The 62,630-nt window shown below is 55.9% G+C and overlaps 2 protein-coding genes across 3 annotated transcripts in view; one reads left to right on the top strand and one right to left on the bottom strand.

Annotated features, from left to right (window-relative positions):
• Positions 1 to 8,857: 8,857 nt before the first annotated feature.
• Positions 8,858 to 47,822, bottom strand: Acox3 (acyl-CoA oxidase 3, pristanoyl). The gene is made up of 18 exons (XM_027939827.3): positions 47,444 to 47,822; positions 40,621 to 40,778; positions 40,011 to 40,244; positions 39,362 to 39,436; positions 38,865 to 38,954; positions 37,288 to 37,431; positions 32,973 to 33,061; positions 29,809 to 29,905; positions 28,050 to 28,232; positions 26,686 to 26,808; positions 24,970 to 25,090; positions 22,533 to 22,655; positions 22,297 to 22,410; positions 20,669 to 20,784; positions 15,494 to 15,668; positions 13,904 to 13,971; positions 13,183 to 13,269; positions 8,858 to 10,546 (listed from the first exon to the last, which is right to left on the bottom strand). The coding sequence occupies exons 2-18, from the start codon at positions 40,762 to 40,764 to the stop codon at positions 10,427 to 10,429; spliced, it is 2,103 nt and encodes a 700-aa protein (XP_027795628.3). The 5' UTR covers positions 40,765 to 40,778; positions 47,444 to 47,822; the 3' UTR covers positions 8,858 to 10,426.
• Positions 47,823 to 56,395: 8,573 nt separating this feature from the next.
• The window catches only part of Trmt44 (tRNA methyltransferase 44 homolog), a 22,314-nt gene continuing 16,079 nt past the window's right edge, over positions 56,396 to 62,630 (top strand). The window contains exons 1-3 of one of the 2 annotated variants that reach the window (XM_027939838.2): positions 56,396 to 56,948; positions 59,232 to 59,346; positions 61,637 to 61,856. In XM_027939838.2, coding sequence (XP_027795639.2) covers positions 56,396 to 56,948; positions 59,232 to 59,346; positions 61,637 to 61,856 — 888 coding nt within the window. The remainder of the gene's footprint in view (positions 56,949 to 59,231; positions 59,347 to 61,636; positions 61,857 to 62,630) is intronic. The other variant, XM_027939887.2, reaches the window with a different exon arrangement.

Raw genomic sequence — 62,630 nt, 5'->3', positions numbered from 1 at the left:
CTTGGCAAAATATTCTGTGAATAGGAAATTAAAAACAACAATGAAAATCGGCAGAGGGAGGATTGACACTGAAGGAAGAGCTAATCCAAGGAGAAACCAAGGCAAGTTAAATATCAAAAATGGCTGGGACTACAAATCATGTATCAATACTAAGCCTGAATGTTAGTGGTCTAAAATCACCAATCAAAAGACATAGGCTAGCTGATTGGATAAAAAAAGACCCAAGAATATGCTGCCTCCAAGAGACGCATCTCATAGGAAAAGACACCCCACAGACTGAAGTGAAGGGTTGGAAAAAATCATAACACTCACATGGACTGTGGAAGCCAGCAGGGGCTTCCATCCTCATATCAAGAGTAGACTTTAAGCTAAAGTTAATCAAAAGGGATGAAGAAGGACATTTCATTCTGCTCATAAAAATTATAAATACATATGCCCCAAACAACGGAGCAGCTATGTTCATCAAATAAACTCATCTCAAGGTCGAGAGTCAAATTGACCACAGCACAATAATCTTGGGTGACTTTAACACACCTCTTTCACCACTGGATAGATCTTCCAAACAAAAGCTGGACAAAGAAACTATAAAACTCAACAATACAATCAATAACCTAGATTTAACTGACAGATATAGAATATTTCATCCTTCAACAAGCAAATAACACTTTCTTCTCAGCAGCACATGGATTCTTCTCTAAAATAGACCGTCTATTAGGCCACAAAGCAACTCTTAGCAAATACAAAAACGTAGAGCTACTACCCTGCATTCTACCAGATCACAATGGAATGGAATTAGAAATCAAGGATAAAATAAAAAGTAAAAACTACTCCAACACCTGGAGACTAAATAATATGCTACTGAATGAACAATGGGTTTCAAAAGATACCAAGGAGGAGATTAAAAAATTCCTAGAGGTCAATGAGGACACTGATACAACCTACTGAAATCTCTGGGACACTATGAGGCAGTTCTAAGAGGAAAGTTCATAGCATGGAGTTCATGTCTTAAAAGAAGAAAAAGTCAACAAATAAATGACCTACCATTACGTCTCAAAGCCCTAGAAAAAGAAGAACAGATCGACAACAAAAGCAGTAGAAGACAGGAAATGATTAAAATCAGAGCTGAAATCTATGAAATTGAAACCAAAGAAACAATTGAAAAAAAAATGACAAAACAAAAAGTTGGTTCCCTGAAAAAATAAGTAAAATTGACAGACCCTTAGCCATACTGACGAAGAGGAGGAGAGAGAACTCAGATCACTAACATACACGACAAAAAAGGAAATGTCACAACACACACCTCAGAAATACAGGGGATAATTAGAAATTATTTTGAAAACTTGTTCTTTGATAAAATAGAGAATATTGAAGGCATCGACAAATTTCCAGAGGCATATGAGTTGCCCAAATCGAATCAGGAGGATACACAGAATTTACACAGATCACTTTCAAGCAAGGAAATAGAAGACGCCATCAGAAGCCTACCAACCAAGAAAATCCCAGAACCCGATGGGTACACAGCTGAGTTCTACAAGACCTTTAAAGAAGAACCAATACCAGTACTCTATGAATTATTTCATAAACTAGAAAAAGAGGGAGCACTTCCAAACTCATTCTATGAGGCCAATATCACCCTGATTCCAAAACCAGGCAAAGACACATCAAAGAAAGAAAACTTCAGATCAACATCTCTAATGAACATAGATGCAAAAATTCTCAATAAAATTCTGGCAAATAAAATACACCATGATCAAGTGGGGTTCATCCCAGGGATGCGAGGTTGGTTCAACATATGGAAATCAATAAACGCAATTCGTCACATCAATAGATGCCAAAAAAGCATTCAAGAAATACAGCACCCATACATGTTCAAAACGCTAGAAAAACTAGGGATAACAGGAACATACCTCAACATTACAAAAGCTATCTACACTAAGCCTCAGACCAACATCATTCTAAATGGAGAAAAGTTGAAAGCATTCCCCCTAAAAACTGGAACAAGACAGGGAAACCCTCTGTCCCCACTTCTATCTAACACAGTTCTTGAAACACTGGCCAGAGCAATTAGACAGACAAAAGAAATTAAAGGGATACGGACAGGAAAAGAAGAACTCAAATTAGCACTATTTGCCAATGATATGATTCCATACCTAGAAGACCCCAAAAATTCCACCAGAAAACTTCTAGAACTAGTAAATGAATTCAGCAAAGTAGCATCATACAAAATCAACACCCATAAATGAAAGGCATTTCTGTATATCAGTGACAAATCCTCAGAAAAGGAAACGATGAAAACTACCCCATTTACAATAGCCTCAAAAAAAAAAATGGGAATCAACAAAAGAGGTGAAAGACCTCTACAATGAAAACTAAAAAACACTAAAGAAAGAAATTAAAGAAGACCTTAGAAGATGGAAAGATCTCCCTTGTTCTTGGATAGGCAGAATTAATATCATCAAAATGACCATACTACCAAAAAGCACTATACAGATTTAATGCAATTCCAATCAAAATCCCAATAACATCCCTCATAGAAATAGAAAAAGCAGTCATGAAATTCACCTGGAAAACTTAGAGACTCAGAATAGCTAAAGTAATCCTTAGCAGGAAGAGTGAAGCAGGTGGCATCACAATACCAGACCTTGAACTATACTACAGAACAATAGTAACGAAAACAGCATGGTATTGGCACCAAAACAGACGGGTAGACCAATGGTACAGAATAGAGGACACAGAGGCTAACCCACATAATTACAGGTATCTTATATTAGACAAAGGTGCCAAAAACATACACTGGAGAAAAGATAGCCTCTTCAATGAATGGTGCTGGGAGAACTGGAAATCCATATGCAGCAAAATGAAATTAAACCCCTATCTCTCACCATGCACAAAGCTCAACTCAAAGTGGATCAGGAACTAGGAATTAAACACTGCGCCTATTAGAAGAAAAAGTAGGTCTAAATCTCCATCATGTCGGATCAGGCCCTAACTTTCTTAACAAGAATCCTACAGCATAAGAATTGAAATCAAGAATCAATAAATGGGATGAAACTAAAAAGCTTCTTCTCAGCAAAAGAAACAATCTGTGAGGTGAACAGAGAGCCTACATCTTGGGAGAAAATGTTCACCATTCACACATCAGATAGAGCACTAATCTCTAGGGTATATAAAGAACTCAAAAAGCTAAACACCAAAAAAAAAAAAAAAACCAACAACAAATAACCCACCAATAAATGGGCCAAGGACGTGAACAGACACTTCTCAGAAGGTGATATACAATCAATCAACAAATATATAAAAAATGTTCAACATCTCTAGCAATTAGAGAAATGCAAATCAAAACTAAGATTTCATCTCGCTCCAGGCAGAATGGCAGCTATTAAGAATACAAACATCAGTAAGTGTTGGCGAGGATGTGAGGAAAAGGGTACACTCATACACTGCTGGTGGGACTGCAAAATGATGCAGCCAATATGGAAAGCAGTATGGAGATTCCCTGGAAAGCTCAGAATGGAACCACCATTTGACCCAGCTATCCAATCCTCGGTCTATACCCAAAGGACTTACAAACAGCATACTACAGGGACACAGCCACATCGATGTTTATAGCAGCACAAGTCACAATAGCTAAATCATGGAACCAACCTAGATGCCCTTCACTATATGAATGGATAAAGAAAGTGTGGCATATATACACAATGGAATATTAATCAGCAATAAAAGAGAATAAAATCATGGCATTTGCAGGTAAATGGATGGAGTTAGAGAAGATAATGCTAAGTGAAGTTAGCCAATCCCAAAAAAACAAATGCTGAATGTTTTCTCTAATATAAGGAGGCTGATTCATAGTGGGGTTGGGAGGGGGAGCATGGGAGGAATAGATGAACTCTAGATAAGGCAGAGGGGTGGGAGGGGAAGGGAGGGGGCAGGGGGGTAAAAATGATGGTGGAATGAGATGGACATCACTACCCTAAGTACATGTATGAAGACAGAAACGGTGTGGATATACTCTGTGTACAACCAGAGATATGAAAAATTGAGCTCTATACATGCAATATGAATCGTAATGCATTCTGCTGTCATGGATAACAAATTAGAATAAAAAATAAGTAAATTAATTATTTTTTTTTTAAAAAAGAGAGATGTCAAGAATTTCTGCAAACTGGATAGAACAGCCTCCTAGGGCGGAAGGGTGAACAGCCAGCCTTGGGATTCGTTTTCCCACCCAAGAGCCCTGCCCGTGTAAGACTATCAGTGCAAACAGTCAGACACGGCGGGTCCTTGGGAGCATCCCAATGGGCCTCCAGCACCAACCACGAGGCCCAGCAAACTTCACTGAGGACAGTGCCAAAGGCGGAAGATGGAGCCTGGGAATGAGCAAAGCTCTCAGTCTCACAACCAAGTGTGTGAATTGAACACCCTCAGGCACGAGGCCTCACTTCAAAGTGCTCCCCTGACCTCCTGCTGGCCACCGCACAGCTGGGAACAACCTTCTCTGACCACCGCATGCTGAGTCACTTTCCCAGCACCGCAGGGTAGACTGTGGGATGGAACCCGCTGAGGTCAGTCCTTCCACTGGCTGGGGGACAGGGCGGTGGAGCATTCCTGGAAGCCTTGGAACAGAATGGAACGCTGGGTTCTCACAGGGAGCCACATCAAACTCCTGGACTTAAGACCCAAGCCCAGAGCCCACGGATAATGCCCTGGATGTTTCCAGCAAGAGGCCACAGAGCAGAATCAGGAGCAAACCAGAGCCTGCCCTGGGGTCACTGGGCAGCACTGAGTGACTCAGGTGCCCCTAGAGGCTGTGACGTCCTGCCATCCCCATGGACAGTGGAGTCTCCATGTGATGACACAGGAGCTGCCCAGCCAGTGTTGCTGGGGGTGCCCATGGGGCTGAGCAGTCCCCCATGGTGGCCACCTCTGACCTTGGGGCTCTATGTGTGGAGTCAGCCAGGCTCAGCTCGTCCACCCGAGCAGCTGGGGCGCAGGTGGGGCTCACCTGCCTGGAAGGTGGCTTGCTGCAAAGCACCTGGTTTTCCTGCAGGAGACATGTGTCACACAACCTCCCCGGAACTTCCCCCCTCACAGAGGCAGCAAGGGCCTGCAGAAGCACAGGTCCCTGGGGCAGCCCCAGGCCGGAGAAGCACCACAGTGGGTGAGTCTCACTGCATGGCCCATGTGGACCAGAGGGACCCAGAGACTCCTGCTTTGACCTCATCCCCTGGTGGCTGGCTTGCTGCGCTCAAGCATTGCAAAATATCCTGCTGGGGGGGTGGGGGGGAGGATGGCGCCACCTGGTTCTTCTGGACAGCACAGCCGGGTTCTGGACAGCAGAGCAGGGTCCTGCGGGACACCTCCTCCTCGGCACAGGATGCAGAGAACTCCTCACCACGCCTCTGCTCATTCCTCCTGGGAACTGCAGGCAGCCGGAGGAACAGCTGGTCAGCTGAGGCTGTCTGGGCACCTGTCCTCCTTCACCTACTGCCTGCAGCTGTGCTGTGCCCCCTGCTCTGTGCCACCCAGGGCATCTCTGCCACCCCACAGACTGCTCCGTCTCAGCAGCAGCAAGGAGCTCCTCAGCAGCCACCACACAGAGCAGCAAAAGCAAGAGGCACTTGTGACCCAGCATCCCAAGTCAGTCCCTAGGACCCCAGCAGCATCCTTGGGGTTGGCCTGTCACTGAGCTCAAGGACTGGGCCAGGGGACTGGGCCAGGGGAATGAAATGAGCCGAGAAGCCCAAGCCAAGACAGGCCCACTCTGGAGCTGCCCAGGGCAGCTTCCCAGGCTCGTGGGCTGCGTCTGTCAGGAAGAACCTGGGACAGAACTGGGATCTGTTAGGACGAAGCAGGGGATGGGGGTGGACATGAGACTCACGAGTCCACAGCTGGACAGGAGGAACCAGGACCAACTGACCCACAGTGACCCAGGCTGCGATGTTTTTCTGGGGGGCCACCGCCTGGTGAGACACATCACACATGAAGTCTGGGCACTAGCCAAATGCCCCCAAAGAAGCAGGTCCAAGAGAAGGAAGCCCTCTCGTGACAAGGACAGAGCCATGGTTAGGTGCTCAGTAAATACTGATCAACGCTCACTCACTGCCAGAGGGCAGCCTGAGAGCCAGAGCCACCTTGATTGTTGCAGAGATAAAAAAACGAAAGTGGGGCTGGGTGCGGTGGCCACGCCTGTCATCCCAGGGGCTCGGGAGGCTGAGGCAGGAGGATTGTGAGTTCAAAGCCAGCCTCAGCAACAGTGAGGCCCTCAGCGTCTCAGTGAGACCCTGTCTCTAAATAAAACACATAATAGGGCCGGGGACAGGGTTCGGTGGCCGAGTGCCCTGAGTTCAATCCCCAGAACACCCCCCACCAAAATGGGAAGAAATCATCAGAGCTTGTGATGACCCCAACAGCTGCTCACTCAGACAACCCATGATGGAAAACAGGACCCCCAGCTCACTGCCACCAAGAACCACGGTGACAACGGCCGTGCAGACCTCAACCCAAGGTGCCCAGGGCTCTCGTACGGGTCTCCCCCTCTTCCCTGGTTTCCAGGTGTTTCCCACCGTGCTTCCCAGATGCCCACGCTCCGCAGGGTCTTGCCCCCTTACACCCAGTGGGAGCTCTCATCCTGAGGCATCGCCCTCAGCCGTCCCCACAGGCCTGTGCCCACCACAGGTGAGAGGGCACCTTGCCAGGTCCTCTGCCCTGGTCCACTTTCCATGTGGATAACACTAACGTGACCCACTGACTGACTAACACAACCCTCCTCCACTCTGGGAGCCAGGCAGTGGCTCCACGTGGCCAGGTGGGTATGGTCCCTGCAGGGCTGGGAGACACCATTTGGCAGGAAAGCTCAGTGGTGAGAGTTTTGGAAAGGTAAGGGCAACCCCGTCATTATTTGCCAACGAGGTCAAAGAAAAGCCAAAGTGAATCAATGAAAGACTGTAATAATTAAATAAGGTTTTAATAAGGTAACCAAAATGTACAAAAGCCAGATAGCTTTTTATTTAAACAACAAGAAAGAATCTTAGATGGAAAGACTACTTCTTATAGATTCTCCTGGTGTCATCTACAGGTTAACAAAAGCTTCAAATTCCAAATAACTGGGTTTTTTTTTTAAATTTGGGGCTGGGAGGAGGCCCAGGCTTGAAATAATACCAAAGCTTATATACCTAGAACATTTTTGACAAAAAAATTTTTATTCTTTTCCACAGGTATTAGAAGGATGAAAACTAGAATCATGAAAACTACAGAAGCTGACATGGGAAACAATAGCCCAAAACTACAGAAATAGAAACAGGAACATATGTGACTCTGCATTCAAACAGGTAGCATCAGGCCAGTATATGTTCAATGGGCTAACCACAACAGATCCCTACCTCACACCAACGGGCCGACCGTGTTGGATCCCTACCTCATACCAATGGGCCGACCGTGTTGCATCCCTACCTCACACCAATGGGCCGACCATGTTGGATCCCTACCTCATACCAATGGGCCGACCCTGTTGGATCCCTACCTCACACCAACGGGCCGACCCTGTTGGATCCCTACCTCACACCAACGGGCCGACCCTGTTGGATCCCTACCTCACACCAACGGGCCGACCGTGTTGCATCCCTACCTCACACCAACGGGCCGACCGTGTTGGATCCCTACCTCATACCAATGGGCCGACCGTGTTGCATCCCTACCTCACACCAATGGGCCGACCATGTTGGATCCCTACCTCATACCAATGGGCCAACCATGTTGGATCCATGCCTTGCACCATTGGGCTAATCACGTTGGACCCTTACTTCACAACACAACTGAAAATAAACTTCCAGTCAATGAATACTGAAATGTACTCAAAGGAAAACAGATAAAAATGGAAATACTCTTGGTGTGAGAGAATTTCCAAGGATGACCTCAATGGCACAAATGATTCTTGGCTTTTAAATTTGGATGTCTGTTTCTGATTTAAAATTTTAAGTTTTACAATGTTACATCAAAAGGGGAAAATGAATGCAATTAGAAGGCAAGTGACAAGTCAGGAAAAATCCTTGGTAATGGATACGTCAACGCTTTAGTCACTTATTATGTAAAACTCTTTACAAGTAAAAATACTGAAAACTAAGTGCTCCATTGGGCAAAGAATGAGAGCAGACATCATCCCAGCAGCACAGGCTGCCACCTCAGCAGGTGCAAAGGGAAGCAGAGTGGCATGGGAGCGCCACACGGGAGCACGGTACTGGACACAGGAACGGCAAGGCCACAGCTGGGACAACTCACCAAGTCCTACAGGACACGGGCTCCTGGCTCCTGGCCCCCAGGACACCTGTGCCAGGCTCCAGGCTGTGCCCCTGTGATGGCAAAATGACACCATGGGCATCCAGCAGCTGTGCAGTGGGCCCTGGCTCTCACTGCCCGGCCTCCCCCATGGGAGTGGGGAGCTGCCCACGTGCCGATGCAGGTGCACCCGTGGCCACCACCGCCTGCAGAGGGGAAGCGTCTAACCCGTGTCTCGGTCTCCTGGAGGTTTGCTGATCTCGCACATCGTCACTGATGGGGAAACGGCCCAGCCGCCCACCAAGGGTGTGCCCCTGTTCCCATGGAAAAGCCGCCTTCGTGTAGGGACGAAGGCGCTGGGGACAGGACCACTAACACTTCACCTGCCAGGGAGGCCCTCGGGCGGGGACGGCAACCCGGGCAGTCCAGGCCACTGTCAGCACTAAACACCTGAGACACCAGGAGCTGCTTCTGAGTGTGGGGCTGATATTCATTTTCTTTTTGGAAGGAGTCTACATTTTCAAAATAGTACCTGATGACCACATGACCAGTTCATCAGCAGAAAAAGAGTGTGAGAAGGCAGAGATTAAGATTAAACGTTTTATTCCAATTATTCAAATTTTTACTGTTGCTTTCAAAATGTTCTATCTTCTAAATGATCTCTACTTACAAGCTGACTCCATAACACCACCTCTGCCCTTAACCCTGCCCCCTTGCCCTCAGGTCCAGTGTGCCCACAGGACTGGGGTGGAGCCGGCAGGTGGCCCGAGCAGGCCTGTGGGTGGGCGTCATGTCCGTGGAAGGGCAGATGACACCTGCGTACTGATGGTCGGTCAAACCCCGTGGACAGTGAGCCACCCCTGCCCTGGGAGCTTCTCACAGCTGCACATGAGAACAGGGACACGCAGGGACCTGGCGGCACACGCAGAGAGCCTCCCTGAGTCAGTGCCAGATACAGCCTTTTCCTGATCTTGGACAACTGCCATGTCCTGTTGATGAAAGGACAGTGGCTTCCAACCCAAGGACAGGCGGCAAGCCAAGGTCCCGCCTGATTGAAGGTAGAAAAGAAAAGGCAAAGCACAAGGATCCCCCCAGGTGCCCAGGTAAGGCGGGCTCTCTTGCTGGACAGGGAGGGCTGGGCCTGGGTGTGCTAAGGCGGGAGGGCACCGGGACTCCCACTCAGGCAGGGGGACAGGAGGACTCAGGGCCTGCTCCTCACGGTGGGGAAAGGCCATGGATCTGGGCAGAGAAGCCCCATCAGTGAATGCACAGCTACGGTGTCCGACGAGGGGCACCAGGTAGAGATGCAGTGGCCTTGGCTGGGAGCCCAGGCAGGATGGCTGAGCGGGGGACCCGGCCTCTGAGCCTGGGCAGGCCACGTGAGGTGTGACTGGCGGGGCACTGGCAGCACCGTGGTTACCACGCAGGTCTGCGTTCAGAGCAGACCCTCCAGGCTGCTGAGGGTCTGGGATCTTCCCTCCCATTTTCTCTGAGAGGAGGAGGAGATGGACACAGTAGACCACACCCTGAGAAAGCATGAAGCGCTCATTTAACTGTGGCCAGGTGGGGACGCCTCTCGTGTATGGAAAGGTCCATGAGGAACGCTCAGCAGGAAGCCCTGGGCACTGCCCGTCCACAGTGGGCCACGATGCCGCCCGCGCTCACACCCCTGTGCTCTGCAGCTTTGGGAAATGTCCTCAATGGAAACTTCCAGATGCACCAAGAGCAGTGACCCAGGGTTCTCCCCTGAGGCCTCACGCCGAGTCGTGCAGAGGGCCTATGGTATGAGCTAAGGAGGTCAGGGCACAGTCACGTGGCCGCCCAGCTGGCGCCGAAGAGCCAGGGAGTCCCGGGAGAAGCTGAGGCTTGTGATGCCCACGGGGGTCAGAAGGCCTGGACAGTGATTGGCCACTGAGTCGGGGACCTGAGCCCAGGAAGGAGGTGTGGACTCCAGTGACCACGCGAGGTCCCTTTCCACACAGCAGCTGGGGACCCAGACACCCCCCCAGGGCAATGCTGCTCAACCTGGGTGCAGAGCCATCAGCGCTGGGCACGGTGTGGCACTGGAGCTTGGAGAAGGGGCCATCTGGGCGTCTACGGAGCCAGCTTGGTGGCCACGTCCGCTGGGCTACATGGGGCGCTGCAGCCAGCGCGGCTACAGCTTGGCCCGGAGGCTGCCCACCACGGGCTTGTTCCCAGAGAACTCTGGCCACCACGACGGGCGCTCCAGCACCCCGCGCTCCTGCAGGATGGCGTTCCAGAGGTTTTTATAGAGCTGCAGGAAACACAAGGTACGGGGGAAGAAAGGGCTCAGCGGGTCCCGGGAAGGCCATGTCGAGGACAGGGATCCTCTGCAGTCACTTCTCAGAAAGTGTCGGATGTTTTAAGCTTAATTTATAAAAACCCTTTTTCAAAAGTAGAAAACAATTGGGACAATTCAGTTGTGAACTATGACGGCAGGCCCCGAGCTGCTCCCCGGGCTCGCTGCAGAGGTGGGCACGACCTGTGCAGCCCACACCTTCAGTCCGCCCTGAGAATGTCCTCTGGCGCCCTCGCACCACCAGCCGAGCTGGCCAGAAGTGCTGGAGAGCAGGCCCGGCCGGGGGGGTGCCCGGGCCCATGTGGCCCACCGGCCCTGTGCAGCCAGAGCCCCCTCGGGATCCTGTGCTGGACTGCCTGCTGCTCGCATCGCCTTGTGGGAAACCCGGGCGGGCAGCGGTTGTCTGGGAGGACGGTCCTGGATCAGCCTGGCTGGGGCCTGGTCCTCCACCCGCTGGAGACAGAGGTTCAGCCACCAAGGGCAGAGGGGCCTGTGACTCCAAAGGACCTGGCCTAAGGAAAGGGGCCCTTCTGCCCTGACTGAGGGCGGCCACCCTCACCTGAGGATGGCCCCTTGCCTGTGCCTGCGGCACACCTGTCAGCTCCAGCACTGCGGGTGGCCACCCAGACAGGCCGCGGCTTCTCCCGGGCACACACCCCAGCAGCTCTCACGTGGGAAGCATGCGCTCTTTTGGGCCTTCAGACCCGCTCTCGGGGGTTTGCTCACTGAACTCCTACCTGGTCGCACCTGCTAAAACTTGGCTCCTAGTAGCTGGAAGAAAGGTGCAGTCCAGGCCACCCCACCAGGTGACACCTCTGGCAGGCTCTGGCTTGACTGAGCCTGAGGGCCCTCTCCACCCTGGGGACACGAGACTCCTTTCTCTCACACCTCCCGCCCACGAGCAAGGCAACTGCTCAGATGCAGGAGCCGGGGCGACCCTCCCTGCCGCGCAGGCTGCGGGCTGGGGTTCTCCGCCAGCCACAGGGCCTTCCACGGCAGGCCCCGCTGCCTGTCTGCCTGGTCAGCCCCCAGGGGAGGGAAAGCCCCTCTCCTCAGGCTCCCACTGGGACCCAAGGTCCCCTCCCCTCTTCCTCATAAGCACCAGGACCCACCTCTCCACCTGGACCCTGGCTGGGCCATGCTGACTGGGCAACCCTGGGCAACCCACAGGGCTTCTCTGGACTTGTGTCCCATCAGCAAAGTGGACAGGGGGACACAGTGTGGGCCAGGGAGGGTGAGAGGCAGAGCCTTGCTGGAGGACTGTGGGCCTCTGGATAGACTGCCCTGTCCCTCCTGGTCTGAGGCACTCGGGTCTTCCATGCTGCCCACCCGGGCCAGGTCTGCCTTGTGGTGTGCCCACCCCAACCCAGGAGTGGCCTGGACTGTGAGGCCGGCACCTGCCCTTCCCTGGACAAGTCCGTCACAGGCTAAGAAGTGTTGATTCCGGTGTTCCCTGCCCAGTCTCCATTTAGGCAGAGCCCAGGTTGGCAGGTCCCTCTGGGGGACCCCGGGGGCCTGGGCTGGGTGACACATGCCCCCACAGCCGCAGCAGCAGACCTCAGACACGAGAGGAAACACTGCAATGCCAGGTCCCCATGGTTCAAGGGGCCGAGAGGCCCTGGGTATCGAGTTCTGGGTGAGGACAGGTGGACCTGTGAGTGTCACCCTGTGTGACACTGCCACTCACTGAGCAAGAGTCACACAGGGAGATGCCTTAGGCTCAGTGATGAGCCCTGCGAGGGTCACAGGGCAGTGGAGTGGGTGGGGGACGCTCCTGGGGGAGCCAGAGAAGGCTTCTGCGAGCAGGCAGTGCCCGGCTCAGGCGAGTGAACAGGGCGCTACAGGCAGCGGGAGCAGGTGCCCAGCCCTGGGCCGGGAGGAGGAGCACATTAGGAGAGTGTGGGAGGGCGGCGGGCTGGGTCCGAGGGCAGGAGCAGCACCTGGGAGCAGTGCTGGAGGGCAGGCTCACAGCGCTGGGCGGTGGCGGGGGGTCTGGGGGTGGGGTGCTGGGGGCCTCCATCGCCGGCAGGCTGACCCACCTGCTTCTGAAGAAACCTCTGTGGAGCTCAGAGGCAGGAATGATGGGGCCTTGCAGAGGCCACGGGAGCCCAGGTGGGCAGGGAGAGGAGAGCAGCCCCAGGGCTGTGGACAGTCACCGAGAGCTGGGGGCCTGAGCTGGGGTGGAGACCTTAACGCAGCAGGTCAAGAAGTGACATGCTGACCAGGAGGGGACCGGGGCAGTGGCCAGGGATGGTCCTTCATGATGTCTGTAGTGCCACCCCTGCGACTGGAACTCAGAGGCGGTGGGAGCCAGCCCTGAGCGGGGCCGAGGTCTGGGGTAGGCAGCGGGGAGAGCAGGGAGGCCGGGCCGACTGCCACTCCTGGGCCTGGGTGACGGGGCAGCCGCTCTGTCCCTCGGAGGAAGAGCAGGCCAGGGACGGCAGGGCCAGCAGCCAGTGAGAGCAGCCAGTGACACCCACCCCGGAGGCTCCCTGAAGTGTGACGAGGTCCCAAGAGGCTCCGCAGTGCCACAGAGACTCCTGCCAGCCCCTGGGACAGCCCACGTCCCACCCAGATGAGGGGGTCCTTACCTCGCCGTCAGCCCTGGCGATCGGTGAGTCCAGAACAAAGTCAGGAGGAGCGATCACGTCCACCAGGGCAACCGCGTCGTCTTTCAGCTGTTGGAAAACACGGTCCCCACACTGACAACCACCCGCACTCTCAGGGCCACGCCGAGTCAGCAGCCAGGCCCTGGGACCCAGGCAGGCACAGGCCGCTCTGACTCAGGGCCCGGTCACCACTGTGTCTGGACACCCCACCGCGCTGCTGTTCACTCAGGATTCTGGGCTTGTCTTTCCCCACAAGGTGGGGATGTGGGCAGAGACCCCAGTGCAGCCTGCTAACCAGAGCTGTCCCCAGAGGCTCGTCTTGGTCTCGGAGGACCTGGTGACTGCTGCCTGCCTGACCCAGAACAATGGGGCAGGAGTCACAGGACTGCAGAGGCCATGGGCTCCGGTAAGGCCAGCAGGGCGCAGGGCCCCTGTCCTGTCTCAGATTGCTCTTCAAGGCCACAAAAGAATTCTATCTGCGGAGACCCCCAGAGTTTTCTTGGAAGCATGACATTTTTCCTTTGAGTAACTGGGATCAACTGTCCTAGCCTCCCTGCCAGGTGGGAAGCGACTTCAGGGTCCTGAACACGTAGCACAGTGCGTGACATGGGTGTGTGTTGATATGCAGGCCACCCCACAGCATGCAGACGGAGACGTCACGCATCCTGGCGACTACACACAGGGGTCACAGACGGCCACTCACCTGTGTGCACAGGTCCAGGATGGCGCTCTCCATCTGTGTCCCTGTGTGCTCATCAGAGAAGTATCCACCTGCAAGCACAGCCTTCGTCACAGCAGGGCTGGGCCGTGGCCCCCCGCCCACGCAGCAGTGCACCCAGGAGGCCCTGGACAGGCCCTCGGGGAACCTGTTTGGGTGGAGCTGCCCAGCAGCCGTGAGCCACTCAGACCTTGTCCCTGCCTGGATCCACTCCTCTGAGCATGTGATAGGCAAGTCAAGGGCCAGGCACTGGGGACAAGGAAACTGGCCTGGCCGGAGGAGAGGCAGTGAGACATGCAGCCCTGAGGGCCTGGGCTCTACCGGCCAGGGCAGGAGGCTGGGCTGGTGCTTCTGAAGAAGGAACCCAGGTGGGGGCTTCGAGGCCGAAGGAGGCCTGGGCAGAGGCTTGTAGCAGCCAGGTACCCAGGACCACAGAGGGACCAGGAGGGCCACGGAGCTGTGGCATGCAGGGTCCATGGGCCTCTGGAGCCACTGGGGTAGGAGAATCAACCCGAGGGAGGGTCACCTCCAGCCCCTTGGATCCTCTGGAGTCCTAACAGGTCCAGGCAGGGCCTGTGCGTTTGAGAAGGTGTTTGCTCAAGGATTCGCTTCCTGGAGGGTCTCCTCTAGAGAATGGAGTCCGGCCACGCAGCCTCCTCAGACAGCACTGGGCGCTGTCCTGCCCAGCTCCTCCTCTGCCGGCCACTCTGCTGACCTGGGCCTCCATGGGGCAACGCCACCACCCCAGGGGCCCAAAGCTGGTGTTGGTGGGGGGGGACCTCACTGCCCACAAGCCCAGACACAGCCCCAGCACAGGGAGGGCTCATGGGGTGACTAGGAGAGAGCATCAGAAAAGGCTCCCCGGGGAGAACCCTGGCTCCCCGGCCCTGCCAGGCTTCCAGATCAGCTTGGGCACCGCCTCCTCCAAGAAGCCACCCAAGATCTCTAGACTGGAAACTCCTGGCGGTGTTGTCCCAGCAGCCCAGTCCTGTCTCTGCCTGTGGCCCACAGGGCTGGCTCTGCTCTCTGGAACCCAGCCCACTTCCCGGTGACAGTGGCCTGAGCCAGGCACGATGGTGCACCTGCTACCCCAGGGACTCCAGAGGCTGAGCACTGCACATCTGAGGCCAGCCTGGGCCACCCAGCGAGACTCTGCTCAGAGTAACAGGTAAGAGGGGTGGGCGCAGCTCAGCAGTGGACAGCTTGCCCAGCACGCAGGGGGCCCTGGCTTCAGTACCAGACTGAACACGCACACGCACACACACATACACACGCACACACACACGCACACACACACACATGTACACACACACGCACACTTCTGGAAGCATCAATGAAGCACACAGGAGGCTGACTCTGCAGGGACTGTGGACAGGGGCAGCTGCGTCTGGCCAGCGGGTGCTGACATTTCTCTGCCCTTTCTGCTGGCCTCATGTTGCACTGGGGCACCTGGGCCCCTCCACTGAGCCCGCCTGGAGATGCTGCCACACGGGCAGGGCACAGCTGCCTGCGTTCACAGGGCACAGGTCCCGGGGGGCTCCTGTGCCGGGAGGCCGGCCAGGACAGTGGTCTCACCTCGATAGAGCAGAGCCGTGTGCCGGCTCAGCGACCACAGGGCGTAGAGAGCGCTGAGCCGCCCTAGCACAGCCCGCAGTGAGGACGGCACGCCGGGGCCGTGCGTGTAGGCGTGGAACCGCTGCACCACGGTGAGCTCCAGGAAGACCAGGGCCAGCGAGCGGCAGTGGTACACCTTGGAGACAGAACAGGGCCGCGTCCACCAGGCTGCGCCCCACGGGGCTGCCAGGAAACGCAGGCCAAGGCCTTGGTGAGGCCAGTCCCACAGGCCCCCTGGGTGGGGGACGGGGACACAGCACACCTCAAGAGCTGGTCCACACACCCAACAGAAGCGCCGTGCGGACACAGCCCAGCGCAGCCTGGCACTCGGGCCCCGGGACCCCTGTGCCCAGCTCAGGCCATCTGGAACTTGGCTCGGCAGTGACAGCACAGGGGCGGGGCAGGCTCAGGAGGCTGCTGCTGCCCAGGGGAGGTGACACCAGCATATGGCCCCAGGGTGCAGGGCCTGCAGTCTTCTGCAGCTGGGACACTCGAGGGACCCAGAGGGGCTCCATGGCCTGCCCTAGTGACACTGCTGGCAGCGTGTCACTCCTCCAAGGGTCACCTAAGTTCCTAAAGAGGCCATTCTGCCCTCTGCTCAGGCATTCGCCCTGAGACAGGAGGCCAGATGCAACGCAGCCCAGCCAAGCCTGCCTGAGCCTGTGGGTGGAGGCTGGCAGCAGGGGGTCACGGTCGGGTCCCGCTTTCTCTTCTAACCTGTACCCCAAATATCTGCAGACAACCCTTAGTGTTCCTTCCCTCATCTCCAATTTACAGTCTCACCAGGTCCTTTTAAGTCCCGGGAACGATTGTGCGCTGCTTGGTTTGTGAGTGAGCGTGAGCTGCTTCTGAGGTTGAAGCTAACACATCAAGAGACGGATGGGGACCGCGGCGCCCCTGCGTGTGACACTGCCACCACCTCAGCCGGAACACACAGGGCTCACCCCACCTGACTTCAGGGGCACGGAGCCTCCCCTCAGGCCTGCTCACCCTCGGGGCAGCACAGGGTCTCCAGTCCCAGACTGGCCTTCCCCAGGGCCCCGGGCACAGTCGCAGCCTCCGGAGAGCAGACATTCCTCCCTCTGCCTCCTGCCACCAGACTGTCCTGTCCCAAGAGCCCATAGGGTCATGCACACTGTAAGGCAGGCCCGCTGGGGGCCCACAGGGCCTCCGCCACAGCCTGGCCTGACCCACCCTCACATGCTAAGGTGCGCGTGTCCCTGCCTTGGCCAATAGAGGCTGGAGGCAGGGCAGGGAGGTGAGGACTGCTATGGACCCCAGCTGGACCTGCGCCCAGATTTCCCAGGGCTCTGCTGAGTTCAGGGCGGGTGGGCCCTCGGGCTGCTCATGTCCTCTGGCTGGTCATGTGGCCGGGCCAGGTGCTCTGGCTTCCTGGGCTCCCCCGTCCTCCCTGGTCTTCCCTCCACCCGCTGACAAAATGGGCAGGCTGAGCCTGGCAGGTCCAGAAAGTCCCACCCACACCCCAGCACACACCACGAGCCCTCCTCCACCAGGTGTCCTCTCTGGGGTCAGAGGTGAGGTCAATTCCACAGGCCTGGACGTCGGCTGGGGCCTGAGCCAGGCTTGCTCTTCTGTCCATGCCCTCCCTTCCGCCACATGGACTGTCTAGTGTTCAGGTGACACTCTTTTATCGTCTTCCTGTGACAGCAGCACATCTCCATTTCTGCTGTGCCACAGGCTGGACGGGTGGCTGGTGAGCGTGGAAAGACAGCTGCCCCTGTAGCTCGCCACCACGCAGCAGGGACACCTGGTTCCAGGAGGTGGCAGCTGTTTCTGTGAGCAGTGCGTGCGGCCAAGAGCTGACCATCTCTGCACAGGAGCGTCCACAGCTGTGGTCGGGAGCCCTGGGTGTTGTTCAGGGTCAGCTTGGAGCTCGCAGGTGACGCTCCTCACACCTTGGGAAGCACCTGCATTGTGGCTCTTGGTGGCCTGCGGGCTTCAGCATGAGGACACGCCCTTGCATATTGGGAAACGTCCAGATAAGACCACTGGTCACAGGCTCCAGGGATAGACTCCTCACCAGTGTCTGTTGCTGCAGTCAGTAGATCTGACTGCAATAGTGACCAAGGTGGGCTGGGGCACGGGACAAGGGCGTCCCCATCGTCACTGTTACAGCTGGTGCCTTCAGGCCAAGGTGTTCCTGGAACCCACGGGCCAGTGTGGGCAACTCACTGTCCCCAAAGCTATACCAGTCGTGGACAGGACAGTGGGTGTGGGGCCTGTTCCAGAGCAAACTTCTGACCAGTCTCAGTGCCCCCAGAGCTGTTCCACTGCCCCTAGTTCAGGACGCAACAGGCACACAGGAGTTGCAGCTATGGACCAGGTGCCACCCTGCAGCAGTGACCCCTGCGGCTCATGGACAGAGGGCACACAGGGGGGCCTGGCTGTGCCTAAATCCCAGCCATCCTGTCTGCACATCGGTCCCCAAGGCCAGCCTTCCCTCTCACAAACCCCAGACACCTCCAGCCAGGAAAGAAAGGGAGAATCGAGTACTCGTTGTGCCTGAGTCTCCGAGGCCTCGCACCTTAACAGGCAATGAACACTTTGGGCAAAACCCAACTGCAAGCTGCCCAGGCCCAGACCCAGCGGTGCGGAACGGGGGACAGCTGGGCTCTAGGTCGGCAGGTCCAGGTCCATCTCCCAGTGCTAGGGTCTGTAAACAAGACAGGACGGCACCTGGCATTTTGCCAGAGGGAGTGGTTTGTGAAGTAACGCCAGCGAGCCATTAAGTGTGGAGATTCCTTATTGGTTGACCGCTGTATCTAGTTTATGTTAATTAGATAAGCTGTGTGCAATGTATATACACTGCTCCTGTCCTACAATAAACGGCCCCACTCCTGCTGTATCAACCTACACAAGTTGTTCGTCACCCCCCGGTTATTTTGCTGCAGCCGGACTGCGGCATCCCAGCACAGCTGAGCCAGGAGGCCTGGGCGTTGCTCTCCCCCTCAGGTTCCTTAATTCCCCAAAGGACATAATGTGACGCACAGAGCCCAGGGTGGCTAGAGGGAGAGAAAAAGTCCTTCTCTGCAGGTCTCTGGGTTCCGTGCAGGGCTGGTCCCAGGGCTGGGGTCAGTGAGGCAGGGATGAAGACACCGCCACCTTTCTACAGCACTGGCCAGCACAGGAGGGGGCCTCCCGGCCGAGGCACCAAAAAGTGCTTTTGGTTTTAAATAACCTACTGTGCACATGGGGCCGCAGTAGGAAAGCAGTAAAGGGCACTCACCTCTGCAAAGGGCCATAGGTGAAGAAAGTCAGTAAAGCCTGCTGGGGGAGGGGGAGGCACACTGTCCCCTCAACAAGAGTGGCCGGTGACTGCCCCAAAGGGCAGCACGCGGAGTAGCTGCTGCCCAACACCAGCCAATGCCTGGGGCGTGTGACCTCCACCCGGAGGTCCCTGTTGGTCGCGCCCCCACGCTCCCAGCCCAGGGCCCGGCTGGCTGTGCTGCAGGTGACTGCTGCTCCTCAGGGAAGCCCAGCTTTCCTCTTCCTTCAGTGCTGCTGCAGCCCAGGGCCTCACACACTCAGCAAGCCTCTGCCTCGAGCCACACCCAGCCCAGAAGGCTGAACTTTTCAACTGTTAAGTCAGTTTTCTTTTGTAGCCTCGGAGGACCCCGCCTTCAGGAGGCTGGTCCAGGACTGAGGTTAGGTAAACAATCTGCCTTTCTTCCCGAGCTACGCGGCTGCTGACCTCACTGGTAGGGCAGGGACTGTGCTCCCGCAGCCTGCGTCCAGCCAGGGCCCTGGGAGCTCTCAGCTGTCTGCAGTCTGGCTCCTAAACTCCCTGTGATCCTGAGCAGGGAGCCAGCCTGTCCTGGTGCTCCCTCCCCAAGGCCTCGGGGCCACCTCCATCCTGGCTCCTGCCCCTCTGTGCGGCCACACAGCAGCATGGTCAGCTCCGGCTCTCCCAGGAAGCCCATCCCAGCTGGACCCAGACCCTGGGGCCTGTCTTGTTTGCAGCTGGATTCACTGAAAGGCAGCTGAGAAGCCCATTAGTGAAGCACCCAACGAAGTGCTCCCCAAGCACCACGCCACACGTGGTGCTGAGGACGCATGGCCAGAGGCCAGCACTGGCCAAGGGCAGCACGGAGGCCAATCGGGCCTCCTGCAGTGCTGGGGGTGCGTGCTGTTGGCGGGTGCTGTTGGCAGGTGCTATTGGCAGGGGTGACTTGTGCCACCATCTCTTCAGGGGTCTCAGTTGGTGATGAGGGCAGGTTGCTACTCATTTTAGAATGACCACTGGACCAGCAGGCAAGAGTGGCCAGAGCCAGTGGCCAACCATCCTACCCAGATGGCCAAATTGCTGTGACCCAGCCCTAGGGTACAGAAAGTGGCCTGTTCCAGAAGGTCTTTCTAAGCCTCCTAGTTGGGCCACTGTGGACCTGAACTGGAAGCTGAACTGACCTTGGCCATCTGCTGAACTCATTAAGTCCTAGGCTCCATCTAGTTCATTCCTGCTCAGCAGGAGCCCGGCACCCTGGGCAGGTGAGCCACCTGGGTTCCCGAGCAGCTGCTTGGCCTCGTTACCTGACACCGAGAGGAGGGGGCAGCAGCAGCCCTGCGAGGCCTGGGTGTGCTCACCAGGGCCTCCCAGAGGACCCTGTCCCCGTGGATCCTCCGCCCAGGGCTGGCCCACCACGGCCCGGCAGAGCAGTGCTCCACACCAAGTGCTCCCGCAGGCACCCAGCTGCGGAACCACAAGCTGCCCAAGCCACTCACGAGCTGCTTGGCCCACTCCCACCAAGGCCCAGGGAGGGGGGCGGGCCCTTGAGAAGAGCTGGGCGCGGGGCAGTGGGGCAGGCTCGGGAGCCATCCCATCAGGAGGAGCCTGAGGCCTGCACTGGCACTTCACAGAAGACCAAGGCTGTCACGGCTCCCTTTCACTCCCCAGGACAGCTCTGGCCCCAGCAGAGACCACGAGGCTTGGTAACAATGCGCCTCGACCCCTCCCCCACACCATAAAGCAGGTGCCACCGCCATCCTACAGAGGAGCAAAGTGCCAGAGGCCAGCGATCATCCCAGGCTCTGGGAATTCCGGGGGAGGGCGGCAGCCACAGGGACATAACAGCAAGGGAATTAGGGGCAAAAAAAGCAAATTTCAAAACAAGCAAGTACCTGGCTGTTGTTTCTTGCTTCGAAGTCACTGCTCTGGGACCTCCTCTCTCGAATTAACTTCTGATGACTCTCTTGGAGCAAGTAGCACACCAGCCACTTGTACGCAGCCAGGGGGGCTTTACAACAGGAAAAAGAAGAGATCAGCAACAGAGCCCTCAGCAGCTGCCCTGTGCCCACCCCGGGACAGATGGACAGGGCCGGCTGCAGGACACGATCCAGCACATGTCTCGCACTGAGTAGGGACTGGCAGCAGGCAGCTCCTGCCACCCATCAGCAACAGCTCGGTGTCCTGAAGGTGAGGGTCTTGGATCCCGTGCACCTCTAAACTCACTGGCAGATCCCGGAAAGCCATGCTCCTGCCAGTCCAGGAGAGCCGGAGGGCCAAAGGTCACTATATAAGGCTTCCCCGGACCCACATGAGGCCAGGGCCGGACCTGGGGTTTGTGACCATGTGTACGCGGGACACAGGCTTGCAGCCAGTGGTTTTATTGCAGTTTCTCCTCCAGAAAACACTTCCACTTTGCTGGGTCTTGCACGGTTAAGCAGGAAAGCACAGGACGCAGCTTGGCAGGCTTGCTGGGGCGGGTGTGCCGGGAGGGCCCAGCGCTCCTGCTCTCCGTGCCAGGGAACGGGGAGAGGCAGGCAGAGCCGGCAGGTAGGGGAAGCTGAGCCCTGAATTCCAGTTTCACAAGGCCTGACGACTGGGGAAAGAGCTCTGGTGGCTGAAGGAACTACCATGGTGAGGTCATTTTCTAGCGCTTTCTGTGGCGACACTTGGGAAGCTCAGACGTAGATCTTCACGTGACCCCATTTACTATTAGCACATTAAAAAGGCAGATTGATAACAGAAAGATCTGTTGCTGTCAGAACAGCTATATCAGCAGGTGATGGCGGGGAATATGGCAGCTACTCTGGGCTGTGTTTCCTGGATCACAATGACGACGATGACAATGGGTCACTCTGCAGCGGGGCCTCCTGCAGGTGCTGCCACGGCGCTGGTTCTCTGCTGCAGGCCCTCTCGGGAGCCCCGCAGGCTGGGGGCTGAGGAGGGCGTGCTGGACGCCGGCAGTTGCCTTGCTCTGGCTGACAAGGGGCCTGGTGGCTGGGATGCCCTGCTCCTGTCCTCCTGGGGAAGAGGCTGGTGGCTCTTTATCCTGGGGATCCAGGGCCCTCGAGGATGCTCATCCTTTGGCCTCCTGTGTACAAAGCCCGGTGCCACCCCACAGTCCTCCAGATAGCCTCAGCGGACGGGAACCATTAAGTCTGCAGCAGTGCAGTGTGTGCCTGAGCACCGGGGACACGAGGGGCTCAGGACACACAGCAGGCAGAGGCCAGAGCACAGAGGCCTCTCCCATGGCCTGTCCCGGGGAGGAAGAGGTCTGGTGGCGGGAAGGGCACTTTCCTTTTATCCTGGAGCCAGCACCTCCGAGCCACAGGCACAGAAAGATGGCCCAAGAACAAGTCATTAAAGATAAAAGAAAAGGCCCATGCCACACCCAGGACCTCCCACTGCCCGGCACCCTAGCTAGCCACCAGAGACCCCCGTGGCCCAGCATTTTCTGGGGTAATGACAGAAAACAAGAGAGCCAGGGAAACCTCCTGCCCATGACCAGGGGGAAGGGACACACCTGCAGAGTCCAGCCAGTCCGCTTGGTGGGTGCCTGTGAGCCTCTGGCTGAGGATGCTGGGGTGGGCCTCCAGAAAGTCCACGGTCCGCAGCGGGCTTCTGAAGCGAGCTCCGTCTAGGACACACACTCCATGACTTTGGTGAAAGGGGCCCCCCAAGCCCGCCCTGAAGACACAGCGACCCCTGCCCAGCTCAGCGGTCACGCAGCGTGGCCCCTGCAAAGTGAGGCACCCCTACCTGGCCCGCAGTGCTCCAGGATGCCCAGCAGGTAGCTGCTCGTCTGCTGCAGCAGGACGTTGTTGTCACCTTCGTACGTGCAGTTCGGGTCGTTGTCATTCCTGAGGTCACCCAGGCGGTTCACTGTGACAGAGCCACAGGATCTGCATCATTTACCAAGCTCACCTGAGAGACGCCACCGCCACCCACAGGGGTGAGGAGCCCCATGTCCCCTGAACTGCCCCTGCGTCTCCGGCACTGACTCGAGACCCAGCGGTGCCCTGGGAGGGCATGGGAGGGGTGCAGGGCTACTGGCTGCTGGACCAGGGCTGTGGAGGGGGTGCAGTACCACTGGCCGCTGGACCAGGGCTGGGGGGGGCTTCAGACGGCAGCTGGGGGCTCCCTGCGGCCCAGGCCTCTGCACCTGGTAGCGCCTCCCAGCAGCATGGGGACCGGCCTGCCCACGGTCTCCACAGCGGGTCTCCAGGGAGCTGATTCCAGGGCTGCCCTTCCTCCTACGGCTGGACGGACCTTGCTTTTCAGCGAGAAACCTCAGCTGTCAGAAACGGTCCGTCTCACGGCTCCGTATGAGGCACTCTCCAGGCCCTCACCCACCTGGTCTCCCTCCTGAGATGGGGACTTTACAAGCACGAGGCTGCCCCCGAGGAGCCCAGCCTGCAAGCAGGGCGCCCGTGGCCACACCCACACGCTGTACGAACGGAGGCAGCCACAGGCTGAAAGGTGCCCTGCTGCAGGAGGCTTGTGGTCACCTCTGGTCATTTTTCAAAACACTAATTAATACCTTAAACCTAGATATGGGCGTTTACATTTGTCTCTGTTGACTTCGGTCTTACTGGTCTGGCCCAGTGTTTAAATAAGTTAAAAACCTTGATTCAGTTACTTTTGTTGTCTCCGGTATTACATGATTCAATTTCCTTATTCTACTTAAAACGGGAACAGGTGGGGCTGGGGATGGGGTGCAGTGGTGGAGCGCTTGCCTAGCATGTGTGAGGCACTGGGTCTGATTGTTAGCACCACATACAAATAAATAAAATAAAGGTCCACTGTCAACTAAAAAAATTTTTTTTAAAAATGGGACAAAGCTAAACTATTTGTAGTGTTTCTATGGGTTTTAACAACAAAAAACACCAGGAACTTCACCCAGAGGACGAAAACACACCTATGTGTAAATTCTATACATCCATGGTCCCCGCACTCCAGTGCATATCAGGGACAGCGTGCAGGCACGGAGGGCCATGCTGATGTCCAGCGGTGCTGGAGAGGCTCGGCTGGAGCAGCAGGGACGGCCAGCCACTCGGGGGCACGGCCATTCTGGGTCCTTGCTGCACCCTTCACCAGCTGGCAAGAGCCTGCAGAACCTCCCCAGGCCGGGAAAGAGAACAGCTTTGCAGCTGAGCTGTGGGGCGAGTCTGCGGCCTTCTGGGAGAGCTGGTTGTGAAGATTTTCCCACAGGAAAATTAAAGATTTTCCCACAGGAAGCTGTGCAGATAAGCTGCAAATAATGACACTAACAAGTGCCGGGGACGATGGCGCTCGCCTGTGATCCCAGCAGTGAGGGAGGCTGAGGCAGGACGAGCCCAAGTTCAAGGTCAGCCTCAGCAACTTAGCGAGGCCTGGTCTCAAAAGATGAAAAGGGCTGGGGTGTAGCTTGATGTAGAGCACCCGGCTCTGATCCTCAGTACAAAAATAAGAAGATAAAATGGAAGTAACCATGATTCCAACGCGGACAGCCACGGGAGCAGGGAGCAGCGCCGGGCCAGAGCCCAGTCAGACTCCCACTGACTCGCCACGTGAACTCACTCAATCCCGGCAGGAGCCCACACCACAGGCAGACCTGAGAGCCCGAGCACCACGGCTAAACTGCCTTCAGTGGACACCAGCGAGGGCTGGCCTGGCCTCGGGGGAGCTGGCTGACCCTCTCAGCCTCGTGTCAGCTGCCTGAGGACCCGCCAACACCAATGGAGCACTTTCCTTTCTAGGCATGAGCACTCGTACCAGTTTCCTGCCGAGTCATTGACCAAAAGCTTGCCTCTCCCTGCCTGGCCTGCGCCCTGCCTGGCCCCTGGGGCCCCTCACATATCCCACCTGCTGCCTCATTGTCCAGGACATGGGTCAAGAAAGCAGAGGGCGCTGTCTGGGGCAGAGGTCAGCAAACCACACTGGGCATGGTTCATGGCCAGCCTGTGAATGCGTGGTTTCTGTCGGGGCTGCTCGGGCCACTCAACATTGGCAGGGCGGTGTGGAGATGGCCACAGGAAGCCTGGGAGGACTGGGTGCCTGGGGCTGGGTGCCTGGGTGCCTAGATGCCAGGGAATTCCATTCACAAGCACAGGCAGCGGCTGGGCTTAGCCCATGGGCTGCAGCGTGCTGACCCCTGGCCTAGCATCAAACAGCAGGGATAAGAGCAGAGACCACCGCGCGCTTCTCCAGAACCTACTGGCCAGATAGCCGTGTCCACCGCAGGCCTCCCGGCACTCCTGGATTCCTTGCTGGGCAGTCCATGAGGCCAGAGGCTTGCCGGCCGATGCCAGAGCATGGATCTCGCGCCCGAGCTCTGTCTTTGGGTGGGGAATCCAATGAGAATGGGTGAAAAGACCCTGAGACTGCAGGTCAGGCCCCAGCATCAGCAACGGCATCAAGGACAAAGGACCGCATCCCCCGCTCTAGTCCAAGACCCCTGCGATTCAGAGGAGACCCAAGCTTAATTAAGGACAGGGAGGGACGCACCCAGGAGTGGACATGGCATTGATAAATGCCACGCTCTGGGCAGCAGACAGGCCTCAGGGCCACGGGGTGGGCAGCGGGAGCCCAGCAGAGGAGTGACGGCTGCCTCGGCTCTCGGAAAGCCCACGGAGCCCAGGCGAGTGGGGAGCCAAGAAGGTGCTCTCGCAGAAGGGCCACAGAGCAAGGGAGGGAACCCCCACAACACCAGAGACACGCCTCCCTCCAAGGGGACAAGGGCCGGGATGGGAGCTCACGGCTGGGGCTGGCGGAAAAGCCCTGACCACAGACAGCACCCGGCAGGGCTCTCCCCCGCAGGACACTCGCTGCCTCGCACCCAACCCCGCACACATCCCCTGAGTCCTGCTGCTCTACTTGACATTCAGGAAACAACTTAGAGAGAGAGAGAGAGAGGGAGGGAGGGAGGGAGGGAGAGAGAGAGGGAGGGAGGGAGAGAGGGAGAGCTGCTAAAGAAAATGACCCACTTTACAAGGGTTTTCAAGTTCAAATGAGGGCAACTTCGAGCTTGTATGGTGTCTGTCTGGGCCAAGGAAGAATAAGCCTGGTTGTGCCCCGCGCCACTGACACCGCAGAGCCAGGACTCGTGCCAGGGAGAAGCCTGCCAGGCCCTCCACCTGTCCCAGTGCCCAGGGACTCTAGTCGCTCACTCCGCGTTTACACCCCACATTCCATGGCATGCAATGCGGAGGGGCTTCCAGAACCCGGAGCCCGACCCCGGCTGCAGCGGTCCTCGTCTGTTTCCAGGGGCACTCATCTGGACTCAGTCTCACTCCACGCAGGCAGCGGCCCACGGGGGGCGGCGCGGAAGCCAGTCTGTGCAGTAGAACTGGGACGGGCCGCCTGACGTCGTGCTGATCTCAGTGGACCTGCAGGCCACTCCTGCACAGATCCTCAACTGTCAACTCGACTCCCGTCAGCAGGACTCAGCCTTTGTACGTTGTTTATGAAAGGATCAGAACCATGAAATCCGCTGAGGGGCTGGTAACGGGGATTTTGCAAAACCATCACATTCTCAAAAGGAGAACAAGAGCTGAACTCAGACGGGAATTAGGAGTCGTGTCAGCACATGCTTGAGAAGCCAGGGCGTGCACGCAGCCCAGACCGCTGCAGTCGAAGCACGAGCCAGGTCCCGAGCAGCTGGCACGGCCGAGGGACACGTCGTGGGCCCTGTGCTCACAAATCAACACATGACTTTGTTTAGGAATCATGGCTGGGATGCGGCTCAGTGGTGGAAGCCTTTCTCACTGACGGCCCTGGGCTCCACCCTCAGACAAGACAGGAAGGGAGAGTGAGACAGGAGGAAGGGGTCACGGAGGGAGGGGAGGGAGAAGACCTTCAAATCAGCAGGATCTGGGCTGCTGGACCTCAGCAACCCGAACCCTGTGCACTAAGCAGAGCATGGACGCCTCACCTGCCTGGGCCCGTGGTCCCCCCGCATCAGGCCTCGCTGCAGCTGCATCAGGTCCAGGAAGAGCGATCTGGAGAAGTGGTCCAAAGCATAGGCAGCCGCCAGGTAGGGGAGCAAGCGCCATTGCTACAAGAAACCAGACATGGCCCGCGTCCTCCTGAGGGGCCAGCCACTGCCCATCCAGTGACCTCAGGCCCCCGGGAAGTCCACTTGTGAACTGAGAGGACACTGCCTGGTGCACAGGCCGGCTGGGCCCCAGCCTGGGCTTCCTAGGCCTGGGGCAGGTAACAGTCACGTGGTCAGGAAACTAGGCTCAAGGGCAGAGAGCGTGGGCTTTTCACCTGTGCACATCAGCACAGGACGGGGACAGGTGAAGGGAACCCAGCCAACTGCCACCACCAGGGTCCCACATTTGCCAGGCACCAAAGGCTGTGCCGGCTGCCTCCGCGTACAAACTTATCCGATCCCTGAGACCCGGGAAGAGTGTCACCAGCAGCACCACACAGACCCAATACTGGGTATGGGGCCGGGGCACTGGCCCAGGCCCTGCCTCCCATCAGGGTGGGGCTGGGTTTGTGGCTGAGCTGCCCTGGCTCCTGACCTGGAGCTGGAGGAGGGGGCCGGGGTGGGCAGGCCGTGGGCTGCCCAGGTACGGACAGCACCCTACTCCCCTCGGCATGGAGGCACCTCAGCCTCAGTGCACGGAAAGGTGTGCAGTAGTCACACCCCGCAGACTCACTGGACACGCCTGCTCACGCACAGCTCGGCCCCCAGCCTGAGCAGAGCTACCCACTGAGCTCTGAGCCTCACCATCTAATCCTCGGTCCCCACCTGTGTGGTGGGGATCACAAGGCCATCGCCTGGCTGCGAAGGCCCGCCGCACAGCCCCAGGTCCAGCAAGGCAGGGGCCTGCGCCTCAGGAGCCGGCATATGGGGGGGGTCAGCTCCCCGGCTGTGCCTGCCTGGACTGCCACCTGGGCGTCTGTGCTGAGCCCTAAAAGCCACCACAGGGGACAGGGCTCCACACTCACCTGTTGCTTCTGACAATCATTTCCTGGGAATCATGTCTCAGGCAAGGAATGGATGACAGGTGGACAGGCGGCCCACCACCTGCCACAGCTGTGGGACCTCAGGGCCACATCAGGTGAGCATGCCTGCTGCCCAGACCTCGCCCGGCTGGCCTGCCCCGGCCCCTGCTGAGGCCATTCCACACACAGTTCTTTGAACTACAAGCCACCCGGGGCACACCGGGGCCTCGCTGCCTGCGGCCACACCCCTTGCCTGTCCCCTTACTGCCGACGGCTTAGACCAGCTCCCAGGAGCCCAGAAAAGAGGCGCCTGGGCAGCAGGGAGCAGGAAGCCCACACCTGCAGCTGGTACTCGAGCACGGGGACCTCCTCCTCCTCCGTTGGTCCAAACTGACACCGAGTGGCCGAGAAGCGGAGCGCGATGGACACGGCCAGCTTCAGGTTCACCACCGACATGCCGATGATGCACACCCGGCCCGAGGACAGGCTGCCCAGCGACGCTCCGAAGCGCTGCCTGGTGTCCTGAGGAAGAGAAGCAGGCACTGCGCGTGGGCCAAAGACGAAGGTGACCTTGCCTTCCCGTGAGCCCTGGGGCACCCAGAGCCAGCCTCCCGGCACAGACGGCGGCTGGGCCTGCAGAAGGCAGCTGCCACCAGTGAACCATGGGCGGAGGAGGGGAGCCCAGCTGCGGGAGGAAGGGGCGCTCCAGGAGGAGGGAATGGCAGGCCACAGCTCTGCAGGAGCCCTCCTTAGGGACCAGGCCCTGTGTGCACCGGGCGGTAGGCAGCAATGGCCTGGGCGGCTGGAGGGCAGCAGGGTGCCCACAGTCTGGGAGTGCATCTCTGGCCTGACATTCTGCTGAAAAAATAGGTTCCTTTTATCCCTAACCCTGTGGATTCCCCTGTCCCTGTCAGAGGACCTGATCTAAGGGCTAACAGATGCGCGTGTTCTGTGTCCCTGGGGAGTGGGAGGGTCTCAGAGCACCTCCAGTTTTCACCTCTGGTCACGTCTCCTCCTGCCATAAGCAGTCAGGGTCCCTGGTGGGGCTGTGGCACGTCCAGTACACAGCCTCCCAAGGCCCCGTCCCCTCCCGCCTGGCTGCTGTTACCCCAGGTGTTGCGTCATCTTCCAAAACACTGTGGGTTGGGGAGACGCACCCCAGCGCCAGTTCTGCTGGCGTGGGAACACGTGCTCACCGTCACTCGCCCCCCCCCGGCCCCCCGCCGTGCTGCCTTGAGAATCCCAAGTTCAGGTGACTTCTGCTCACTGCCATCGGACCTGAGGGCTCCAGGACTTTCCTCTGAAGTCCCCCAGCTCCTCTCCTGCTCCTGCCCGGCCGGCGTCTGCTCCCCTGGGAGCATGAGGTCCTCCACCCAAGCACCCCGTCCTGTCCGTCTGCAGACTGCTCGTCCACACTCAGCCTCCCCAGGGCCTCCGCGGCCGGTGGGCATCAGGGGCCGCCTGCCCTCGGGCTGTCCTGTGGCCTCCAGAGTTCCTTCTCCAGGCCCCCGGCTTCATGTCAGGGTGGTGTTTTCACAGCTCAAGGTCACATGCTCCGTGGCTTCCAGCCGCAGGGTGCTCCGTCTTTCCTTGTGTGTCCCTTACCTCTTCTCACTGCCAGGTGACGCGGGGGTCCCCAGAGTGCCTTTCTGATGCCCATCCTTGGGCTCAGTGCTCTGGGCCGTGAGTCACAGCCCTGAGGCTCCAGCTCAGCCCAGGGCCACCTCCCCTCAGGCCACAGGCCTCTGGGGAGGGGTGGCGAGTCCTGGACGCAGAGAACCCTGCTGGTTGCCAAGTGTGGAGTCCTCCAGCGGCCTCTCCCTGTGGACCCTCAGGTGACAGCACTGGGGAGAATCCCCCAACTGGAACCCCATGGGCGTGGACACCCCAAATCAGCCTGAGCCTGCTGCCAGGCCGGGCTCACCCTGCAGCTGGCACCCTGTGACCAAGTCCCTGCCCTGGCTGGGGACACAGAACCCAAGATAAGGAGGCGTGCCCAGGGCCTCCAGTGGCAGGGCCTTGCTCAGGGCTTTGGCAGGCCCTGCAGGCGAGGTGCCCGGGGAGCACTGGCCACACATGCCCTGCAGAATCCTCCTACCTTGAAGGGGGTGACATAGGTGCCCTCAGGGGTGACATCCCCCGTCCTGTTCAGGAGGTCCTCACGAGGAATCCTGACCTTGTGGAACATGGCGAATCTGTGGGGAAGAAAGGGCGGCTTCTGTTAGGGGGTGGCCCTGGGCTCCCTCCTATCCCCAGAGGGCAGCACAAAGGTGCCACAACCCCAAGGACAGGGCGTGTGCTGGCCTGCACATGGGGGAACACACAGCCAGGACCCCGCCCCATGGGACAAAGGTGTTCCTGGAGAACGCACAGGGCATGGGGCAGTGCAGCACCTGGGCTGCTGGCAGGACGGCCGCTCTGACTCTCCTCATGTGTCACCTGCAAGCCGGAGCCCCGGGTGCAATGAGTGCAATGGAGGTTTCAAAACCCGCAAGACAAAGCAAAGAGCTGTGTGGCCACCTCGTCCACACTCGGCCTCCTCTGGCCTCTGCAGCCCCTCCCGCTCCCCAAGGGCGGCCGGGGGTTCCTGGTGCGGCCGGGGAACCCAAAGGAGGTGACCTGTCCCTTCTGAGTGCTGAGAGATGATCACATGGTCACCTTTATGGTTGAGCATGAGTTAAACACTGAAGATATTGTGATGGTCGTCAGGTCAGGGAAACCCCTTTGGCAACAGCCTAGGCGACACGTTACGTCAAGGGATGTGCGTTCTGTAAACTGTCCCCAACTCAAAACCCCAAACACAAGCCAGACACGTCGGTGGTTCCTCAAGCCACCCAGCCAGTGACTAAGATCACTCACAACGTCAGAGAGGACGGCTCTTGTGAAACCAAAGAAGACCTCATTGGTGGTGAACAGCTGTCCCGGCTGGGGACAGGAGATGGGGGACGGCCTGCTGGACAAGAAGGTGTTCCTTTCCCAGCACCTGTCCTCCTTGAAACCTGGCTTGTGGACGTCCCCTCTCAGTCCACCCTAGCCGTTTCCATCAAACACCAGCAGGAACAGAGACGCTCTGACACTGCCACAGCCCGGTGAGCCCAGCCCACACCCACTCCCCAGTTGCCTGCACCCCGTATGCAGGGTGACCCTCACCTGACCTAGCCTCTCCAGCAGCCGGGTCCACCAACTCAAGACACCTGGACCCCCCAGGCTCGCTCCTGGTCTGGGCCCTCCCTGCCTTTCCTGGGCAGCCTCTGGTGCTCCTCAGAGGGCAGCTGGGCTGCAGCCCCCTCCAGGAGGCCCGTCACGGCTCCCCACCCCACAGAGGTGGGTAAGGTGTCCTCTGCCCCGGACCCCACAGGTGACCCTGTTCTGTGCAGGTCCTGCTCTCTTCACCCCTTTCAAGATCATTTATTGTGGAAAAAGTGGTAGCAGTGAGCAGGTGAGCCTTGGCCACTCACGGGAGTCCCCAAGGTGTGTGGCTGCTAGAAATCCAGGCGACCCTCAGCCGTGTGGCTCAGTGCCAGGAACAGCCCTAAAGCAAAAAAAAGCAGGACCACAGAGGCAGGGCTGCGTCTGGGCCGCGGGCGCCCTCTGCTGGGCAAGCCCGCCGCTGGCGGAGGGAACGAGCCAGGCTGGTGTGGGAAGCTGGGCGCTCCCCAGCTCCACGACCTCCTGCGGCCAGCGTGTGGGCAGACACCACGGGCCCCACAGCCGGGACTCTGCTTCAGAGGAGCTCTTGGCTTCTCGGGCCGACCCCACTGCCCACAGGGACTCGGGAGAGGGGCGTTCCTGGCCATCAGAAGAGCCTGGCCACGTCCACGTGTCTACTGAAGCGGTCTCACCGGTGCTGCGGGGGCACCGTCCACCTAGAGATCACTCTTTCTCCAGAAGCAGGAGTTGATTCAGGGGAGCCAAGGGCAGGTCGTTCTGTGTGCTCCCAAATGATGCTGGTTTGTAAGGTTAGTGGATGGTCAGCAGAGGCCCTGCGGTGGCCGAGCTGCTGGCCACGCACACCTGCACTCTCAACAGAGGAGTGACGAGACCCGCTTTTCTCAAGCTGTGACAAAACCTGCTGTGACCAAGCAGAGATGGGAGACCCTCCCAGCCCAGCCCCCGACTACTGGGGAGGGAAAGATGAAAGGGGGTTTCTCCAGGCGGGTATCTGGCGACCACCTGGCTCACCTCCTCCTGGAGGCCAGGTCACCCACTGTGGCAGCTGCCGGGAGTGGCCAGCCGAGCCACACGGCAGGGCAGGACTGCTCCCCTGCACCCAGGACCCAGGCTCCCACAGGAGCCTCCAGGGCTCAGGGACCCCCTCTCCCTGTGCCCAGGATCTCTCTCGGGCCGGGCTCACCTGGAGCCAGTTCTGGGTCCTGTGTGCAGGGGGAGGGAGGCACCGACACAGTTAGGGCCAAGAGCCCTCTCCTGGCTCCTCCTTGGGACCACACAAGGGACTGACATGGGGACACACCACTGCACGGATGAGGACCCTGGCCAAGAAAGTCAGCTGAGGTGGCACAGAGCTCATGCTCTCGATGTCCCTCAGTGACAAGACTCCCGGGGCCACCGCAAGCTGGCTGCGCACCCTGGCGCCTCACACTGTGCTGTCCCCAGTCACCTGGCCACCTCCTGCTAAGCGCAGGCCTCTACCTGGACATGAAGCTTTCACTAAAGACTTCTCGGGCTGCTCCCAGCCAACGTCTGCACATCCACCTGGGCGCTCGGAGCCCCCCACACCTGCACCAACCCTGCTTCACACCTGTGCTGGGAGCGGGCAGAGACCCCCCTGTGCTCACCATCTTCCACCCAGCACTAAGCCAGTTCCTGCCCCAGCAAGAGCCACTGAGTAGGTTTCTGAGTGTATCAAACTCATCAACCAGCAAACCTCCTCCGAGTTGCACAGGATCACCAGGAGCAAGCCCAGGGCAAAGCACAATTGTGGACAAGGTCCTAGGGTTCCGAGCAGGGTGCTGAGGCTGAGCCCCGAGGACCTGGCAGCAAGGAGGTGGCCTGGCACCCAGCTTAGCCCAGGCTGGGGCCCCCAGGTGGAGGGAAGGGGCTGGGCCTGGCCTGAGGCCTGGGAGCGCCACCTGCTGGAGGGGACAGCTATTCGCAGGCAGGCAGGCAAGGGTCCCCACCGCCTAGAGCGGCCCACGGGAGCCTCCAGGCAAGGGCAGCTCTGAGGCTCCTGCAAAAGCCCAGCTCAAGTGAGGGTTCCTGGAGGGGCAGCTCTGTGACCGCCAAGCCCAGCCCGACACTCACCCATTGTCCAGCCCGTTCTGCCCAAGCTTCTTCCCTATGTCGCCAACCATCACCCCTGGCATGGGAAGCAGGGTCTTTGGGTCCCGAATCTGTGAAGTCGTGGGGAGCAACAAATGGTGCTTGTTAGGATCACAGGAAAAGCAAAACGAGTGTGGCCAGACCCGTGGCTGAGCTAGGGGCCACTCTGCGCAGCTGTGGGTCGCGCCATCTCCTCTGGGAGCGTCAGGCCCAGGGGCTGCCCTGGACCTGGGAACCGGCGTCATGTGGAAACAGGCTCTGTGCAGATGCCTTGAAGGCTGGTCTCCAGACAAGGTCACCCCAAACACCTGGTGGCTCTAAATTCAAGGACAAGGATCCTTACAAGGGACCAGGGAGACATATACTCAGGAAGCCACGTGACTGGGGTGAAGGCAGAGACAGGAGAGAGGTGGCCATAGGCCAAGGATGCCCAGAGCTGCCAGGAGCTGGGAGAGGCAGGGAGGGGCCACCCCACAGCCTCAGAGGGAATCCCTGCTGCATCTGGACTTCAGACATTCAGCTCCCGAAATGCAACCAGAGTGCCCAGCCCCCAGCGTGCAGCCTGTGGAACTGAGAAGGCGGCTGTCCGCTGTGGTGAGGCCGGTGGCCACAGCGCTCTGTGGGGGCAGCTGCAGGGCCGGAGTCAGGGCTGACGGTGCGTGCTACCTGAATGCCACCTGGAGGTCCTGCCACAGCAGGGTTCCAAAAGAATAACAACATGGCGGCACGTATGTGCGGTGGGAGGGACGGTCGAGATTTGTGGCAACTCTCCACTCACCAAGATGGGTTTCCAAAGGCCTACTTATCTAAAAACATGCAGAGCCAGCGGGCTGACCAGCCCTCACCTCTGCTCCGTGAACGGGACACGGCTTCATTCCATGAGAATGTTAGCGCGGGGACTTTTGGTCGCAAAGGAGCGGCCACCACCTGCCCCTCCAGAGCTCAGAGGCCGCGTCTGGAGACATGTGGTTGTCCCAGCTAAGGGGCAGCACTGGCGTCCTGTGGTGGAGGCCAAGGCTGCTAAACACCCTAGAGGGCACGGATGGTCGCAGGACCGCCGTCCACTGAGGTGTGGAGGAACCCCGATGGCAGGGCGGAGCCCCGGCAGAGAGTGCTCAGCACAGAAGAGAGAAGAGCAAGAGAGAGGAAGGAGAGGAAGCTGAGGTCAGGTCACTCACAATTCATGGGTCTGCGTCTATGTCAGCTTTTATCTGGTAAAGCAATGGTCTAACTTAATTGAAATTTAAAATAAAGATATTTAAAATATTTAAAGGGCCAAAATCCAAACACAAGACATATTCTCCCTTTTCCAGTCTTTCAATAAGGCTCAGTGAAGAGTCAGAAGCAAATTTTAAAAAATCTTTTGAAATAAATGCCATTTAAAAAGCAGCTCAAAAAACAGAAATGAAGAGTGGCCGGCTTGGCCCTTGACTGCCCCGAAGGCCAGGAGAGAGAACCTGGAAGGGGAGGGGGCTGCGGGGGCCTGGAGGGGCTGCAGGAGCAGGCGCCCAGGGGGTGGAAGCTGGCGCTCCCTTTTCCTTTTGCCCCTGGTGCTGGGAAGTGAAGGCTGTGCTCTGCTCCCCCCGGGTGTGCAGCCTCTCCACAGGCCCAAACGCCACAGGGCCAGGTGACCATAGACCAAAGTCCCTGAAACCATGAGTCAAAATAAACCTTTCCTCCTTTTAAGTGCATTATCTCAGTGATTTCGTCACAGCAACAGAGAGCTAATACAGAAAACTAGCACCTAGAATCGGAGTCATTGCTGCGACTATATCTGACCACGTATAGCTTCAGAAGCCTTTGGAATTGGTTTGCAGGAGAATTCAGACAAGTTTGGTGGAGCAGGTTAGAGAAAGCCTTGGTCGTATAAACAGCTTCATGGAAAAATCTGGTCCAGCTCAGAAGAGCAGAAGGTGATAGTAATTCAGACAGTAAAGGCCAGGCTCGTGACGTTTCAGATGGGAACAGGCCTCTGTGGGGAACTGGATTGGCACTGTTCATGTTCCTGTGTAGACAAAGAACTTGTCTACATTTTCTCTGTGTTCTGACATTTTGTGGGCCTCCAGTGGACGGCAGGCCTTGGCATTGTCCACGGGGTGCTGGTGTTGGTTTTTTTGTTTCTTTTGGTACTGAGGATTGCACTTGGGGGCTCTCGACCACTGAGCCACACCCCAGCCCTGTTTTGCATGTTCTTTAGAGACAGGGTCTCACTGGGATACTTAGCACCTCACTTTTGCTGAGGCTGGCTTTGAACTTGCGATCCTCCTGTCTCAGCCTCCTGAGCCACTGGAATGACAGGTGTGGGCCCCTGTGCAGGGCTGGTGCTGGTGCTGCAGGCATACAGGGGCCATGGAGGCTTCCGCCAAGATCCCTTAGGAATCCCGAGAGGCCAGGGGTGTGGGGCAGGGTCAGAATTCCTAGACACCCCCCACAGAGGGCCACATGTGACGCTGGGAAAGCAAAGCCCAGGCCACAATGAGATGCCGCAAGCTGGAGATATGAGGAAGGGCCTGCCTGCCACGCGGAATGCAGGCAGCGAGCAGAGCCAGGCCCGGGGAGAGGCCAAGTGCTCTCGGCCAGCAGGGCCGCAGCAGTGGGGCTGCCTGGGTTTTTTATTTTATTTTTTTAGTACCAGGGGTTGAACCAGGGGTGCTTTGCCTTTTCTTATTTTGCATTTTGAAATACGGTCTCACTAAGTTGCTGAGGCCCCACTACATTGCTAAGGCTGGCCTTGAACTTTCTATCCTCCTGCCTCGGCCTCCTGAATCGCTGGGATTACAGGTGTGTGCCACGCGCCTGGCCCAAGCACTTTCGAGTTCACATCACGCCACTATGTGCCCAAGGTGCCAGAACTACAGGGTTAAATGTTTGCCCTTCTGGGTTTTGGTCTTGCTTTGGTCTAATTCCTTCGTTCTATGGTCTATTCTTCCTTTGGAATTGGGAATGTCTATCCTGTCCCACCACTGTATCTTGGAGGTACGTAACTTGTATTTTAAGGAGCTCACAGCTAAAAGTTTGCCTTTGAGACTCAGAGACTTTGTATTTGCACTTTTGAACAATGATGGGACAGTTAAAACTTTGGTCTTTCTTGGAAATTAACTGAATGCATTTCACATTATGAGGTGGACGTGAGACAGGCCTGGTGGCACATACCTATCATCCCAGCAACTTGGGAGGCTGAGGCAAGAGGATTGCAAGTTTGAGGCCAGCCTCAGCAGCTTAGCAAGGCCTGAAGAAACTTAGCAAGACCATGTCTCAAATGACAAGACTTTTACAAGCTGGGTGTGTAGCTCAGTGGTTGAGCAGAGCTGGGTTACCCCAGTACCAACAGAGGGGGAGAGAGAGAGGCCTCTGGGGGCCAGGGATGATAGGACATTATGGTCTGAATCTGAAATGTCTCCCAGAGGCCACGTGCTGAAGGCTTAGCACTTGGGAGAGGATGAAAACTTTAGGGATGGGAACTAAAGGAGGAAATCACATCCGTGGGGCATGCCCTTGAAGGAACCCTTGGGACCTCAGCCCCTTCCTCTCTCCCTGCTTCCTGACCAGCTAGAGGCCTGCGGGTTCACACACACTTCCACCAAAGGCCTCCCGTGATGGGCCAAGCAACCATGGACAGAGCCTCTGAAGCCACAAATCAAAGTAAACCTTTCCTCCTTAAAAGTAAATTATCTCAGACGTTTTGTCACAGCAGCAGACAGCTAACACAGAGGACGGAAATTATAAAAACAATTGGTATTTTTCAAGTAATGGAACAATAACACTATGAATGCAAGTTTTCAGTTCATCCAGAAGTAAAATGATAATGTAGTGATTATAAATATCCTTAAAACTCTTGAATCAAGGAAAGACTTCTAAAGACAAAAGTAGAAATAGTCAATGTCAACTTATCTCAGGAATATTTAATTGTGCAGTTCACATCTCACACTTCCACACTTAAGGGACTGCCAACCCGAGGGCCCCTCAAGCCTGCGAGCACCTCCACCAGCCAAGGCTCGGGACTCCACTCGCCTCCTCCTGTCTCTCCCCTGGACTGGCAGCTCCACTGGGCAGGACCCACAGCGCCCTGCACACCGTGGGCTTCCCTGGACGCCTTGGAGAACACACGATCCTCTGAGCACCTTTGGCATCAGGCTAACCACAGCCTGCAGTGCTGCGGCGGGCGGCCTACAGCCGGACAGCCCAGCGGCTCCCCCGGTTCCCCAGGCCTGCACTCGCAGAAGCCACAGGGGCCTCAGGCACCCCCCCGCTGGTCCCCCCTCGCTGGTGCCCATCGCTGGTCCCCCTGGCACCCTACCTGCACCACAAAGGAGTGCAGCCCGTGGCACTGGCCCCCTGGCGTGTACAGCTGGGCAAACACCACCGCGTGAGTCGCCGTCTTGCCCATGTTGCCAACCCAGAATTTGGCAGCTTCAAAATCGGGCGAATGTATGACGAATTCCTGCGAGAGGAAGAGTGACACCGTGGTCAGCACCGAGGCGCACGCCTCCCCCAGGTCGTCTTCTGTGGTCAGCATCTTTGGCAACAGTCAAAAGGAGGCACTTTGACTTCCTTTACTGCAAAGTGGGCCTTATTTTTAAAGGAAGCATATCCCACGCCTGTGATTTACAGACTTGAGAAATGACAAGCAACATTGCAAACAATAAAATGGACGCAAAATACTCTGTCTGCTAAGACCGCGCTCCTCGCCAGGCTGAGTGGGAGGGCCGGGCACCCGCGCTTCCTCCACGGGCCCTGGACTTCTCCGGGGTGGCAGCCTGTTCCACCTGCGGTCTCTCTGGTCTACAAGCTCCACGAATGAGGCTATCCCCGAACGCCCAGGAGCCCCGTGGACACACGGGCGGGTGAGGGACCAGGGCAGGTGTGTGAGGCCAGGGCAGGTAGGCAGTGAGAGATGGCAGGTGTGCGAGACCAGGGCAGGTGTGCGAGACCAGGGCAGGTGTGCAGTGAGAGGTGGCAGGTGTGCGAGACCAGGGCAGGTAGGCAATGAGAGATGGCAGGTGTGCAAGGCCAGGGCAGGTGTGCGAGACCAGGGCAGGTAGGCAGTGAGAGATGGCAGGTGTGCGAGACCAGGGCAGGTGTGCAGTGAGAGGTGGCAGGTGTGGGAGACCAGGGCAGGTAGGCAATGAGAGATGGCAGGTGTGCGAGGCCAGGGCAGGTTGCGAGACCAGGGCAGGTAGGCAATGAGAGATGGCAGGTGTGCAAGGCCAGGGCAGGTGTGCGAGACCAGGGCAGGTAGGCAGTGAGAGATGGCAGGTGTGCGAGGCCAGGGCAGGTGTGCAGTGAGAGGTGGCAGGTGTGCGAGACCAGGGCAGGTGTGTGAGACCAGGGCAGGTATGCAGTGAGAGATGGCAGGTGTGCGAGACCAGGGCAGGTGTGCAAGCCCAGGGCAGGTATGCAGTGAGAGATGGCAGATGTGCGAGACCAGGGCAGGTTGCAAGACCAGGGCAGGTGTGCGAGCCCAGGGCAGGTGTGCAGTGAGAGATGGCAGGTGTGCAAGACCAGGGCAGGTATGTGAGACCAGGACAGGTGTGCAGTGAGAGATGGCAGATGTGCGAGACCAGGGCAGGTGTGCGAGACCAGGGCAGGTGTGAGTGAGAGACGCAGAACTCAACGTGCAGGTGACTGGACCACGCGCACGCAGCACCAGCCCTGCTGGTGAGCAGAGCAGTGAACCCCACAACAGTGGTGTCCTCTCTGGCTTTCAGGGTGCACAAACCAGAGCACCTGGACTCTACCCTGGGTCGTGGGGCACGGGTACCGGCTCTCCAGCACCCGGGAGGCTCTGTGTGCATCTTGGAGCACCGGCCGGGATGGGTCTCCTCGTTAGTGACCACCCCACTCCCGACACTCCCAAGGGGAAGGGGCGCCCACCTGGGTGGCGGGATCGTAGTGGGCGGTGGTGCGGATGGCCTTGGTGTTGCTCCCGTGACTCAGCTCAGTCAGAGCGAAACAGCCAAAAATCTAGGAGTCCAAGTGCAAAGTACGTAAGGCGAGCTGTTCCTGAGGGCCTGCCCCACCTGTCCTGGCAGAACTGACTGGGCCTGCCCATCGCTGTTCACCTGCCTCCCCAGCTCTGACCTGGCTGCGTCCCATGGGACCGGGTGCCACCTCGTGAGATGACAGGCAGACCAGCCACAGCCCTCTCTGGGTCACAGGGTGGTGGGGACTGCTCCGGACCCCGGAAGCAGCGCCAGGCCCCGGCTTGGGCGGGCAGCAGAGCCCACTGTGTGTGGGCTGGAGAGTGGACGTGGCCCGAGACTCCCCTTAGATAAGATGGCCACAACCTCCAGGGGCCTCTCCTGCCGCTGCCCTTCCCCAAATCCCAAGAACAGGGAGGAAGGCCGGGCCATTCTTGGCGCTGACCTTACCTCTGTGTTGAAGATCTTTTCAATGTATTTGAAGTGTCTTTCAGAACCGGAGTTGTAGACTGCCGACCCGAAAACCTGCAAGAACACCATTGTGTAAACAGACGGGGCTAAGAAGCTGCGCTGCTCAGGAACTGGAGGCCGACGTGACATCAACACGGTCCCTGGCTCCGCGCCACCATGCTGGCTCAGCGAGGCCCCATGGGACAGGGGCAGCTCCTCCCGAGGTTCGTCTGCCCAGGGGCCTTGGATTCCACTGGCAGCAAGGCCCGGTCCCTGGCCAGGCAGCCTGCAGGCACCTCCGGCCTATGACAAGTCCTGAGCCGCTGAGAGGGGCCAGGAGGACGGTGAACAGCAGGGAGAGCCCCACCGCCACCGACAGCACACCCAGGACGAGGGCCACACCCTGCCCAGTCCCCTACCAGTGTGTGGGAAGGAGGCAGTGGCCACCTCCCTTCGGCCCGCCTTCCTATTCCCACTGGTCACACACACAGCAAAAAGGAACACAAGGCCCCAGGATCTGGCATGGGCCTTTGAGTTTCATCCAAGTGTGCAGCTTTGCCTGTGGTTTGCTGGCTACCTGGGGAAGCATGGTGGTGGCCCCCGTCCAGCTGCGTGTGGCCATGTGCAGTGGCCTGCGCTGTGCACTCACCAGCAGGTGCAGGAAGCACTTGGTTGCCAGGGACCAGTCGTACATGCCCAGGCAGTGGATCAGGGCCCAGACCCTCAGCGGGCTTGCTGCCAGGTCCTCCACACTGAAGAAGCCGTACTCCAGCACCCGCTTGCACTGAAGGAAGCTGAGCTCCCGGTACTTCTCCAGGGGCAGGTCGGCCCCACGGGAACGGGCGAAGAGAGGGTCCTTCTCCAGAGCCGAGAAGATGGTTTTCTGGAAACACAGGAGGCAGTGCGGCCGACTTGGAGGAAGGACGGGACTTCATTCACCCCCACCCACACAGTTCTCAAGGCTGGAGCTGCCGGGGACACAGTCTAACCCAGGACCAGCGAGGAGACGGCTGCCACTCCCAACTGAGGGACAAGGGGCTTGAGGGTAGGAGCTTAGACTGGGGGTCTGTTCCTGTCTCTCTGGTCGGTTCCCTGAGGCCCGTCCAGGGTTACAAAGACGAGAACGGCCCATGGTGGCCCAGGATCAGCTTCTCACAGAGGAGGCAGCCCCAGGACGCCACGCAGCTCAGAGCTGCAGACCCACTTCCACCAGGGGACGAGGACGCCGGCAGCACACGCCGCAGCGCCACGCACCTCACCTTAAAGCGGACCACGTCCTCGCCTTCCAAGAACAGCAGCAGCTCAGCGCCACTGAAGGATGCGCGGGCCCGGTACCTGCTCAGGGGTCCCCTGGGGAAGTCTGGCCACAGGGCACGGGCGCTTCCTTCCAAGGTGGGCGCCATCCTCTGCCGTCAACCTGCGGAGGACACTGCCTGAAGCAGGGTGGCAGGTCACTTTCAGATGGCCACATGCCTGGCCAGGTGCCACCACCCAAGCAAAGCCAGCCCTGACCTGAGGGGACGGCAGGCAGGGCCCGCACAGAGAAGGGGTGCCATATTCCAAAAGAGAAGGCGAGGTGACATTTCTCACCCCCACTCCTGGACAAAGGGTGACGAGGACACAAAAGAGAGCTAAGAGAGGTCCCGGGGCTGGCGCTGGAAGGACCCGGGAAGTGGGTGTAGCAAACAGATGGTAGGCGAGGGGTCCAGAGGGTACTGGGGACTTGGGCTCAAGCAGCCTCGGCTCAGCCTGAGGACACCACGCAGGGCTTCCCTGGGAGTCCAGCAAAGCAGCCTGGCCACACACCATGGTACGTTACGTTCCTGGACGCGGGCCATCTGTCCCAGGCTTTGGTCCTGTTCTGTCCCCAACATGCAGACACCTGCCTCTCCACTAAGAGAAAAGGGCCCTCAAACAAGGAATTCAGGGACTTCTGAGTCGGCTGGCCCTCTCCCAAGACCTCAGCTGGTGGCGGTGCTGGAGGAGATGGCTGTGGACCCGGCTCTCCACAACCATGGAGCCTGGGGAACTGTGAAACGCTTCTAGGTGACTGCTGAAGTACTCCAGAGCTGGACTCTGCCCTGCACAGTCCACAGTGCCAGTAAGAGGGAAAGGAGGGACGTGGCCACCAAGCCCTGCTTGGGGGCCAGGGAGTGCGCTCTGCAGACAGGCCCCGGGTAACCCTCCCATCTCTGTCCCTGTGGAAACAGGTAAGAGCTGAGGAGCACAGGGCCACTTTGCAGCAGGGAAGAGGCAGCGGAGCTCTGCGGCACCCCCCAAGGTCAGCCTGGGGGGACCCCAGGTCACGGGAGGAGAAGCACACGAGGAGCAAGCGACAGGGGATACTACGAAGAGCAAGGCAGGAGCAGCGGGCAGGAGGGAGAGGCCACGTGGAGACAGCTGCCTCGCAGACAGACTGAGGAGTCTGTAGACTTTCAGCTGGACTGAGTGTGGCCAGCGGGATGTATCCTACAAGTGACGGTGACATAAGAACAGCAGGTCAGGCTGTGCCTGCCCTGGTGACTCCATGGTGTGTAGAACAGCAGTCCTCAGGCTGTGCCTGCCCTGGTGACTCCTTGGTCTGTAGGACAGCAGTCCTCAGGCTGCGCCTGCCCTGGTGACTCCATGGTGTGTAGGACAGCAGTCCTCAGGCTGTGCCTGCCCTGGTGACTCCTTGGTCTGTAGGACAGCAGTCCTCAGGCTGCGCCTGCCCTGGTGACTCCATGGTGTGTAGGACAGCAGTCCTCAGGCTGTGCCTGCCCTGGTGACTCCTTGGTCTGTAGGACAGCAGTCCTCAGGCTGCGCCTGCCCTGGTGACTCCATGGTGTGTAGGACAGCAGTCCTCAGGCTGTGCCTGCCCTGGTGACTCCTTGGTCTGTAGGACAGCAGTCCTCAGGCTGCGCCTGCCCTGGTGACTCCTTGGTCTGTAGGACAGCAGTCCTCAGGCTGCGCCTGCCCTGGTGACTCCTTGGTCTGTAGGACAGCAGTCCTCAGGCTGTGCCTGCCCTGGTGACTCCTTGGTCTGTAGGACAGCAGTCCTCAGGCTGTGCCTGCCCTGGTGACTCCATGGTGTATAGGACAGCAGTCCTCAGGCTGTGCCTGCCCTGGTGACCCCATGGTGTGCACAAGAGCAGTCCTCAGGCTGTGCCTGCCCTGGTGACTCCATGGTGTACGGGACAGCAGTCCTCAGGCTGCACCTGCCCTGGTGACTCCTTGGTGTGTGAAACAGCAGTCCTCAGGGTGTGCCTGCCTTGAGTAACCCCGGAACAATCTCTCCTGCCAGGCACCACCATAAAGAACACACCTATTTTTTATAAAAACGTATACATGCCAGCCAGGCACAGTGGCACATGCCTCATGAGGCAGAGGCAGCAGTATCTCAAGCTCAAGAACTGCCTGGGCAAGTTAGTGAGATACTGTCTCAAATTAAAATGCAAAGTCTGGAGGTGTGGCTCAGTGGTAGCAAACCCCTGGGTTCAATCCCAAGGACAAATAGTAAACAAGAACTCAAACATGCCAACTATCAAACATAATCAGAAGCACCTGGACTCACAGACCTAATCAGACAACACCCATCACTCAAGACCCCGAGGCTGGACACAGCAGCACCTGGACTCCATCACCTGGTCACTGCTCACATGCCTTTTCCAGGAAAGTCGCCACAGCAGCAAACCTCTGCTTCTGTCCCCTGGGCTTCAGCACGGCATAGCTTCTCCCGTGTGATGACCACACACAGCCCTCTGCACGCTGACACGTCCAGTCTGCACCTGCAACTCTGCAGAACTGGTTTGTCCTAACCCCTCTCTGACGACCCCCAGTGGACAGTGTGTTCGTCTCTCTGCCCCAGCTCTAGGCCCAGCAGCCTGTCCTCTGTGGCGCCTTTACCTATCTTATTCTTTCTGCGACCTCTCTACATATGACGTGTGCTTTGAGGGTGACAGGTACTATTATCAACAGAGACTGGAATAAAAGACCCTGTGCTTGCCAAGCCTATGGCTATAGGGGGACCTGCCAGTATTCAGGGAATCCCCACCACAGGGCGTGGCACAGCCCGTGACTTCATTGTTACTCAGGGAATTCTGTCACTGGGGAAAGACACAAGTATGTTTGCCCATGTTAATGACACAGGTTAATCATGGCACTGGGCCCATTAAAAAGAGAAAACTCAAACTCCTAACTGGGAATCGAGGAGGGGAAGTTGGGCTGACTGTAAAGAAATAAGCATGCAGGAGAACTCCACAAACCACTAGGTGCCAACCGAGGAGGTCACTCAAGGAAATGGTCCACTCCCAGGGAGGCACAACCCACCAAGGTTGATTTATGAGAAGCAGAAAATCAGCGTAGACTACAATGACTGAGAAGCTGAGTTAGCAACCGAGAAACTGGGGTTCAGTTATGAGATCTGCCAAACATTCAAAGAAAAATACCAATCTCCACAAACATGTCCCCGAAGCCAAGGAGGTGCCCACGCTTCCCAAGTCATCCCCAGGCCAGCATGACCCGGACACCAACAGCAGACCAGGACACAGGAGAAAACCCAGGCAAGCGTCCCTCACACACAGATGCAAAGACCCTCAGCTGAACTCCGCAAACTGAACCCAGCGACATCTGACCAGAGATCATGTGGCAGGAGCGCCTGGGCCCACCTGGGAGGGCAAGGCGGCTCCGCACCAGAAAGTAGCTCTGTGAAGCCAGGCCAGCAGGAGCAAGGCACTGAAGCTTGCACAGCGGGCGACAGGTGCAGAAAGAGCACCCAAGGAAGGGAACACTGCTGACAGACGCCGCCAAGCCAGGGACAGGGAGCTGCACGTCACGGGACCCAGGAGCAGGCAAGCTGACCTGGTGCCAGCATCACCGCATGCACACCTGTGGAGATGCTGCAAGGTGCCATCAGTGGGTTCAGTCTTTATGTGTCAATCAAAAACATTCTTAAATGCTGGGAGCCTTGGCACACGCCTGTGATCCCCAAGTACTTGGGAGACTGAGGTGTGAGGACAAGTTCAAGGCCAGCCGGGCAACTCTGTGAGAGACCCTGTCTCGAATTTATTTTAAAAAAGGAGGTGTGGACTGGAGTGTAGCTCAGTGATCAAGTGCTTGCCTAGTGTGTGCCAAGTCCTGGTACAACACCAGACCACAAAATATAAATAAATAAAATTAAAAGAAGGAAATGTCATCACCCAGATAAAAGCCATCTACAAACAGCCCCAGGGGACCACCAGTTTCCAAGACAAACACTGATTTGAGCCTTGTGGAGCTGATAAATCAGCTGAGCCAGGCTGCAGGCCCCACACCAAGATGGCAGAGGCCTTCGCTTTGACCTGGGCTCCTGCACCAGGCCCCAGACAGGCCAAACCAGACGGACTCACTCATGCTCGATGCCACAGGACCAAGCTGAGTCTCGAAGGCAGCGGCCTGCTGGGCTTTGGATCTGGGATGTCCCCCCAAAGCCCACGTGTTACGGCTTGGCACCCAGTCAGGAGGCACTATTGGAAGATGCTGGGACTTTAAAAGGTGGAGTCTAGTGAGGGTCCTTGGGTGATTGAGGGAAATTGTGGGACCCCAGTCTCTTCTTCCTTTCACCTCCTGTCCACGAGGTGAGCTGCTTTGCTCCACTACCCGCTTCTGCCACAACGTGCTGCCTTGCCACAGGGCCACAGCAATGGGGACAACCAAACTGGCCGCACTGGAACCTCCAACACTACAAGCCACGGTTTTTATAATCGGACTGTCTCAGGTGTTGTGGTGATGGAAACCGAGCAATGCCGTCCCCATACACAGCAGTTTTCCTAGAAACCGGCAATTCCCATCAATGTAGTAACACGTCCCCTCTGCTTCAACCCTTCCACAGCGCTCGGCTGCTTTTCACAGGGTGCCATGATAACTCAATAAGACAGTCCTTTCCAACAACCAGAGCTGGGGCAACTGGACACACACACACACAAGATTAACTCCGTGACCCACAGATCCAATGAGCCCAAATCATAAAACTCAGAAGAAAACATAGGCGTGAATCTTTGTGATGGTAGGTTAAGCAAGGCCTTCTTAGATATAGCAATGGAAGCACAATCAACAACAAAAAAAATCAAGGAAATGAGATCTCACCCAAATTAAAATGTTTGCTGCAAAAACCACCTTCAATAACCTTAAAACTCAATAATAAGACAGGTATCCCGAGTTAAAGTGGGCTAAGGACTAGAACAGACAGTTGTCCAAAGAGACACACAAAGGGCCAATAAGTCCAAGAAAAGACGCTCAACATCATTTGCCATCAAAAGCCAATCAAGAATGCAATGTGATCCACTTTATCACCACAAGGACTGCCTCAACAAAGAGATCAATAATAGCAAGTACTGCAGAAGATGTGGAGAAGCCAAACCCTTGTGCACTGCCATGAGGGACAGAGAATGGTGCCACCACATGGAAAGACAGATTGGCAGTTCCTCAGACCATAGGACCCAGCAACTCCACTCCTAGGCACGCACTCTGGAGAACTAAGACTTAGTCACACAAACACCTGTACATAAACTTCATTGCAGCATTGCTTATAGCATCTCCAGAGTGGAAACAACCCAAATGTCCACCAGTGGATGAAGGGGTAAACTATGCATGGCAGATCTGCCCAGTGGGACATAACTCAGTCACAAAAAAGGAATAAAGTACTGATTCATGACACAATATATATGAACCCTGAAAACATGATTTCAGTGAAAGAAGCCAGTCACCAAAGACCACAGTCATATGCTTCCTATAATAGGAAACATTCAGAAAATGCAAATACAGAGAGAAAGAAAGTAGGATTAGTAGCTGCTGGGGGAATACCAATCCACTCCTAATGGGTCCAAAGTTTCTTTCTGAAAATGTTCCATAATTACACAGTGATGATGTTTGCACAACCCTGTGAATATATAAACAACCACGTAGCACACAGTGTAGACCATGGGATGTGGAGTCTATCTCAATAATGCAGCATAAAAAGGGAAAAATAAAGCACCCCACTTGGCAGAGGCAAGTTCTCCACACACCAGCAGAAAAGCCCAAGAGTGCTTCTGCAGCCCAGGGCCTGCTTCCTACTACCCTGCACACGCTTCTTCCTGTGGCCTGGAGCACCACACACCTCCCTTTGCCCTCCTCCTGTCTCCTCGAAGACCTGTCCTTAGACACCCACCCCATGCACCATCCCATCCACACAGATGGTCCTTGGTGTGTGGAGAGCTCCCACATCCATACCTCCTGACCCCTGTGCTTATTTGGCAGCTGGCTGGACAGCCCTCTTCTCTCGAGTTCTGGAGATGTTCAAACTGAATGTGCAACACTGAAATCACCCCTGACCCAGCCTGCCCTCCTGTAGGCCCAGTTCACACTGCCAGTAGCCCAAGAGCTACCCACACTGTAAACCCAAGACCATTCCTAGAAGTCCCCTCCTCATGGTGCCCAGATTGCTTATCAGGGCCCCACTCTATCAATACCTCTGCCACATATGGCCCTATTAAACCTAGCATGGAACCTCCCATTATTGAGGAAGGACTGTGTGCAGGTAATCGCCAGGGAGTTAGCTTTTTGAAGTGAAACCAATTGCCCAAGGTCCTACAATTATTATCAAACAGAGTGACTCCAAATCCTATGATCCTATCCAGTCTCCTCTGGTCCCATTGCTATACCATGCCAAGAGGATTCAAAGCCAGACTGCCTGGGTTCAAATTCCAACACTACAGCAAGGTGCCTGTTTGCCAAGCCACCTCTCCTTGTGTGCTTCAGGGACAGTGCAAGGCAATGTTTGTCAGCACACGCTGTCTAAGCTGTCGCAGTGCACAACCGGATACTGGCAATAGTTGCTGACATCTGTTAAGTGGTGGCTTTCACTGAAGCCAGTTTTTCTTCTTAAAAAAAAAAGAGAGAGGCTATACTTTTGGTCTGAGGTCCTGCACAGAAGCCCCCCAGGCACCAGTGCAAACCAAAATACTGCACAGTCTAACTAAGGAAGCAGCCAGGTCACCAAACACCATTTTTCTGGAAACTGGACACTTCAGCCAATCAGGGCCTCATTATGAAGTCCCCTGGCTTTCACCCCTACAGAAAAGTTACCTGGGGTGACCCGTGGCCTGGTCTCCACCTTTCTGCTTCCCGGTTCCACCTCCAAGTCCCACTGTCAGGGAGCTGTCACCCTGCAGAGTCCCGGTTGCCGAGATACGTGACGTGGACGCCGGCCTGTCACCTGCAGCTAAACCTGTCGTGACGCAGTCTCCTCTCCGCGGCGGGCGGTGATCTGAGACACTTATGCTAGCGTTTGGCCCCAGCGGCTGCCGGGCGCCCCGGGGTCACAGCCGCGGCCCGCTGCCCCGCGCCCTTCCAGGCCTCGCGCGGTCCGCTCTGCTCCGGCCCCGGCTGCGCACACGGCGGGCTCTGGACGGTCGTCCTGACGTCGCTACCGCGGGCGGAACCCCGAGGTTAGCGCACAGGCGCGGCCGCTCCGGGGCGCGGCCGCCGCCTCCGCTCCGCCTTGCAAGGGGCGTGGCCTTCCGCTCCGCCCCGGGGGCGCGACCCACCTTCCTCGGCTCCGCCCCGGGGGCGTGACCCACCTTCCTCGGCTCCGCCCCGGGGCGTGACCCACCTTCCTCGGCTCCGCCCCGGGGCGTGGCTCGTCCGCATTCGATGTCTTGTCCCCTCCCATCAGGGGGGTCTTCGCCCCTGCTCCTAGGCGGGTCCTGCCCTCTCGTCTCCACGGCTCCAGGGCGTGGCCTGTCTGTCCCCCTGACGTCTTCGCTCCGGGCTCCGGTTGTCCCGGAAAGCCGCGGCGCGGACCACGTGGGCTGCCGCTGGTGGCCGCGGCTCTCCCCGCACGTCGTTGTCGGGCGCTTTTCCCGAGCGGTCCTCCTGGCGGGCCGCGGCGGCTCTGCGCAGAATCCCGGGAGGCGGTTTAACTTGCAGACTCCCGCCCGGCCCGGAGCTGCCCCATCCGCCAGTGGGCTGCGCCTTTTCAAATTAGCAAGCTGGCCTAGTGCTCGCGAAGTTCCAGAACCGCGGTGCCGCGCGGGTCCCCAGAGGGAAGCGCGGTGGCGCACGGCCGTAGCCTACTCAGTAACATACACCTCTCTCTGTGTCTATCGCACACATCCTCACTCTCGCATTTTGGGATCACCTCCACATCAATTGCCAGCACCCAAATCCTGTCTCATGGTCTGTTTAAACTTGCACAGAGAGAACCAACTGGGCTGGGCAATTTTCCATATGAAGAGCAGATTAGCCCAAAGGTTTTTTTCCATGGAAAGGGAACTAAAAAACAGGTGGTGTGGTTGTGGGGAAAAGAAAGATGCTAAGTCGAATTTTAGAGATGTGTCAATTTTAAGACATCGGAAGCATATCTGGGTGGTGATTCAGTTGGGAAAGTCTCTTTCTAATCCTGCTCTACCCTAAAATATCCTTAGTTCCATGATAACATTATTATTCACACTTACCACTCAAAATCGGCTTATGATTTCAGCTACTGGGACTTTCCTGTTGAAAAGCAGAAGGAAGGGATTAGAGGATGAAGCAGTCTCCTGCCAAGCAGTCAGGGTGGAAGTCCCTTCTCAGGCAGCATTGTGGCCCAGGTCTGAGCCCATAGGAGCACCTGGGATTGTCTGCAAACCAAATCAATCAGTCCAATAAGAACACATGCTGCTATTTTGCAGATGTTTGAAGATACTGTTGAGAGTCACAGAATATCCACTCATTACAGAATTCACACCTTTAGGTCACAATGTCTTCCCAAACACAACTAGTAAGTTAGGTTCACGTTTTATTAACAGAGAAAAGCATTATTCCAATTTGGAAACCGTCAACCTAAAATGAGTGGTAAAGATAAAGCCAGATTTAAAGATAGGTAGTTAGGTAAATCGGGTCTAATACGGAGTAAAATCGAAAATGAACGCCATGTTGAGAATGGAGTCCGAGAAAAGCAGAACAACTCTTGGAATGTTAATGTCCCCAAGGCCCAGAGCCCATCCCAAAGAAATGTTAATGAAACAGCTCCCAGCAAACCTGGAGATGCTAACCCAAAAGTCCTTCCTGCCCAGATTACTCCTTTGGCCCACCTGTGCCCCACCCACCCTCTGGGCCTTCCCACCTACATTCCATCACTGAAAGATAACAGAACAGAGGACAGGAATGAGGGAAAGGTGAAAGAAGACCTTAGCTATAAAAGGGGAACACATTCGCCCTTCCACAGATTCCACCTCTTGGGTGGGAGAAGTCTTTTCTGCTGTCCTTTAATAAAGCCTCTACTTTCCACTCAAAACTTGCCTTGGTGTGCTTCTCTGGTGTTATACTTCAACATTGGGGAAGCAAGGACTCGTCACCAGTAAACAGCAGTAACAAAGACATGGGCTCTCCAACACGGAGATGTTATTTGGAAATGACAAGATTGCAGTCTGGAATATGCATGACATGGTAGTCCATGGGCATCTAAGAAGACACCGGTTTTCAGAGGTAAAATGAAGGAGTTTCCGTTCATTGTTTGGAAACACTTGTCCTTGGCTGCAAAGATCAGTAACCAGGCTGGTGTTGATATGCTCGAGATCGGGATCCCCCAAAAGACCACCAGAGGCCAAGATCAATGTAAGCAGCAAAGAGGGGTTTATTGCGAGCTAGCTTGGTCCTCCACGCACACAGCAACTGGTGACGCTGAGAGGCCCTGATCCCAGGGTTTGTAGCAGTTTTATACACTCTTTGGGGAAGGCAGGAACTTCACATACATCATAGCATCTCTTAGCAAATCATTACACACCGTGGGAAAATCATAAAACAACTCTAAAACATGATTAGTACATTCTCTGGAGGGAACAAGTTAGGTAGGGGTGATTGGGCAGTACAAAGGGGGGGAGATTTGTTTGAACTGATTGGTTTAAGCCTCGAGGGGTGTACCTGCTGAACTACATGGTTTCCCAACATGTTATCAACCACCATAAACTACTGGGAGGGTCATCTGGCTTCCCAGGTATTTTCCCTGTCACATGCTGGTAATCCCAGCAGCTCAGGATTGGTGGTTGCTAGATGTTGCTATGGGTTCTCACCTAGCCTGACTCAGTCAGGGACACCTGGTACCACAGATCTCTCCTGTTATTTGTAGATAAACAACTCAGTGGGGTGGGTATGTGCCTAGGAGTGCGCTCTGTGCATTTTTCCAAGGATAAGGGTCACGCCCACTTCCTTGGACAGGCTTTGCTCTGAGGTAGAGGCTGGTTTCTCAAAAATGGAGTCACATGAGTTTCTCAGTGTCAGTCTGAGGCTGAAAGCAGATGCTGGATAGGGAGCCACACAGAGGCATCTTTTATGTGAGGTTTTTTGGCTGGCCCTTTTATGATAGTTCTTATTACCAGGCAAATATGTGTAAGAATCACCCCCATCCCCCAAGGCCTCCCCACTCCATTTTGTTAGGGTTTGACATAAGTAACTCCATTTTGATTCTGGCAACTTTCACAAAAGACTTCTAGTCCACCACAGGAAAGGGAGGGAAGAAACGTTTATATTTTCTTTCTTTTTGGTGTCAATGATTGAACCCAGGGGTGCTTAACCATTGAACCACAGAGCCAGCCCTTTTTTTTTTTTTTAACTTTTTATTTTGAGACAGGGTATCACTAAGTTGTTTAGGGCCTTGCTAAGTTGCTGAGGCTCGTCTTGAAATTGAGATCCTCCTGTCTCAACCTTCTGAGTGGCTGGGATTGTAGGCCTATCACTCTGCTGGGCAGAGGAGACCCTGTTATGCTCAAATTCGGGATCCCCAAAAGACCACCAGAGACCAAGATTGATGTAAGCAGCAAAGAGGTGTTTATTGCGAGCTAGCTCCATCCTCCGTGCACACACAGCAACTGGTGATGCTGAGAGGCCCTGAGCCCAGGGTTTGCAGCAGTTTTATACATTCTTTGGAGAAGGCAGGGACCCCACATTCATCATAGCATCTCTTAACAAATCATCACACACCGCGGGAAAATCATAAAACAACTCTAAAACGTGATTAGTACATTCACTGGAGGGAACAAGTTGGGTAGGGGTGATTGGTTACTACAAAAGGGGTATTCATTTGAACTGATTGGTTTAAGCCAAGAGGGGTGTTCCTGCTGAACTACATGGTTTCCCAACACGTTATCAACCACCATAAACTACTGGGAGGGTCATCTGGCATCCCAGGTATTTCCCTGTCTCATGCTGATTGGTGGCTGCTATGGGTCCCCACCTAGCCTAACTGAGTCAGGGACACCTGGCGCAGCAGATCTCTCCTGTTATTTGTAGCTAAACCACTCGGCAGGGTGGGAATGTGCCTAGGAGTGATCTGTGGGTCTTCCCAAGGACAAAGGCCATGTCCCTTCCTTGGACAGGCTTTGCTCTGAGGCAGAGGCTGGGTTTTCAACCCTTCTAAGCAGACTTCAGAAGGCAGGCTACAGAGGAAGACCTCAGAGCCACCAGTGAGAGCCAGAGACCTGCGGGAGGGAAGGGAGGTGATAGCCTCCTGTTGGCTCTATTAGGACAGGGTGTCCTTAAAAAGCATGCATGGAGAAAATGCCCACAGCTCATGCCCCAGGTTTGGGGAGGGCATCAGCCCTCTTTCCCCTGCTCCTTGGGTTTGTCTGCCTCTGCCTCCCGCCCCCCTGCCAGGGCTGGTCGGAGACTTTAATGTTCTGGTGACTGGGCTAAGACTGTTGTTCCAGCTCTGACCACCTCCTGTGCCCCCAGTTCCTCTCCCCAACCTGCAGTCCCCTCCTGGGCCTTAGGATACAGCGCAACCTTGGCTGACAGGAGCATCATGGACGTCTCTATGTGGATTCAGGTGCACCTTGAGGCTGAAGGATGGTCGTCAAGTATGAAGAGAAAGGGACTTTTGTGTTGCTGGGACCCCGGTGAAGGGATCACCGTGACCAAAACACCTGACACAAACAACTTTCTGGAGGAAAGCTTATTTTAGCTGTCAGTTTTGTCCGTCTCAGTCCGTGGTTGGCTGGCTCCCCTGCTCTGGGCCTGAGGGAGGAGGACCATCATGGCAAAAGGACAGGCAGAGGAAAGCCATTGGCTTAGGCCGCCAGGAGCAGAGCCCGGGAGAGGCCAGGGACAGACTGTCTCCACCTCCTCCCGCCATGCCCACCTGCCCACAGTTCCCGCCCTCCTGGTGGTCCACGCAGATTATCAACCCAGCCACTCAGGCAGAGGAAGGGGGACCAACGTCTCGAGGCCACCTAAGCAACTTAGTGAGACCCTCTCTCCGAATAAAATGAGAAGGGCTGGGGATGCAGCCTGGTGTTGGAGCACCCTGAATCCAACCCTGAGCAACACACCCAAAGGTATCAACCCATTAACAGACTGATCCAGTGAGAGGTCAGAACCCTCACAGTCCAGTCTCTCCCTGCCGTTCCTGACCAGCATGTGAATTTGCAGGGACACCAAAGAAAACAGACACAATTTACCTTTACACATGCTTCAGGACCGCTTTCCCGCTCTCGGCCTCAGGTTCCCCAAAAGGGAGAGCAAGGGAAAGTCACCAGAGGCTGATGAGAGAAGGAACTGTTCTGAAGGGAGCTTTTATTGGGGGGATTCTTGTTCTTAGAAAGTTCTATCCAAAAAAGGGCAGAAGGGGCAGGACTACAAGGGACAGGTGACTCAACCCTAGGGGCACACCCCACAAAGAAGACCCCTTACTATCTGAGCTGGACCCCACCAGAGCCACAGCGAATGCCATGGTTGATAGAATCAAAGGCATCAGGACTGGAAGGTGTGGTCATTCACTGTGGCTCCCCACACTTCCTCAAAACTGGCCTGTGCATTGCTGCACAGGGACCAAGTCTTCAACCCAGGAGCCTTTGGGGACATCTAGATCCAAGCCCTAACAATGGAGATGCCACTGGGTCAGCATAGAGGGTCTCACTTTAAGAGGAAAGAAAAGGAGGCTGTTTTTGTTCTTGTTTTATTAGCGACTTTCTTGTGAAACTACAGGAACAGCCTGGGCGCTGCTACTGAGAGACTCATAGATGTCCACTGGAGCTGTCATCTGACTGCCACCCGCTCTTTTTCATGTGGACTCAGTCCTGTTCCACTGCCCACCTAATCCCTGCTCAGGCTTAGTGTTTGCTCTGTTGCCCCCATGGGCACAGGCATGGGCACCTGCAATCCCTTGAACACACTTCCTCACAGCTTGGGCCATTTGTATCCCCTTCCTCCACTCTCCCACCACTCAAACCTCTGCTGCTGGTTCAGGATTCACAGATAAGCGGTGGGGATGGGGCCACCAGTGTGGAGAAAGGTGACTTGGATCATAGTCTCTGCCTGCCTGGCAGCAGGAGCTACGCCTGCACTGGGAATTTCCTGTGCAGAGGTGCAGGTCGAGACTGTCCAGTTGCCATGGTGACACCTTGCTTAAAGGAGGTTCTGTGTACCGGACTACTAGTCTTGACCTGAGTTCAGACACCAGCTGCCAGGAGTAGAGAATTATGAGCACAAGTACGGAATTATAATTGGTTGCCAGTGCTTTGACCTCAAGACTTCCTGCTTTGAAGACACTTTCTCAGAGAAGATCCTTTCAATAATAAAACCTACATAGTAAGTGTGCTGAGATAACTCTCTGGGTCATTGTTCCTCCATCAGAGGACAGTGTCCCCCTGGTCCCAACTTTCTGTGTGTATCTGTCTTAATCCCCCACTGCCCCTCGCTGGTTTCCATGGGTCAGCCATGCAGCACACCAGGCTCCTGGGCTGGGAATGGGCTATCAATTCTGCACCAAGTGTGGCTCTGTGATACCTCTGCCGGGGCCACCACTGCCCAGCACCATGCTTCCCCTTGTAAAGTCACACTCAGATGGGCATCAGAGCATGGCCTAGAGAAGAGCTGGGGCTGATAAATGTGGTTTTGTAAAAGATGCACATACAAAAGGCTGTAGCTTTGGTCTTACTGGTGGTATGACCAATGGGAAAAACTTTTTTGGACTATAAACCCAATACATTCAAACCAAAGGGTATGTTGACTTAAAAGGAAACCAAGAGACAGACTCTCTAGAGGTAGCAAGTTTACTTGGGGATGAAAGGAACTGCATCCAGGACACACAGCCCTCTGTTTGCATCCCCTGGCAGCTGGAGCCTCCTGATAGCAGGGCCTGATTACCTGTGTCCTCAGGGCTTGGCTGAGGTCCCTGCACACAGTGAGATGTGTAACAGTTGGCCAGTTGGCTGCCCTAACCAGGCTAAACATTTTTGAACGGTGTTGGGGTTGAATCAGGCCCTTCCAAGGGATATGCTGAAGTCCTAACCTTATGTGGACACAAGGGCCTTGGCAGATGAAATCAAGTTACAGTGATGTCACACTGGATTAGGGTTGGTCCTAATATCAAATATGAATGCTATCTTTATTAAATAAAGATACTTTGAGAAACGAGAGAGAATGCTGTGACCACAGTCAGAGGCTGTAATGAAGCCGAGACAAGCCAAGGAGTGTTGAGGACTGCTGTAAGCAGTAGAAGCTGGGAGAGAGTAGGTTCTATTTCAGAGCCTTCAGAACTGTGAGAGAATGTGTCTCCATTTGTGGTTCTTTGTTACAAAAGCCCCTGGAAACTAACTCAAACAACAGAAAAATCAACCTTGTGAACAAATTCTGAGTGGGCTGGAGTGAACAGGTGTGTCTGAGACTGCATGGCTCAGCTGTCTTTCACTTAATTCCACATTTGGTCTGTGCTCTTCACTGATAAATCACATGACAAGTGAGTTTTCAATTTTGATTCTGCCATATATCCTGTTACTGTAAACTCCCAGAAAGAACGAAAAACCTTTGAGACTTTTGAGATTTTCACCAGGTGCTGGTGACCTTGGATGACACTGGCAGTTTTTGAACCTTTTTTTGACAGCTACTAGACAGGAACTTTTAGGGGCAAGGTGCTTATGCTTGGGGGAAGCTGTCACCTCTTTAAATAACTGCTGACATCCGTTCAAGTTGTTTCAGATAGGATTCTCAGGCTTGGTTAGGTGGCTTAGGAGGTTGATGCAGGAGGACTGCCAAGTTGGAGGTCAACTTCAGCAACTTAGGAAGACTCTGTCTCAAAATGAAAAGGACTGGGGCATGTAGCATCAGTGGTAGTATATTGGTTCAATTCCAGGTCAAACAAAATGAAACAAAAACCCCCTCCAGATTAGACCACAAGGTGTCAGTTTAAACTCAGCCAAAATGTGAGTCCTTCTGGGTAATGCAGTGAACTTTGCTCATCATAATGCTTAATTCTTCACCTGAGGAGCATTCCCACCTGCCACATTTCAAGACCTAAGCAAGTATGGGTTGAGACTGGGCGTGCTCTGCAACAGCCGGACTCAACAAGCAAAGTCTTTTCCACAGAGGTTAGCATAAATCTCCCTAATAAAATCCCCTGGCCCGAGCAATCAGGGAGACACCGATTTGGGAGTTGTCCCAGTGCTCTCCGTACTCGCTGCAAGTGATAACCCTCCCCACCGCGGTCCTCGGGCTGTGCCCACTGGCCCTGGGCTCCAGAGGGCGAAGACCCTCCCCACCGAGGTCCTCGGGCTGTGCCCACCGACCTGCGCTCCCGAGGACGGCCTCCGCGTGCCGCTCCACGGTGCCGCTCACTGGGCGCGAGCTCACAGTGCACGGTTCTCGGCGGCCCGGGGCTGAGCTCGGACCTGGGGGTGGCCGGCTGTCACTCTCCCAGAGGAAAGCACACCGGGCTGCAAGCGGAGCAGGGGGCGCTCCCCCAGAGCGGCGGCCTTGCGCGTTCACACATTCGGGCTCCCGGGCTCCTACCAGCGGTTCCGGGGCGCCGTGCGTGCTCCGCGCCGCCTCCAGAGCCCTCCAGAACCGACTCCGCTCAGACCGCCCTCCGCATCAGCACCCTAACGGGACGGAAGGACAGCGACCGAGGCGACGCAGCAGTGGACCTCAGAGAGGAGGTCCCTCGGCTCTAGTTTCGCCGCCGCCGCGCCCCGACGTCGACGCGCTGCCGTACGTGCGTCATCGTGGCGCGCCGCTGCCAGGTGCGTCTTTGCCGCGCGCCGCCTGGGATCGGGGCGCCGGCGCGCTATGGCGGAGGTGGGCCGGGTGCGGGTGTGCGACCCCGGTGCGCTGCTCCCGGGCGGCTTCTGGGCGGCGGTGGCCGTGTGGCTGGAGAAGCCGCAGGTGGTCAACAAGCGGCTGAGCGGCGCCCGCCTGGAGGCCCGCGGGAGCGCCGCCCTGCCCCGAGCCGAAGTCTGCCGTCCCGGGCCGAGCGCTGGCCTCGAGCAGGAGCGGCGGGGACCCCGCCAGGGCTCCGCTGAGGGAGACCCCGGGCCGGGATTAGGACCCGAGCGGAGCCCCGCGGCTGGCGGACCTGAGCAGGCCCAGGCCCCGCTGCTCGCTGGGGATCCCGGGCCGCCCGTCAGGACTGGACGCGCCGTAGATCTGGACTCGCTCTGGGGCCGTTTGTCCCGGAGCCTGGCCGACGGCAGCCCGGAGGTGCTGGCCTTCCTCTCCGGCCCCGGGGCCCGCTCGCCGCCCGAGGCCCCGCAGCAGCTCGACCTGGCTCTCAGAACCGTCATCCCGAAAAGGAGCGCTCGTTGCCCGCTCTCGGCTCCCGGGAGAGAAGTGGTTGTGCAAGGTCAGCGCGCAGCTGGTAGTGGAGGAGGAACGCGGCGAGGGCGCAAAGCGTCCCTTGGAAAGGCGCGGCAGGGACCTGCCGTGGCAGCACTCGGCGATTTACTAGTGAAGTTGTAGGTGTTTGCTTGTTTTTGAGGGAGTGTGTAGAAATGCGTGTCCGCAGTCCAGGGGTTGGGAAGTTGGTCCAGGTGGTCAGAGTCCGCGAGGCCCCAGGGAGCAGGTGAGGATGGGCTGGGTCTTGAATGATCAATTAGAAGTTCAGCCGTTAAAGAGAGAAGTTAAAGTTCAGTAAGCAATTTATGCTGACACAGATGAGAAAGAGCGTGGTGATTGGACAGAAGGGAACTGACTAGTTTTGAGTGTTTTTCAAGAAAATTTCAGACATTTATTTTGACTGTGGCCTTCAGACTTAAACTACTCCCTGCCTCAAACGTTATTCAGCATTTGTGAACTTCCTACTGTTGCTGTAGCAAATTACTATGCATTTAATGGCCAAACCCAGACAAACTGCTTCTTACAGTTTTGTAGGTTGGAATTTCTGGTGGTCTCTGCTGGCTTCTCTGCTCTAGGTTTCATTCACAAGGCCAAAATGTAAGAGCTGACTGTCTTGGCTCTTGTCAGGAGGCTCAGGGAGAAAATCCACTTTGCAAACTCCTTTAGGTTGGCAGAACCCTGTTGTTTATGGTTGTAGAACTGGTGCCCCTGTTTCCTTTCTGGTTGTCATTTCCTAGAGGCCTCTCTGGTTCCTGGGACAGTGCCCTATGCCTCTGAGCCTGTAGTGGTTTTGAATCGTTGTTTTGCTTGCAGTTTCTCTGACTTCTGCCTCCAGCTGGAGAAAGTTCTCTGCTGTTGAGGACTCATGGTTTGAGACTGAACCCACCTGGATAACCCGGGATACCCTCCCACTTAAGGCCTGTAGCTTTAGTCACATCTACAAAGCTATTTTTGCTACATAACAATGTGTTCATGAGTATTGGACATGGGTGTGGGTGTGCCATCCTGGGGAGACCCTCTGCCTACCACAGGCGGCGGTTGCTGTAGGTGCCTTCTCCCTCCCCCAGTACTTTCTGCCCTGGTGTCCTTGTGACACTTCTGCATTTCCTCCAGGGGCCTCTCTGACCCAGTCCAGTCTAGAATTCTTCCAGCTTTTATCAGTGGTCATAACAATCTACCTATATAACCTATCCACTAGACTGAGAGGATCAGTGAAACAGCCCACAAAGCCTTTGATCTTGCTGTCTTGCCCTGCCTTCCTTTCTCTTGAGGAGGTGATTGATGCTCCTCCTGTAAGCTTCCTGGTACATTCAGTCCCTGCCAGGAAGGCTCTTCAGAGTATTTATGTCCTCCATAGAATACTGATGGTGTGGCCTTGTATTCTGCTTTGCTATTTATTAGCTGTGTGGCCCCCAGTTAGGTTTTACAGTGTCTCTGTGCCTTAGTTTTTGCATTTGTAAAATGGGGTAATAAAATCTCTTATAGTTGTGGGAGTACTTAAATGAAATTTTGTATTACAAAGTACTTGGGATTAGTTCCTGGCAGTGTTAAGTGCTTAATAACTGCTGTTTTTGAAAGTGGAGACACTCCCAGCTTTTGTATATTTCTCTGCCCTACTCTGGGTGAGGTCACACAGGTCTCAGAGTAAGGTGACTAAGGAATCATAGCTATTGGTAGCTGACCAGGTTGACACAGAGGTAGAGAACTGGGCCTGCTGTGGAAGGTGATTTCAGTTGTTCGTGCTTGGTTTGTGAAGTGAGGTGTACGTTCATCTTTAAATTTGATTTTGCTCTTTTTTTATATTAAAGGTAAACAAGCAATTTTAGGGATAGAGCTTCATACCACCAAAGCTTAAGTTTCAACACAAATTGGCAAATTGCCTTAAGGTTAACTTAGGAGTAGGTGCTCTGCTTATATCTTAATGAGAAGGTGAATCCAGAGTCCCTGTAACCACCAGGATTCCACACAGTTCAGGGCCCAGAGTTCAGAGGCCTGGAGTGGTGTTCACTGTCCTGAACTGGCGTCTGGGGGTCACAGTCATCTAGAGTAGTGTTCAGTCCATGTCACTGCACCCTTTCCTGAATTCTTGGCTCCTGCACCTCCGCAAATGGCTATTGTGCCTCGTGCTTTCTAGGCTGGGCTATGACTGTGATAAGACACAGTTGTCCTCCTGGGGTGCTGGGAAGGCCTCTGGAGACTGGGATTGTGACACGCTCATCCTCTTCACGCTGCCTCTGAGGCAACATAAGGCTATGCAGTGGTAATCTGTTATTATTGTCTTTTTTCCCAGATGTCCCCAATGGAACCGTAACTTTTTTACCTTTGGAAGAAAATGAAGATGGGCATTTAGAGGTTAAGATGAACAATGTGTATCAGATTCAGCTCAGTCGTAGCAAAGAAGAATGGTAAGAACTGGACAGCTGGCTCATTTCTTTGCTTTGTGGTTTCAATCAATTACTTGTCTGGGCGACTGGAAGATTCTGGGTCACTGGCAAGCTGAAGTCCTGTCTCTTGTGCAGGATGGCTTCCAGGGTACTTTCCTGTCTTTTTGCTGGTTCTTGTTGGGTTGGCCCTGTGTTTTGGGGTAACAACCTAGCTGGAATCCCTAGTCTCTGTGTCCCACATGGCAGTAGCACTCAGTTTTGACATGAAGTTCAAGTCAACTCCAGTCCTGTTGTTACTTTGTTATTTTTACAACTAGATCAGGAGAAGTGGATGATGCTCCCTTTCACAGTGGGTATTCAGAGGTGCTTATTATTAAAGTAGGGCTTAAAAACCCTTGATTCCATGCAGGATTTAGTCCTGTGCAGCAAGTGTGACATTTGGTTGATTCCATTAGTATTAAATGAACAAGGCAAAAGAAGAGTAAACTTCCTCATTACTCTTCCACTGCCGCTTTCCTGAGAGCCATAGCTTATCAGTACTTTCTCGAACACTCCTGAGCTGCCTGGAGAGCTGGGGACAGAGCAGGGTTTAGAGTCAGACAGAGCTGGGCTTCCCCAGCAGTGGAGTCTTCTTGTCTGTCACTCTACCCATGTAGCCCTCACTTCCTCACCACTGAAGTGGGTCTGATGATTACTGACCTCTGAGGAAGGGCTGGGCCTCAAGTCCATTGCAGGCCAAGTCTAATGGGAGTGCTTGAGTCCCTTGAGGACACCTGCCCTGAGGTCCCTCCTTATTGGCTTTCTCTCTTGGGAACACAGGGGAGGCCACTCACCTCTGGCATCAATCTGGCATGTACTCATGCCGGAGCTACTATCGGTGAGCTTTGAGGCCACACCTGTTCCTTGAGGTTATGGTGAATGCACCCAGCAGGGCCCCTGGCTACAATAAGCACTAAGGATTGGCTGGCACCCCTATTTCCTGGTTGGAATTTCCTGAAGTGGCTCCACAGACAGCTGCTGGCATCCCCTTGAGCACTGATCGCACCGTGGGGCCAGAGGTGACTGTGTTCTAAGTTGAGTGCAGACGAGGCGGTATCTGAGGGCTCCTCGTCATGCTTCCTTTTGGCTGGACTTGTGTACCTGTCATGTGCTTCGTGCCAGGCATGTGAGCTAAGCAAGTCTCACAGAGGAGACAAAAGATACGTTCTCCGTGCTAGGAAGAAAGCCAAAACAGTAAAAGTGGCTCTGTTCCCATGACCTTGCATTAAAAATGGCAGTGTTGGGCCACTGGTTTTATGTCAGGCCAGCAGGGAAAGGAACAACTAAGAAGCAGCCTGAGGGAGGGAGGGAGGAAGCCACGTGGACCTCTGGGGACATGGGCAAAGAGCCTCGCTCGAGGTCCAGGAAGGGTCCTTTCCAGCCCCTCCCAGATCTGTCCTCCATGGAATACTCATGGTGCTAATTGTCCCTTTGATGCATCATGGTGGCCTGGCTCTCAGAAGACTGCCCATCTGCTCACTCTTATCACTTGGCAACCAGTTAGCAGCCTTTCTTATCCAAAGACCTTGTTTTGTGTGCTCTTAGGGACCCTTGTTGCCTGTAAACCTTCGTTTTTGTAGCTTTTTCTCATCTGACCAATAAGCTTAACACTCTGTCCCTCAGAGTGCTGCCCAGGTTGCAGGCCTTAAGTGTGGTGGTGTCTTCTGAGCCTATGTTTGTCCCCGCCTGCCCCCCTGTGGACTGTGATCTGTGAGCTGTCATTTCTTTATCCAACATAGAGAGGGCCTCAGTGTATCTGGCCCTGCTAAGAGCAGAACATAGGGCAGTTGTGTCCTTGCTGACAGAGAATACATGAGAGGCACATGCAGGGGGACCATGCACATGTCCTTTTCTCTGTGATGGAATTCTGGCTAGTATTGAGGAGCCAGTATACTCACGTTTGAGTAACACGCATGAAAACTACAAAGTCAGGAAGCCCGAAGCCGGGGCAGGGCTGGCTCTGCACACAGGAGGAGGGCCGGCAGTTCTGCACGGTCCTCTGCACGGCCCTCTAGCCCTGGGACTCGAGGAGGACTTCACAGATGGCAGCAGGAGGAATTCTTTCTGCTCTTAAGTGTGTTTTTTTTTTTTTTTTTCTTTAGTAGCCAAAACTTTCATGACTACTTTGAGGTCATTTGGCATCTGGTTTAGTAAAATATTTTATAGTTATACATGTGTGTGTTTCTGCTCTGTTCTTTTGGTGAATAAATACATAATTTAAAATTAGAATTAAAACCAGCCCCACTTACTCATATTTTTCTTATTTTTAAAGGTTCATATCTGTTTTAATTTTCTGTCCAGAGAGGTGGCATTCGGATGGAGTTATATATCCCAATCCTACCTGGCTTGGAGAAGAACTGCTGGCCAGGTTGGCCAAGTGGTCTGTAGAGAGCAAGAAAAGTGAATTTAAAAGCACCCTCTCTCTCATTTCCATCCTGCAGTACAGCCAGGTTTACCAGGAACTTAAAGAGAAGTACAAAGAAATGGTGAAGGTAATTCTGTGGGACATCTGTGAGCCCCTGTAGATGAGGTGCCATGACCAGACCCTGGAGTAGAGTGGTTCTTCTGGATCTGTCCAGCTGCAGACCCCAAGTCCAGATGTGCCCCCTAGTGTGTGACGGCTGCTGTGCTCCCGCCTTGAGGGGCGCCCAGCACCCAGGCAAAATGTGTGATGGAGAGGTTTGCTCTTTTTTCTACATTATATTTTCAAGAGATCAGAAGGGAATTGTAATTGAAAGTGATTGAACATTGAATTAATTACCAGAATTCTTTAGTGTGAATTTGAAGGTGTTTTAAGGGAAACACGAAAAGCTCAAGTATTGAGAACGTACTCCCAGGAAAAACACACGTTGTGGTTTCTTGCCCCTCAGTCATCACCGTCACTGTCTGCAAGGCACTCGAAAGCCACAGCCTGCACCATGATGGTCCATCACACGAGGCACCGAGAGTTTGGAGGGCCTCTGCCTGGGGCTGGGCCCATTCCCTCAAAGAGCCTTGCCTGTGTCCACAACTTCCTGCCCACTACTCAGTACTTGCAGGAAGGTACTGCTCATGTTTTTACAGCTTTTAAGATTGTTTATATGAGCTGGCTCCCTGGAGGGGTGTCATATACTCTGATGGGAAGTGGAATCCCAGCGGTGAGCACTGGCCTTTGGGATTCCTCTAGGGCCAGATGCCGATGCGCATCTTGCTGACCTCAGCGGTGAGGCTGTGCCATTTCCCAGCGCCTGCTTTGCCCCTTCCAGGGGGCCTCAGTGGTCTCTCTG

Source organism: Marmota flaviventris, chromosome 7 (genome assembly GCF_047511675.1).
Source record: "Marmota flaviventris isolate mMarFla1 chromosome 7, mMarFla1.hap1, whole genome shotgun sequence".
NCBI classification, from domain to species: Eukaryota; Metazoa; Chordata; class Mammalia; order Rodentia; family Sciuridae; genus Marmota; species Marmota flaviventris.
This window is presented reverse-complemented; position numbering and strand designations above follow the sequence as displayed.

Excerpts from the sequence above, each read along its gene's own strand:
- Acox3 (XM_027939827.3), bottom strand. The coding sequence starts at position 40,764 with ATGGCGCCCACCTTGGAAGGAAGCGCCCGTGCCCTGTGGCCAGACTTC. Across the intron at positions 40,245-40,620 it reads AGGACGTGGTCCGCTTTAAG|AAAACCATCTTCTCGGCTCT; the intron begins GTGAGGTGCGTG and ends CTGTGTTTCCAG. Across the intron at positions 37,432-38,864 it reads ACTACGATCCCGCCACCCAG|GAATTCGTCATACATTCGCC; the intron begins GTGGGCGCCCCT and ends TTCCTCTCGCAG.